At 35.9% G+C, this 72,089-nt stretch overlaps 1 pseudogene; it reads left to right on the plus strand.

Annotated features, from left to right (window-relative positions):
• The first annotated feature begins 2,364 nt into the window (after positions 1–2,364).
• On the plus strand, positions 2,365–38,624 carry LOC145111195 (uncharacterized; annotated as a pseudogene).
• Positions 38,625–72,089: the final 33,465 nt, after the last annotated feature.

Here is a 72,089-nt window from a genome sequence, read left to right on the forward strand (position 1 = left end):
CCACACATGGAAGAGCTTATGTGGCGAGGGATACTGGTTTGGCTGGAAAATGTTTGATGGTTACAGTTGGAAGACCAACCGAAAGTGAGCATAAGGAGCCGAACCTGACTGAGGACAAGTGCTTTGCAGCCAAGCCCGTGAGTGAGAAGATCAACGACTGTGATCGGCTGATCAAAAAGGTACAATCCATCCTTGAATCACTTAAAGTTCCAGTAACAAATTATGAAGAAGAATTAAATGAATTAAAATTTAAATTTTCTAACTTAAGTGTTAGTCTCATGCAAACTCGCTTAGCGAACTCTAACCTAACTGACCAACTCAGCAGGGTGTCTTCAAAGAGTGAGGAGAGAAGGATGTGGATTGAGCTGAAGGAGACGGAGTTAAATAGGGCTAGGGATGAGATTATTTATTTGCAACGAGACAATTTAAAGTTTTTGAAACAACGGAATGTTTTTTGCTTAATTGCTAAACGCTTATATACAAATATTGCTCAGTTGCACTTAAGTTGTGAAATAGGGAAAAAGATTCATAAGATGATCTTACCCTTCCTTGAATTTAAGGAGGATGAGGTCATCGTTGAATGTGAATCCATAATGTCCTCAAAAGAGACATCCATCGCTTATAAAATCGGACTAGACAAGATAGAGACCTTCATTGACTCTAAGGAACATAAGTGTATGCTCAAAAATCTTTTCGATGAAAATGATAGGTTAAAAATTAAGTCCGAGACCATTCAATCATTTGACTCGTCTAATGCCAAATTAATTTCAGGACATAAAATGAATATAGAAAACACGTTTGAATTTGATGAGGAAAGTGAGATGAGCGAAATCTCGGTAGAAGATGTGGTTGATTGCTCTGAATTTATGAAGAGCGAAACCGAGAATGAGAAACCCCTCATATCTGAAAACTCGATTGAATACGCTCGCCTGTCAAAGGACATGCCACAGAAACTCAAATAGAAAGCAATGGTTTATCAAAAGGTTCAAACTGTGCCAAATCAGGTATATGTTGTTACAGGGGTCACTTCAAAACAAACAGCAGAATTGAAAATCTTGGTCGACACAGACAATGCTGAAGAGTGCGATGATTATTTCTGGTCAGCCCCTATTGATAACGCAGACGAAACCATCGGCTTATCGGAGCGAACCTCATGGAGGGTAAAAGGTAGATATGTTGCTGAACCCATCAACAAACCCTCAAGTTTTGAAAAACCAAGCACAAGTGGAACAAAAGAGATACCTGAAGAACCAAAGAAAACACCGAATGTTCCTTCCAAGACTACCGAAACTCAAAAGGAGAAGCCAAAATCAAGCTTCAATATTCATAAATCTCAAAAGCAGTTAGCTGAACAGAAACGCCAAAGAAATCAGAGATACATGAAAAATCTAAATGAGCAAAAACGGTATTGGCAATCTCAAAACCCCAACTACGTTCCTTCCAAGAACGTCTAGTTTCGGTTCCAACACCAGTGCTCAGAACCGAACGTCAAGTTTCGGTCACAACGTCAAGGCTAACAACCGAAAGTCAAGTTTCGGTCCTTCCTACTCCCAAAGAAAACTAAATTCAGTGAAGGACATCAAAGGAAAGGGAAAGCTTAATTCAGATTCTGATATCAATAATAAGAAAAAGTCAGCTAACCCTAGGATTCAAAAGAATATTCCAAAACCATCTAACAACACACCATCTAATACACCACAATTTAAACAAGATAAAAACAAAATCAAGGTGTATACCATCAAAAGAAAAGACCAAACCACTCTAATCAAAAGAACTTATTTGCTTGATATTTCTACTGCTATTCCTTTCTCTGTAAAAGACTCACCAGGATCCAAGAGACTTTGGGTTCCTAAATCTGCTTGAATTTGCAGGTTATTAGTGACGAGCAGTTCGATGACGAATGGTACATAGACAGTGGCTGCTCGCGTCACATGACAGGAAGGAGGGAAGAGCTGAGGGAGTTTCGGTCCCTTAAGGATGGTGGATGTGTGAAGTATGGAAATAACTCTTATGGCACAATCAAAGGATATGGAATGATAACCAACGGAGACTTCTCGATTCGAAAAGTAGCTTATGTGGAAGGGTTGCAGGACAACCTCATCAGTGTATCACAATTGGTTGTGGGAACTGGTTTGAAGGTTTCATTCGATGATGAGGGATCAAAAATAATTGATAAGCAATCCAAAAGAGTTCTGTTGAAGTCTGAACGCAAGGGAGAGATGTATCCTTTAAATCTCAACCCAATTCTAGGAAAACGAGCAATATGCCTGCTGTCAAAGGCGAACACTGATGAAAGCTGGTTGTGGCATCGACGCCTATCGCACCTGAACTTCAAAGACATTAATAAGTTGGTGCTTGGTGATCATGTTCGAGGCCTTCCTCTTCTCAAGTTTGATAAGGAACACCTATGTGCAGCGTGTGAGATGGGCAAACAAAGCGGAAAGAGCCATCCTACACGTATCAATACAAAGATTGTTGAAGCTCTTGAACTTCTGCATATTGACTTATGTGGACCTTCGACTATCGAAAGCTTCGGTGGTAGTAAGTTCATTCTTGTCATAGTAGATGATTTTTCACTCTTCACCTGGGTTTTCTTTCTTAAACAGAAATCAGACGCGACTCCCAAGTTGAAAACATTTATCAAGCAAGTGGAAGTGCAGCTGCGAAAGCTGGTGAGGAATATCAGAAGCGACAATGGGCTTGAATTCAAGAATAAAGATTTTGAGGATTTTCTGGCTGACAAGGGGATATCTCACAACTTCTCGGCCCCCTATACACCACAATAGAATGGGATTGTTGAAAGACAAAACCGTTCTTTATGTGAGGCAGCCCGAACCATGTTAAGCTTCGCTTCTCTTCCGCTATACTTCTGGGCTGATGCAGTTGCAACCGCATGCTATACTCAGAACCGATCCTTACTCAACAAACGATTCTCCATCACTCCGTATGAGATTCTGAACAATCAAAAGCCCAACGTTAAATTTTTCCACGTGTTCGGTTCAAGGTGCTTCATTTTCAATTCCAAAGAAAACCGAAACAAGTTTGACGTCAAAGCTGATGAGGGAATTTTTATTGGCTATTCACTCACTTCAAAGGCATACAGAGTTTTGAACAAATGCTCCAAACGTATTGAAGAGACATACTATGTAACCTTTGATGACAACTACATGAAGAAAGTCCAAAGAAGCGAAAGTGCCTTGGGGGAAATATTTCCTGAATCAGGATAAGTCTCGGTTCCAATTTCCAACCTGTTTGAAGAGTACATAAGGCTACTTGATGAACCAGAGAAGGCTGCACACTCGGAGGCGAAAGCAGCAGACAACAAAATCGACAATCTGAAAAAGATCATTGATGAAGCTGCAAAAGAAATGGAAAATGAACCTCCTAAACCGACTGGTGGTCAACCCTCAACTGACCCTCAAAACAACGGCTCACCGTTCAAGGGGGAGGGTTCATCTACACCAAAAACAACCAATAGTCCAGTCGAAGGGGAACATCCAACTCCAACAAAGGAGGAGAATTCTGAACCTGACAAGGGATACGCTTCGCCATTTGAGGGGGAGAATGCGAATATAAATGACGAAGGTGATCAATCAGAACTTGAAGAAGAAGTAAATGCAGAGTTGGATCCAGCCTATGACCGTAATTACCCTCCTCTAATGAAATGGACTAAAGATCATCCCAAAGCACAAATAATTGGTGAATCATCTGAGCGAGTTCTCACACGTTCTCAATTGAAAGCGAAACAAACTGCATTATTCTCTAATGTTGAATTCTGTATGTTTAATTCGTTTGTCTCCAAAGTCGAACCAAAGACGGTTAATGCTGCATTTGATCATGTTGATTGGGTACAAGCTATGCAAGATGAAATCCATGAGTTTGAACGTAATCGAGTTTGGAGGCTGATTCCCACTCCAAAGGATGCTTCAGTGGTCGGCTTAAAATGGGTCTTCAGGAATAAGTTGGACAAAGAGGGGAACGTCATACGCAATAAGGCTCGGTTGGTGGTGAAGGGATACTGCCAAGAAGAAGGGATAGACTATGAGGAGACCTTCGCTCCTGTAGCAAGGTTGGAATCGTTCAGAATCTTTCTGGCATATGCTGCACATAAAAACTTTGAAGTTTTACAAATGGATGTGAAATGTGCTTTCTTGAATGGAGAAATAGAAGAAATGGTGTATGTTGAGCAACCACCTGGGTTCGTGAACGAGAAATACCCTGATCACTGCTATGTGTTAGATAAAGTTGTATATGGTCTGAAGCAAGCACCGAGGGCCTGGTATGAAACTTTAACTCGCTTTCTTAAAATGTCAAAAATTCAAGAAAGGTTCGGTTGACCCAACCTTCTTCCGAAAGAAAGAAGGCGAACATCTAATGATAGTTCAGATTTATGTCGATGACATCATCTTCGGCTCCACGAATCCTAGCTTAACGGCTGAATTCAGGAAGTTGATGGAGACTAAATTTGAAATGAGCACAATGTGTCCGATTAATTTTTTCCTTGGTTTGAATATAAGACAGGGACCAGAAGGTATTTTTATCAACCAGGAGGCCTACACGAAGAACTTGCTGGCAAAGTTCTGTATGACGGGTGATTCGAAAGTGAAGGTTCCTATGGCGTTCGGCACAAAGTTAACACCGTCTTTGGAAAAACCTGTTGTTGACGTAACACTCTATCGTCAAATGATAGGGTCTCTTATGTATCTAACGGCTAGTAGACCAGACATTATGTTTTTTGTTTGTTATTGTGCCAGGTTTCAAGCAAATCCAAGAGAACCTCACATGGTGGCAGTGAAAAATATTTTCCGTTATCTGAAGCGAACCTCTTCTCTCAGTCTTTGGTACCCTGCTAGATCTGGATTTTTTGTTCAAGCCTTTTCTGACGCCGATCTTGGAGGATGTGGACTGGACCGAAAGAGCACAACTGGTGGATGCCAATTCCTTGATGGTAAACTTGTTAGCTGGCAGTCCAAGAAGCAAACCTGTGTGTCTCTTTCAACAGCCGAAGCTGAGTACATAGCTGCAGCATCCTGTACCTCTCAAGTGATATGGATACAAAGCCAACTAAGAGACTACAGACTAATTATGAAGAAAATACCTCTCTATTGTGACTCAGAAAGCGCGATTAGAATATGTCACAATCCAGTGCAACACTCAAAGACAAAGCATATTGCACTAAGATACCATTTCATCAAGGACCATGTAGAAGATGGGAACGTGGAAGTACATTTCGTTCGGTCCTCTGATCAACTGGCTGACATATTCACTAAAGCCTTACCAGAAGCAAGCTTCAATAAAATTTTACAAGGTTTGGGAATGATGGAAGCAGAGTCGGTACCGAATCCTCAAATCTCTCTCTGAAAATTAGACAAGCGAAATAGAGCGAACGCTCGGTCTATTTCGGTTCCGGATTTTTCGGGAACCGAAATGAACCGAACGCTCGGTCTATTTCGGCTCCAGAATTTTAGGGAACCGAAATGAACCGAACGCTCGACTTATTTCGCTTCATTCTTTTACGGTTTGGTTTTGGCTGTATATTTTGTACACTCGTTTTTAAGTCTATTACTTACTCTATTTTAAGAGTTTCTTTTTAGATTGTTTTGTGCTGATTTCTTTTTGTTTATTTTTCTGTTTTTTTATTATTTTTCAGAAATTTCAAAAATCCAAAAATATTTTTCCAAAAGGTTTTTTATTATTTTGTTTCTTAATTATTATTTTTTTGTTTGTTTGTTTTGTTTGTGTGGTTTGTTTGTTTACTTGTTCTCTTTACTAGGTCTCAAGTACTTCAGTGCAACATAATTTGGAGCTAAGGCAGGTATGATTATTTTAATATGAACTAGTTAAGTGTCCCTAGAAGCATGTTGTTGCATGTCGACCGAAGCCTCTAAGACTAAGAGCAAGGCCTTAATGAATCGATTTATACCTATCGTTTCTTCCCAATTAGGCTGGTACATCCACTCATGTCATGAGCTACCTTACTCTTCTCAAATGAGTTAAGAGTTTTCTGCTTTGTCACGTTTATATAGCAGAGGTACTTTCGGTTCTGTAACCACCTCCTTTACATTCTCCATCAACTTTCGGTTCAACACTGTAACCCTTGAGACTCTCAGCTTTTACCACTGAGGTTTATGGTTGCATAAAATCTGTGTTTATGATCTTGGATACGTACACCACGTGCTAAGTGAGACCCAAAATCCAACACCAACAATGAATTGACGGTGAATATTTATATTCAAGATCTTACTTGTTACCTAACGAAATCTCATTTTATTTTTGAGTGGTCTTTTATGAAATTGTGTAACACCAAGGCATTTCTTCCCAACAAGATCCAGTTTGTTTTTATTTTTGAGATTTTTATAACATCTTTAGTCACAACAAATTATATCCAACCTACTTGTTCAACAGACCATATCGGTCTCACAAGTACTTCATCCAACGTTCGGTCTTATGTTAAGAATCGATGTTCGGTTGAAGATAAGCCACCATTAGACTATTATTTAAAAGAAGCCTTTCGGTGTTTCTTTACAAGCACTCGATCGTATTTTCTAAAGAAACCACGCAAGCACTTCCGGTCTCTCTTGACTTTGAAGGAAGAGATTCATGCCCGGAATCATCTGCTTGATGTCTTCTAACAGACATCACTCACATCCTATACACATTTTGCTTTATTTCTTAATTTTTGGCACACTCTTGCACGAAAATACTTTGTGATTTTCCAAAATTCTGGTTGATGTTTCTTATGGCTCGTTTGAAGTTTCTTTTAGGCGCGAAAGTGGTTATTATCACATCTGGAGCGAAGGTGAATTTGAAAAGACGATATGTGGATAAGATTTTGGGCGCGTGAATTTGAACGGTTTCTAAACCCACGCTTGCTGACGTCTATCTGGGGAAACCAAGCTGTCACATCGCACTTTTTCAGGCGCCGTTTCAGTGATCGTATCATCATCACGAAGATTCTTTCTCTCTCCTGGCAACGGTATATAAAGGGTTTCTCGCACAAATTGTACCTTCTTACCTTCTTCAAATTCTCTCAAATACACAAGGCGATTTGCAACTGTTCATCTTCTTCCTTACCTCAACAATGGCATATTCCTCATCTGTTCAAGATCAAACTGCTTCGTCCTCATTGCTCATGATCAAACCCAATCAGAACATGATCATTCAACTGAACCCCTTTCTGTATGATTCGTACATGCTCCAGGTTGTTGAATGTCTCAAATACTCTCCTCTGGTTATCGCACTCACACAAGTGGAATCTGTCCCAATGTCTCTTCTTTCCCAAGTCTATTCTACTGCAACCTATGACAAGAAAAAGGAGAGGATCTACTTTCAAATCTTCTCGCACAAGGCATCAATTTCGAAAGGGCGATTATGTTCCCTGTTACAGCTTGCCATCGATGCCTCTGTTATCTCTCTCGATTTCGTCGCTACAACCCAACTGTTTACGATGCTTTACGAGATGGGATACACTGATGTTCTTACCACAGTGACGAAGATTAAGAAATCGTGTTTGCCGCCATAATGGAATGGATTGCTTACTCTTCTCAACAAGGGTTTAGCGGAGAGGGTTGCTGGGTCAGATGCTACCAGTAAGGGTTTTCTGACCATTCTCTATGGTCTCTACAATGGAATTAATCTCGATTACGGGTCGATCATTTGGTCGCAATTGGTACAAAGTCTCAACACTTCGACGAGACATTCTGAGATTTCTTGTGGATGTTTCTGGACCATCGTCACACGCAGGGTCATTGATACTTTGCAGATTCCAGTCATGAAGGATGCATTGGTCTCTTCTGTGGCTACTTTTCATACGAAGAAGATCATCTTCTTTGATGCCACCAAGTTCTCCCACAATGGTTCAATACCTGAGACGATGTACAGGTGTGTGTCAGCTGAAAGTAAAGTGATGGCCGAATACCGAAAGCTTCCTCCTAAAGGACCAAGAGAACTGACTCCTGAACAACAAGCTGCTTTAGAAGCTGTGGAGAAGCCAGCCAACCGAGGCAAAAGGGCAAATACCAAGAAAATGACAACCGAAGGTCCTTCGTCTAAAGCTGCCAAGTCTAAAAAGAGAAAGGCTGAAAAGGGTGATTCTTCGGCTCCAAAGAAGGTTAAAAAGATGGCAAAGAAATCAAAAAGTCCTTCTCCTTCAATCTCAGACAATGATGAGGAGCGATCGGCAGATGAAGAAGAGGAAGTTCAACATCATGGTTCACCGAGAGGTAATACACCTCCTCGTTCTCCAACTCCAACTGAACCACTTAATGACAAGATTCAAACACCTCCTCCATCTCCACCGAAAACCACTGTTCCAGTTTCGGTTAATTCTATTCCACCACCATCACCAGTTAGTACCATACCAATCTCTACAACTCCTTTACCACCTCCTATCTTTTCACAAGAAACTACCACAACTACTCCCACCACCACAACAACCAAACCTCCAGTAAACATCAACGTATCTAATACGGCGGCTAATACTAAAACCGAACCTCCGGTTACTTCCAAACCTCTTTCACCCTCACCCTCAACTGATTTTGGTGATACTCTCGGTGGTGAGAATGTTGAGTTTGACTCGACTTATTACAGTCCTTATCGGCTTCCAACAGAGGAAGATGAAGAGGCTCTTGTCACCAGACAACAAGTGCAGAGTCTAGATGAGAAACTTGATCAATTGCTTGCCTCTACAAAAACATATAACGATGTTGTGCTCAAAGCTTTTCTGGACACCGCTTTTGAGCAATATACTGGAGCTATAGACAAATCAACAAAGGCGGTTGAAGCTTCCACTTCTTCTTGCAAGAAGGCCACTACTGAAGTTAGAGAACTTGTTCACAGTTCTCAGATTTTTCTCGAATCCCTCAAAGGTCATGTTGATTCAAATGCAGCTAAAGTGAACGCTTCTGTTGATTCTTTATCCAAGTCACTTCAAGAAGAGCAAGCTAAATCTGAGAATGTTCGTTCTTTCATTCACGCTGAGAACACTTCTCTACTTAGCTCAGTGAATTCTCGCCTTGAAACACTCCAGGCTGATTTAGCGAAGGAGAGTGCATTAAAGGAGGATCTTGCACGACAAGCCTCTATTATTGAAGTTCAGAAAGTTCAATTGGCTCAAGCTGAAAGGGAGATTTCATTATTAAAGACTGAGCGAGATGTATTCCGGAGTTATGCTGGTGATGTAACGAATATGCTAACCAATCTTCTTAGTGCTCATGATCCGATACTTACTCTGACCATCAGGAATCATCTGACTTCCAAGCTTCTTCCTGCCCTTGCACTCTTACATGAGATGAAGGGTGTTTCGGAGAGATTCGTACCTCCAAAACAAGGGGGAGAAGGTGTTCAAACGACTCAACCGAAGGTCACTATCAAAACCGAACCGAAGGGTAATGAAGCTTCGGGTTCTGGTAATCAAGATAAAAAGAAGGGACTTACTGATGATAGTGATGAAGAGGAAACAATTGCCGAAGCCCTGAAACGAAAGAAAAGGGATAAGGAATTGGATGAAACCCTTCGGGTTGCGAAGGAAGCAGAAGAGAGGGAGCGAAAGAACAAAGAAGAGCAAGATGCCTTAAATTGCAAGAAGGCCTTGTTTCCTCTTTGGACTAGAGAAACGCTCATCAAAGAAGCAATAGAGTTTCCGAGCGTGTACTGGCTGGAACCTGTAGCTTCTTTTGATTGTGAGAATTCGAGGGACTCACAGTTTGATATGCCTATAACACGAAAGGCATTTACTTTTCATTGCTTTGATTCGACTGTTCAAGTTCCCTCACCTCACCCTCAGGTTGATCGTGAACTCATCGATTTTTATCTCAAGTTCGGTCAGCCTCAGTACCTGACATGGAGTACACAGAAGATTATAACTGTCAAGGTACTGAAACCTTCGCCTGCAGGGAAGTTTATCAATGTTAGTTTCAAAATAACCCAAGGTTCAGCAAACTCGGTTTCGGTTATATCCCTGGCAGATCTTCCAAACTTGAATCCTCATGATTGGATCTTGTTGTTTAACATACTGCTCACCAATACGAAAGAATATGAGCCGATCCTAGATCATCTAAAGAGGATGTTGGCCTCCTATATCCATGAAGTAGCTGCAATGGATCAGGAGATAGCTAAAGTTTTGAAGAAGAAACCCACTGTAAAGCCAACTGCAAAACCTGGAGATGTGAATAAAATGAAGATGGGTCAAATTGATTCTAAACATCTCACAGTGATGTTCACAAGAGGCGAAGCCAACAGATTTCTTTTCGCTCTTGTTGACAAGCATATGTTCTCAGCGGACTGCTTAGAGCACATAATTAGTATCATCCATCGGTGTAAGCGAAACTCTGAGGCAGACAAGAAGAACTTCACAGACATGCTTCGGTGGTATATCACTTTTCGTCATACTCTTTTGGCCATCATACCGAATGTGTTCAAGACTGTCAAGAAGTCTTCTATAGCTCAACCGAACTGAGCTTTCGGCTCCATTGACGCAAAGGGGGAGATTGTTGGGTATTTTATGTTGCGTCATGGGCTTAGTATTGTATATCCGGATTGGGCCTGTCCATCCGTGATTATTGAGTAGGGTTTAGCTATAAATAGTGCATGCATGTATGCCTTAGAAACTAACGTGATTATAGTTATTATTGCTTTGTAACCCTAAACACCTCTACAATCGAAGTTCTTAATCGAGCTCTTCTGAGGTGTTAAAGTTTAATCATTCGACATCAGTTAAACCATTCTTGTGTTCTTCATTACGTCTTTAATTGTGTTTCTGCTTAGAATCTATCGATCCGACCAGAACTTTGTTCTAACAATGATCATAAAACACGATACTAAAGTACTCTCATTTCCTTTTAGATTGGAGAAACTTTTATCTTTCTGCCTAATTTGATTCTTCTTATTCGTTCTGCCGTACATTGAAACTTTTTCAATGATTCAAAATTACACTTAATCTTGTAAGAATAACCATATTTACTAAACTTTTAGTAAATCATGACGAATAGTCTTATCGTTATTTGTGGTGGACCTGACCAATGCACAACCAAATGTACCCGATCCCCTAGTCCTTCACTTGACTCACATATACATGTGAACAAGGAATTAGTCTTAATTTCCCAAAGACAAAGGTTCTCATTCATCACACAATACAAATCGCATGATTCCAAGTTTTTGTCCAATTGAAACTTGGGTGATGAGAATCTTTCCTTATTTGGTAAATTTCCGACACTACCATAAAGGAAAGAATCAAATCCATTTTTCAATATTGCTAACAATGAAACATACAAACATCAATTTTCACAAATGCCATTGTAAGGAAATATAAGATAAAATCAAAATTTTCTTTATTCATAACAATTACGGAAAACCTTGTCCTTACAATGCAAATACAAATGAAAACTATGTTACTACATATTTCTAAGCAATCTATCATAACTCTTAAGTAGCAGCTCAAAAATCCGATCATCGAACCATGCGATCGAAATCCATCTCTTCGCGATTAGTCTCAACTTACTCATCCTTTAAGCTTCCGTTGATTCTACAAAATATCAAAATGTAATCTTATCACATCATGTATTAAGAATCTACAAATAGGAACTTAATAGAGTTAGATAGTGGACTTACCTGAAGTAGAATCATACAATTTGATTTAACCCTCTCTTAGATCTTTCAGGTAGTCAGGGAAGCTTTGCTTCCAATGTCCCTTCAAATGGCAATACAAACAAGTACACTCTTTGGCATTTGCACATGGAACTATCTCAGAACTGGCTTTTCTCTTATGGTCAAATCTTTTGACCATAGCCAATTCCCTTCCCATAGGAGAAGGGATTTTTTCTGGACTATCTATGTCATTGCCTATGTCCATGGCAGCTTGGGAAGTAGATCTTCCAATCAAATTTACTTGACCAGTGTGTCAAATCATTGTTGATTCAGCACCAATTAGCAAATAGGTAAGATCGATAAGGGTCACGTTGTGATCTGTCATATAGTAGTCTTTAACAAACTGACTATACGACTCGGGAAGTGATTGAAGAACCCAATTAACAGCCAACTTCCTTGGGAAAACGACACCCAACATTCCCAACCTATCAATGTGTGACTTCATATCCAAGACATGTGCACACACAAACCTCCCATCTTGGTGTTTGCTAGCCAATAGGGCTTGAGTAACCTTGAATTTTTCAAGTCAACGAACATGTGGGTCAATGAGAATTATTGGAGGAGGTGGAGGAAGTGAAGTATGATTTCTAGGAACATCACCTTCATGAGGAAAGCTTTTTCCAAAAGACTCGGGAAGACCATAGTTGACAGAACTAGACATCTACAAGGGAGAAATTCAAGTTAGTTGATTTAAGTCCTTAATATAACACCCAAAATGAAATATTAAGGCTTGGATCCAACACAATATTCTACAATTCGGAAGAGGGATGCCGTAATCCAATAGTTAAATATTTGAAGGTAGGTAAATGACGATTTACCAATTTGCACCATGAAAAATGAAAATGAATTTTAGGTTTTAAATGAATTGAAATTCCTAGATTCTTTGAGATTCATTGAACTTTTCAATGGCATGTTTAATCTCGATTATGCCCTTCAAGTTTGTGACTGGGATACCGAGGATCACAAACAAGGTGTGAATAACCATGCAAATTAGCTTGGTACTCTTGATGTCATAAATCACCTAATCAATGTGCCGGTTAACCACACATGCTCCATTGATCTATGACAAACATCGAGCTACCCTTTGCCACCATTACTAGTCCAAGTTAGTGTGTCGGTTAACCACACACGCTCCACTAACAACTTGGCAAGGTGCAAAGTGCAATTTCATGGATTAGCATCAAATTCACATTTTCCTAAAGTAACTAAGATTGAGAATTTGTAAAGTGTTTAACTACCATGTATTTCATTATACTTTTAATGAGGATTTAAGTGTCCTGTCAAACCCGTTCGGCTAATTGACCCTCCACTGGTCAAGGGTGCGGTGGGTAAGAGTGGATACCCAATGGCGGTCATTTTACAGGCCGCTTCCTTAAACACCCCTTATAGACCAGCTTCGTGACTGAGGCCTACTAACGGTAAGACTGACCTTTTACTTATACATATATAATATATTAAACTTTTAATTTTATATAGTATAAGGGTGTATTTTAAACTTTTAAAATACTTTGTGGTTGAATCTATTAATTAAACTATACTCTTAATTTAATTAAACTTGAACCATGTGATTGTGGATTTATTAATCTCTTTTAATTAAATGCTTTGATTAAGTAAATGAAATCCGTAAAGGTGTAATTTGAACTTATTCGAAGCATCAAGGTTCTAAATATAAAAATTCAAAATTAAAACTACTTAATTAATTTTTTAAGTTATGAACCTAAGAGTTGCATCTTATGAAACCTTTCAATTACAAGAGTTAATGTTTTCATGAATGAGACTTCTCATATTCCATAACTTGAGGGCAAGTTATGAAACTCTTGAAAACTTTTGGATTCCATAACTTATAGACTTAATTTTGTAACTCCTTAAAAACTTTTGAGTTCCAAAACTTGATGACACGTTTTGTAACTCTTCAAAACATTTTGATCAAATTTAAAACTAATAAAAATAATCATATATTCTTTATCTTTTACCAATTTGACCTAATGCAACTCTTATTTGGGTTTGAAACCCAAATTAGGGTTTAGAAAACCCTAATATTGGAAACTTTAGTTTGGGACTTGTCGGGACCCGCGTTAAAGCTTTTAATTAAACTGTAAATAATACTTAATAATGATCCTACAATTAACTTAATGAAATATTGGAATTAATGGATTAAGTCCTTAAGGGGTGAAGTGTGGAACACTAACCCTAGTTATCATTTTATGTGAAAAACCCTAGAATTGGGGAGCTCTATTTAGGCAATGATCGGGCAAGTATTTGGGCTATTGATTGGATTATTATTTCACTCGAGAATGACTAAGTCAAACCTTGATCAATCCTACCCTTAGGTGATCATGTCCTTAATGGGTTAAGTGTTCTTACTTAACCCTAATCGTTATTTTATGTTAAACCATAATCGTCATTTCATGTGAGGTGGTCACTGTTGCAAGTGACTATTGTTGGATTAATGTCTAAGTCCATAACTATAATTGGTAAGACTTGACCCGACCCGGCATGGTCCATTTGGGTTGCATGGCATCATGCATTTGGATAGACTATAATGAGAGAAATAACACTTAAGGTTGGTTAATATATTATAAGTTCTAATATATTAATAAGGTTATTTAATTAGTATTGATCAAGAATTAATTTGGAATTAATTAAGTGATCAAAAGGAGACTAATTAAATATATGGGTTGATTGTGTAAATCGTTCATTCTTATATATGTGGGCTTGTGATCCAAGATTCCTTATGTTGGACTAAGTCCGTGGGGTGACCCATGGATACTCCATGGAGGTTAAAATCCATGGAGCATAAGGAATGGGTAAAGTTATGAGATACATGGTGTAACCCTAATAGCCACCATATAAAAGAATCCCATGGCTCAAGAAATCGTGCACTAATGTGTGAGTGTGAGGGCTAGACGATTTCAAGGAGTGTTCAAGTTTCTCTCAAGTTATTCCAAGTGTATTTGGTGTTGTGTGAACCATTTGAGGTGTCACACTTGGGGCACTAGGCACTCAAGCTTCATGAAGACATTCTACATCAAAGAGGTATGTATTCAATCTTGTTATATTTATTATTTTGTATGCTAGATTAGGATAATACCTTGGATGTTCATAATTGTATGTATAATAGAGAAAACATAGATCCAAGGTATTTAGGGTTGCATGTACACTTAGGAGTGTTAGAATGCTCATAACCCAACAGTGGTATCAGAGCCTAGGCTTGTTTTCTTGTTATACTTGCAAAAGTAGCTGAAAAATCGAGTTGGATGCATATATTCGATTGTTTTGGCTGGAATTGGACTAGGAACATTACCCTAAGATGTTTTTGGACTTATAAACTTGTTTTTGATGTGGTAATGTTCATGCTAATCCAATTTCTAAGATAATTGTCATAATTTCAAGATTTGTATTAGTTTGTATGTTCATGCTAATTTCTTGAAGATTGATGATTTGAATTATCTTGTTCTTATGAGGTTCTTAGATTAATAGAAAAGTTGTGTGAAATAGTTGTGTGAAATAGTTGTTTTCAATCCATTTTAATCTAAGAGTTGATTCCAAAGTGTGTTTTTGTAACTTGTCCTCAAGTTATATGAAAAGTCACATTTAACAATCATAAAACTCATAAAAGTTGGCAAAGGTTACAAAATGAAGAGTCTAGTTCTAATTAAATGGTTTTATGACTCCATAACTTGTCCTCAAGTTATGGAGGTTCAAGAGTCTCTTCATTAAATTAAAAAAAAAAGTGTAACCTTAATTAGTTCCATAAGTTACAATAAAAAAAAGTTATTTTTTTTTATTAATTAGTTTAAAGTCTTCCATAACTTGTCCTCAAGTTATGGAACTTGAAGAGTTTTTTTTTTTAATTAAAACTACTTTAAACTCATAAGTTATGGAATTAATTAGTTTTGAATAGTTTCAAAACTAGCCCTCAAGTTTTGGAATTTGAAAAGTTTTAACTTATGAATACTTTAATTCCAAGTTAGCCATTAGAATTTTAAAAGTTAAAATTCAACCCTTATACTTTATAATATTATAAGTTAATAATATTTATATATATGTATAAGAGTAAAGTCAGTCTTACCGTTAGTAGGCCTCATTCACGAAGCCGGTCTATAAGGGGGGTATAAGGTTACTGCCTATAAAATGGCAGTTTAATGGGTGTCCACTCTCACTCACCGCTTCCTTGACTGGTGGAGGGTCGTTAGCCGAACGGGTAGGACAAGGACTATAATTCTCCTTTCATTAAAAGTATTAATGATAAATACTAAGTAACTAAACACTTATAAATTCCCAATCTTAGTTACTTAGGAAAATGTGAATAAGGTGTTAATCCATGAAATTACACTTTGCACTTTGTTTAAACCGTTAGTGGAGCGTGTGTGGTTAACCGGCACACTAACCTGGATTTAACAAAGTAGGCAAAGGGTAACTTAATATTTATCATAGTATCGGTGGAGCTCGTGTGGTTAACCTGCACATCGATTGAGGGGTAAATATTAAGGGTACCAATTATATTTGCATGGTTACTTCACACCTTGTTTTGTGATCCTCGGCATCCCAGTCACAAAACCTGAAAGGCACACTCGAGATTGAAACATGCCATTGAAAAGTTCAATGAATCTCAAAAGATCTAGGAGTTTCAAATCCAATTAAAAACCTAATTACATTATTTCGTTTTTCATGGTGGAAATTGGTAAATCGTCATTTACCTACCTTCAACTATTTTATAACTCGGATTACGGCATCCCTCTTCCAGTTATAAATAGGTTGTTGGATCCTAGCCTTAATATTTCATATTGGGTGTTATATTAAGGACTTTAGATCAACTATCTTGAATATCTCCCAAAAGATTTCTAGTTCAGACATCTATGATCTTCCCAAATCTCTTGGAACTTTACTTCCTCCACCTCCTCCAATTATTCTCCCTAACCCACAAGTTCAAGGTCACTCAAGCCCTAATGGCAAGCAAGGTCTATGTGTGATCACATCTTAGAGATGAAGTCACATATTGACAAGCTGGGAGAGTTGGGTGTCAAAGTCTTGAGAAAGTTGGATGTTCAATCACTTTCTAAGTCACATAGTGAGTTCCTTTGGGACTACTATGAAACAGACTATGACATGAACCTTAATGATCATATCTATTTGCTTGGTGCTGCTGAATCAGCAATGATTTGGAACGATAGTAAAGCAAATTTGATTAGAAGATCAACTTCCCAAAAACTTTATGGACAGTCACAATGGTGACACTGGAAATCCAGAAAAAGCATTCTCTTCCCAATGGAAAGGGATTGGCCATAGTCAACCCGGTTGACCAAATGGTAAGGAGAAAGGCTAAGTCTGAGATAGTCCCATTACCAAAGGGTCCATATGTTTATTTTGCCAAAGGAAGGGGCGTTGATTGCAAAGCTGCCAAGTTTACCTAAGGATGTTAAAGTCAATAAGTCTGACTCTACTTCAGGTAGAGCCCATTATCTAACTCTGTTAAATTTCTATTCTAAGATCCTCATTACATGATGTGACTGGGTCACATGTTGATGTTTTAAGAATCAAAGAATAGAGAGAAAGCTTAAAGGAAGTATATGCTGATTCTGATCGCGTAGGTGGATTTCGATCGCATCAGAATTTTGAAGTTGTTACTTACGAGTTATGATATATTGCTTAGGAATAGATAACAACAAGTTTTTCCGTATGCATTTGCACTATAAGGATAAGTTTTTTCCGCAAAGTTTTGAAATAAAATAAAAGTTTTTAATTTTATATTTATTTTAAATATCCTTACAAGTGGCATTTGTGAAAAATGGTTGTTTATATGATTCCATTGATAGCAATATTTGAAAAAAAAATGGACTTGATTCTTTCGTTTGTGGTAGTGTCATAATTTACCAAATAAGGAAAGATTCTCATTCCCAAGGCTTCAGTTGGATAGAAACTTGGAATCATGCAAGTTGAATAGTATGATGAATGAGAACTTTCAAGCATTGGAAAATTAAGACTTGTTCACATGGATGTGTGAGTCAAGTTAAGGACTAAAGGGATCGAGTACACATTCTTGTGCACTGGTCAAGTCCACCACAAAGCTCGTTAAGACTATTCGTCATGATTTACTAAATTTTAGTAAATATGGTTATACTTACAAGTTTAAGTATAATTCTGAAACTTGGAAAAGTCTCAATGTATGGCAGAACGAATGGGAAGAATCAAATTAGGCAGACAGATAAAAGTGTCTCAAATATGAAAAGATGGGAGAGTACTTTAGTATCATGTTTTGTGATCATCTTAATGATTAAAGAACCACATCACAATTGGTCTTCTAAGGACATCTTAGTGCATTCTTATGACTAAGAAGAGGAGTCATGAATTGTTGAAATGGTTAAATCAAGAAGATGAGTCATACTTCGTTTCAAAACAAGTCTTAGAGTCATACTCCAAGACTATAAGTTGAGTGACATATCTTAAAGAAAGGTTTATAACACTTGTCAAATGTAAAAGTAAAAGTGTCCTACTCTTGTACATTTGAAGTTGGTAAGTTGTGATGTTTTGGATTAAACAAAGACCAACTAAGGCCAATTGTGTGAAGTGTTTGTCTTGATAAAGAATCCGCACTATCTCTTGAATATTTGGCAAGATAGTCTTATATGTCAAGAGGACAGTGGGAGTCTTAAAGATCCTAAAAAGAATTTCAAGAACTAATCAAGAATAAAACCTGAGGTTCTTCACTAGCACACGACTTGAGGTTTATAACCTATCATGTTGACATATTCTGTGCCCATTCCAGTTAAAGTTGGCTTTGCATAGGAGTTCTGAAAGTTCTCAATTGGTTGCATAACAACTTGGAAGCAATGGCAGGCCCTGTACTGCCAGGTGGCAAGAAGTTAAGATTGCATAAGTTCAGTCCATATGAGTTTGGATTTGTCATTATCCTTGTCTTGTGACTATGGTTTTGACGATTCACATGGATAAGAACACATAGGTGGAAGTTATATGTGTAAGATTAGAAAACTTAATGCAAGAAGCATGTCCAAAGCAATGTACTTTGAATATGAGACTTAGTTTCCATGGAGTTGATCTCCATTGGAATACCTTATAATGACTGTTGACAAGTCTTTGTGACTTTGTACATATTCATTAGAGGAGGGTCAGTGCATATAAGTTTAAAATCTAAACAGATTTCGATAAATGATAGGAATTTGAAATTCTCACATTTTTCGATAAGGATTTGGGAGTGTGAAATTAGAATCATTGAAATTATGTTCAATTGGTTTATTTCACAAAGTAAGGATCATAGATAAACATAGAGTGCATACTTGGTGTATGGCAAAGCTATTGTTTAAGAAAAACATAGTGTACATGCTTGGAGCATGGGACAACTAGTGTTTTTAATTCAAGTATAAAGTTGATAAAACCGAAACAATGAATAATGAGTAATCAGTATGGTGATAAATAAAAGTGTTTATTTATATTCATAAGGTTTGATACCATATTTGATTCATTTATTCTTGTGTTTCACTTTGCATGTTTTGACTTCCAGAATAACTAAGTCGCTCTTCCTGAATGATTAAGTTATTCAAATCATCCACAGTCGGTCATATGTTAGAAGTAGATATGAATCAAGACTGTCATGGGTTGGCTTGTAGAGGTCCAAGTTGGTGGACAAAGTGGTGCTACAACACTCATGAGTGCTCATAAGTTCTGAGTATTGGATTCAACCCACGCTCATTTGAATCACTTCATGGATTTTATCACGAGTGATCATGAGACGATAATATCTTATATTCTTCAAACCTAGAGATATGAGTTGTTACTATGAGTTGGTTATACATTGATTGCACGAAAACGCATTGGTAACTCGATGTTATAAAACGTGCCTTTGTGTATGATTCAACAAGTAGTAGAACAAGCCATATGAGTCGAAGTTCATCCATTCCTTTTACCTTCGGGATAAAAGCGATATCTGTGGGCCCCTAGATGATTTAAAGATGATACATGTGAGGGCTTGGCCAAGCCAGGACTGATTTGATTTGTTCAATCAGTCAGTCATCATGAATCGGAAATCGGGAAACAACAAATGGACAGAGAGAATGATTGATAATCCATGTCTCAGTCCATATGATATCTAGAATGGAGGAATATATGATCCCTTATCTAATGGACAAGTCATTGACAAAGGACAGAGTTCATCGACAAGGTCAGAGTTCGACAGAAGCTTTTGAGAGCTACGATTGCTGATCGGTTCCTGAAGTCATACGCAATAATAGTTTTAGACTTATCCAAGTGGGAGACTGTTGGATTAATGTCTAAGTCCATAACTATAATTGGTAAGACTTGACCCGACCCGGCATGGTCCATTTGGGTTGCATGGCATCATGCATTTGGATAGACTATAATGAGAGAAATAACACTTAAGGTTTGTTAATATATTATAAGTTCTAATATATTAATAAGGTTATTTAATTAGTATTGATCAAGAATTAATTTGGAATTAATTAAGTGATCAAAAGGAGACTAATTAAATATATGGGTTGATTGTGTAAATCATTCATTCTTATATATGTGGGCTTGTGATCCAAGATTCCTTATGTTGGACTAAGTCCATGGGGTGACCCATGGATACTCCATGGAGGTTAAAATCCATGGAGCATAAGGAATGGATAACGTTATGAGTTACATGGTGTAACCCTAATAGCCACCATATAAAAGAATCCCATGGCTCAAGAAATCGTGCACTAATGTGTGAGTGTGAGGGCTAGACGATTTCAAGGAGTGTTCAAGTTTCTCTCAAGTAATTCCAAGTGTATTTGGTGTTGTGTGAACCATTTGAGGTGTCACACTTGGGGCACTAGGCACTCAAGCTTCATGAAGACATTCTACATCAAAGAGGTATGTATTCAATCTTGTTATATTTATTATTTTGTATGCTAGATTAGGATAATACCTTGGATGTTCATAATTGTATGTATAATAGAGAAAACATAGATCCAAGGTATTTAGGGTTGCATGTACACTTAGGAGTGTTAGAATGCTCATAACCCAACAACTATGACTTGTAATCGGGTATTGACTCAAGCATCTTCCTGTAGGTGATTGGAAGTGAGTTGAAATTGGTAGATTTCTTCTTTGCTATAGTGGTTATCTGCGTGCATATCGAGGTGGTGTTTTGGGGGAAAGCCACTAAGCTTTATGTTTACCCAGTTGTTTATGGTTTCAGGTATCATCAGTTATTGTTGGAAGGCGAAGGCGGGACTGTACACACTCATCAGAAACATTGAAGATTTCGCGTTTCTACAATACTCTGATTTTTAATAAATGTAATTTGGAATAAATGGTTTTCTTAATTAATGGATTAATAAATAGGGAAGTTTTACCTTAATAAAAATGACATTTTTTGGTTGGGAAAATGGTACGTTACAAGTTGGTATCAAAGCCTTGGTTATTGTGAACTGGAGGAACACTTGTGTGAATCCAGTCTCAAACCAGGATCCGAGAGTTTTTGCAAAATGTTAAAATAAAATAAAATAAAATAAAAAAATTAAAAATTATAATAAAAGAGTTGGGTTAAGGACGTGGGCTTGGTATTTTGTCATGTTCTTGTTTGATTGTTGGCTTGGGATCAGGAAAGTGGACCTTGACTTAACTTTGATTTTTCAGGAAGATGCGGCGTGTACAGTCAGCTAGAGTCCGGACAGGAGAGTGGTTCCCAAAATACCCATAATTGTTATATTTGCGGAGTTTTGATATTGCTGATACATGATTTGTTAGAAAATCATGCTAGTGATAGGTTAGGGATCTTCAGGAATTGCATGATAGAATTGCCTGATTATATGATGCTTGATAGCCTAGGGTTCTTCTTTTATGAAATTGACATCATTACTGTAGTTACTTAGTGTACGCAGCATAGTTGTACATAACTAATATTCTATAGCCTGAGAATTTTTGTTTTAGCCTTATTTCTTGTTCTTGTTTGATGAAGGGCTTAGGGTAGAATCAGGTATTCGACTGTTTATAGGGTCCATCGTTATATATGATTAGCATACATGAGTGCTGCAGAGTTGGTGGAAGTTTCATGGATGAGTTGTGTGCGGTATGCCGACCAGTTGTGTAATGTATAGCCTTCCTCTAGGATGAGAGGATAGAGTGTATGTGTATTCTTGTGGGTATTGTTAGGGTTGTTGTGATGATCTTCTGAGACAAATACGGGTAGGTGTGGAAGGTAGGATAGGCCCATGCTACTGGAAGCACAGGACCCGTACACGTAGCACGGAAGTCACAACCCCTAGGTTTTTGTTGGGAATTGGTCCCCCTAGTGTTACATGCGTTTTTTCTGATATCACCCTGGTTTATTATCGAGTATGGCGATTACGAGACGATTTTAGGCTGGATCTGGATCCGGATCAAGATCAGATGGCCAGAATGGGCCAACATTGACCGAGGACCAGGTCAGGGAGATCATTCGTGAGGAGGTTATTTCGTTTGTCCGGGGGTAGATACCAGAGCTAGTTGGATCTGTCAAGGCCGTTATGATGGAATACTTTGATGATCGATATGCTACACTTTTGGAGGTTGTTGTTGTTGCAGCCATCGTGGCTGTTGCTGCCATTAGGGTTCAAGGAGAGAGAGCTTCCCTGTATCGGGACTTCGATCGTATGAAGCCCCCAGAGTTTGATGGGGTCTCGGACCCGATTATGGCGATGAGATGGCTATCTGATGTGGAGGGTTGTTTCTTCAAGTGTTCTTGTCTGGATGACCAGAAGGTCAAGTGCGCCCTTAACCTTCTCAGGTTGGGGGCAAGGGATTGGTGGAGACTGGTGACTAGTTCTTATACTCTTGAGCAAAGGGCCACGATGACTTGGGAGCAGTTCTTGGAGATGTTCCGTGCAAGGTATGTTCCCCTAGTAGAGAGGGAGAGACTGGCCCAGGAGTACCTGGACCTGAGACAGACGACCGAGTCGGTGACGAAGATGTTGGATTACTGTCTAAGTCCATAACTATAATTGGTATGTACTTGACCCATTTTGGCATGGTCCATTTGGGTTGCATGGCATCAGAACGATTTGGATAGACTTTTGTGAGAAAAGGATATTTATGATTTATTAATATATTATAAGTTCTAATATATTAATATGAAATCATATTATTTAATTAGTATTGATGAAGAATTAATTTGGAATTAATTTTGTGATAAAAAAGACACAAATTAAATATATGGGGATTGATTCTGTAAATCATTCATTCTTATATATGTGGGCTTATGATCCATAGTTCTTCATGTTGGGCTAAACCCATGGAGTAACCCATGGATACTCCATGGAGGTTTCTGTTGGGTTTTAGTATACTACAACATCCTATGGTGCACATACAACCCTAAATACCTTGGATCTATGTTTTCTCTATTATACATGCAAATATGAAGTTTCCAAGATATTACCCTATACTAGCATACAAATATCATATACTTGGGTAATAAAATAGATAGAATACATACCTTTTTTTTATGTAACTTGTCTTCATGAAGCTTGAGTGCCTAGTTCCCCAAGTGTGACACCTCAAATGGTTCACACAACACCATGAACACTTGGAATAACCTTGAGAATAAGGATACTTTGGTTCTCTCTAGTGAAATCGGCCTTGCCCTTTTGTGTACACACACTAGTGCCCATTTCACCAACCAAGGACATCTTTATATAGTGTGGAGATTAGGTTTAAACCCTAATATCCATGACCTTTCATTTCATATGATCCATGGGTTAAACACTCCATGGACTATCCATGAAAGCTTAGCCCAACCTAAATGAACTTGGCCCATCACACACATATATCTTAGAGTCCATATTTAATTAGTTCCTTTTGATCACTTAATTAATTATAAATTAATTCTTGATCAATACTAATTAAATAATATGATTATATATTAATATATTAGAACTTATAATATATTAATATAAATCACTAGTATCCTTTTTCCTCATCCTGTCTATCCAATTGTCTTGATGCCATGCAACCCAAATGGACCATGCTGGGTCGGGTCAAGTCTTACCAATTATAGTTATGGACTTAGACATTAATCCAACAGTCTCCCACTTGGATAAGTCTAAAACTATTATTGAGTATGACTTCAAACCCTGACTAGCAATCGTAGCTCTCAAAAGCTTCTGTCGAACTCTGACCTTGTCGATGAACTCTGACCTTTGTCAATGACTTGTCCATTAGATAAGGGATCATATATTCCTCCATTCTAGATATCATATGGACTGAGACATGGATTATAACTCATTCTCTCTGTCCATTTGTTGTTTCCCGATTTCCGATTCATGATGACTGACTAATTGAACAAATCAAATCAGTCCTGGCATGGCCAAGCACTCACATGTCTCATCACTAAATCATCGAGGGGCCCATAGATATCGCTTTTATCCCGAAGGTAAAAGGAATAGATAAACTTCGACTCATATGGCTTGTTCTACTACTTGTTGAATCATACACAAAGGCACGTTTTATAACATCGAGTTACCAATGCGTTTTCGTGCAATCAATGTATAACCAACTCATAGTAACAACTCATATCTCTAGGTTTGAAGAATATAAGATATTATCGTCTCATGATCACTCGTGATAAAATCCATGAAGTGATTCAAATGAGCGTGGGTTGAATCCAATACTCAGAACTTATGAGCACTCATGAGTGTTGTAGCACCACTTTGTCCACCAACTTGGACCTCTACAAGCCAACCCATGATAGTCTTGATTCATATCTACTTCTAACATATGACCGACTGTGGATGATTTGAATAACTTAATCATTCAGGAAGAGCGACTTAGTTATTCTGGAAGTCAAAACATGCAAAGTGAAACACAAGAATAAATGAATCAAATATGGTATCAAACCTTATGAATATAAATAAACACTTTTATTTATCACCATACTGATTACTCATTATTCATTGTTTCGGTTTTATCAACTTTATACTTGAATTAAAAACACTAGTTGTCCCATGCTCCAAGCAAGTACACTATGTTTTTCAAAACAATAGCTTTGCCATACACCGAGTATGCACTCTATGTTTTTCTATGATCATTACTTTGTGAAATAAACCAATTGAACATAATTTCAATGATTCTAATTTCACACTTCCAAATCCTTATTGAAAAATGTGAGAATTTCAAATTCCTATCATTTATCGAAATCTGTTTAGATTTTAAACTTATATGCACTGGCCCTCCTGTAATGAATATGTACTAAGTCACAAAGACTTGTCAACAGTCATTATAAGGTATTCCAATGGAGTTCAACTCCATGGAAACTAAGTCTCATATTCAAAGTACATTGCTTTGAACATGCTTCTTGCATTAGGTTTTCTAATCTTACACATATAATTTCCACCTATGGAGACAACTCCATATTCTCATTTTGACTATCACTTCTGAACAAGAGATGCCTCTTTTCAGAATATGTCAATATGGTCCTTCCAAAATTAGCACTATACTTCCAACTGTCCCTGAGCAACCAATCTTTGGTAAACCTTAGATTGTCCTCGACAATTGCTTAATCATTTTAGTCATATCCAATTCTAGACCTCTTCCCTTCTTAATGCCTCTGGGCATTTGGAAAAATTTAAAAAGGACAAATATTATAGCACATGCAATCGATCCTGTATACACAATTCATGATGTCTTACATAAAGACATGATTCTAGACCAGTCTTTTGCTACAATATTTTTATTTTCCATGTTTTCAAAATTTAACTATGAAGAGGGATGTCGTAATCATAATCGAATTTTGAGAACGCAATATATAGAATTTCCTTAAGTTGAACCAATCCAACATGAAATTCATATATATATATATATATATATATATATATATATATATATATATATATATATATATATATTCTTGACTAAAGATGATTAAGGTCTCAATCTAAGCCTTTAGAACTGAAATGAAGTATATCCTCTCCCTTAATTATAGCAAAACAACTCTTTCAACCCCTGCAGCCTCACGAATTGAAACTTTTGTTTTCTATAATTAACATTGCTAACTTGCAACACTAACAATAATTATCATGCTCCCACTAACATGATGATTATTAGCATAACACTTATGCTCCCACTAGCTTTGACATGTACTCAGAAATCAGTTGGACTTCTAGAAATCAATACTTTATTGACTTTCTTACCAAAGTTCAGATTTCTGATACGAGATGCTTTGATAAAACTTTATCAAAATCATACACCTTTCCTTAGATAGCATGCATGTGTGTCTAAACAATTTCAGAACTATGAAAAGGGATGCCGTAATCATAGTCTCAATTGTTTAGACCTTTTGCCATCTGCTTCAAATCTACTTGGTGGAAGTGTTTCCTCACCATCATTTTCATGAATCGGAGAGAAACCTTATGACCCTTAGATTTTATGGTGTATGTGTTCTTATCCATGTGAATCGTCAAAACCATAGTCATAAGACAAGGATAATGACAAATCCAAACTCATATGGAATGAACTTATGCAATCTTAACTTCTTGCCACCTGGCAGTACAGGGCCTGCCATTGCTTCCAAGTTGTTATGCAACCAATTGAGAACTTTCAGAACTCCTATGCAAAGCCAACTTTAACTGGAATGGGCACAGAATATGTCAACACGATAGGTTATAAACCTCAAGTCATGTGCTAGTGAAGAACCTCAAGTTTTATTCTTGATTAGTTCTTGAAATTCTTTTTAGGATCTTTAAGACTCCCACTATCCTCTTGAGATATAAGACTATCTTGCCAAATATTCAAGAGATAGTGCGGATTCTTTATCAAGACAAACACTTCACACAATTGGCCTTAGTTGGTCTTTGTTTTATCCAAAACATCACAACTTACCAATTTCAAATTTACAAGAGTATGACACTTTTACTCTTACATTTGACAAGTGTTTTAAACCTTTCTTTAAGATATGTCACTCAAGTTACAATCTTGGAGTATGACTCTAAGAATTGTTTTTGGAACGAAGTATGACTCATCTTCCTGATCTAACCATTTCAACAATTCATGACTCCTCTTCTTAGTCATAAGAATGCACTAAGATGACCTTTAGAGGACTAATTGTGATATGATTTCTAAATCATTAAGATGATCACAAACATGATACTAAAGTACTCTCCCATCTTTTCAGATTTGAGAAACTTTTATCTTCCTAATTTGATTCTTCCCATTCGTTCTTCCATACATTGAGACTTTTCTAATGTTTCAGAATTATACTTAAACTTGTAAGTATAACCATATTTACTAAACTTTAGTAAATCAAATAGTCTTAACGAGCTTTGTGGTGGACATGACCAGTGCACAAGAATGTGTACTCGATCCCTTTAGTCCTTCACTTGACTCACACATCCATGTGAACAAGTAATTATTCTTGATTTTCCAATGCTTGAAAGTTCTCATTCATCATACTATTCAACTTGCATGATTCCAAGTTTCGGTCCAATTGAAACTTGGGTGATGAGGAACTTTCCTGATTTGGTAAATTTAGACACTACCACAAATGAAAGAATCAAATCCATTTTCCAATATTGTTGTCAATAGAATCATATAAGCAACAATTTTCCACAAATGTCATTGTAAGGATACTTCAAATAAATAAAATTAAACAATTTTCTTTTATTTTAAAACTTTGCGGAAAAACTTATCCTTACAATCCACATGGAAAACTGTTGTTATCTATTCCTTAGCAATATATCATAACTTCTTAAGCAACTGCTCAAAATTCTGATGCGATCGAAATCCACCTTCGCGATCAGAATCAGCATATACTTCCTTTAAGATTTCTCTCTATTCTTTGATTCTTAAAACATCAACATGTGACCCAGTCACATCATGTAATGAGTATCTCAGAATAGAACTTAACAGAGTTAGATAATGGGCTCTACCTGATGTAGAGTCAAACTTATTGACTTTAACATCCTTAGGTAAATTTGGCAGTTTGCAATCAACGCCCCTTCCTTTGGCAAAATAATCATATTGACCCTTTGGTAATGGGACTATCTCAGACTTAGCATTTCTCTTTACCATTTGGTCAACCGGGTTGACTAAGGCCAATCCCTTTCCATTGGGAAGAGAATGATTTTTCTGGATTTCCAGTGTCACCATTGTCACTGTCCATAAAGTTTTTGGGAAGTTGATCTTCTAATCAAATTTGCTTTACTATCGTTCCAAATCATTGCTGATTCAGCAGCACCAAGCAAATAGATCTGATCATTAAGGTTCATGTCATATTCTGTTTCATAGTAGTCCCAAAGGAACTCACTATGTGACTTAGAAAGTTATTGAACATCCAACTTTCTCAAGACTTTGACACCCAACTCTCCCGGCTTGTCAATATGTGACTTCATCTCTAAGATGTGATCACACATAGACCTTGCTTGCCATTAGGGCTTGAGTGACCTTGAACTTGTGGGTTAGGGAGAATAATTGGAGGAGGTGGAGGAAGAGAAGTATGACTTCCATGAGCCAAACTCGGGAAGTCATATTCATTAGGAAAGCTTGGTTTGGGAAGATCATTGTTGTCTAAACCAGACATCAACAATGGGAGAAATTCACGTAAAGTTGATTTAAGTCCTTAATATAACACCCAATATGATATATTAAGGCTAGGACCCAACAAACTATTTATAACTGGAAGAGGGATGCCGTAATCCGAGTTATAAAATAGTTGAAGATAGGTAAATGACGATTTACCAATTTCCACTATGAAAAACGAAATATAATTAAGTTTTAATTGGATTTGAAACTCCTAGATCTTTTAAGATTCATTGAACTTTTCAATGGCATGTTTCAATCTCGAGTGTGCCCTTCAGGTTTTGTGACTGGGATGCCGAGGATCACAAAACAAGGTGTGAAGTAACCATTCAAATATACTTGGTACCCTTAATATTTACCCCTCAATCATTGTGTCGGTTAACCACACGAGCTCCACCGATACTGTGATAAATATTAAGTTACCCTTTGCCTACCTTGTTAAATCCAGGTTAGTGTGCCGGTTAACCACACACGCTCCACTAACGGATTAAGCAAAGTGCAAAGTGTAATTTCATGGATTAGCACCTTATTCACATTTTCCTAAGTAACTAAGATTGGGAATTTATAAGTGTTTAGTTACTTAGTATTTATCATTAATACTTTTAATGAATGGAGAATTATAGTCCTTGTCCTACCTGTTCGGCTAACGACCTCCACCAGTCAAGGAAGCGGTGGGTGAGAGTGGACACCCATTAAGCTGTCATTTTATAGGCAACAACCTTATACCCCCCTTATAGACCGGCTTCGTGAATGAGGCCTACTAATGGTAAGACGACTTTCTCTTATACATATAATATATTAAACTTTTAATATTATAATAGTATAAGGGTGTATTTTAGACATTTAACATACTTGATGGTTTAATCTATTAATTAAACTAGACTTTTAATTTAATTAAACTCAAACCATATATTTATGGATTTAATAATACTCTTTTAATTAAACGCTTTAATTAACTATTAATAAAGTCCATAAGAGTTAATTTGAACTATTCAACAAAACATCATAATTCCAATTATTAAACTCAAAATTAAAACCATTTAATTAATTGTTTAAGTTATGAACCCAAGAGTTTTAGAATTAAATTCTTTTTTTCATAAAAAACTTTTCTCAAATTCCAAAACTTGAGGGCAAGTTTTGTAATTCTTGAAAACCTTTGGATTCCATAACTTATGGAATTAATGGTGTTTTATGATGAAACTTTCCATGTTCCATAACTTAAGAACACGTTATGGAATTCTTTAAAACATTAACACCAAATTTTGTAACTCCATAAAAACTTTGAATCAAATTTTTTTTTTTTTTAAAAAAAACTTTCATATCCATAACTTATGGAAGTTTCAAAAACCCTTAAGATCACAACTTTAAAAAAAAACTTTTGAGCTCCAAAATTTTATGACAAAATTTGTAACTCCTTAAAACATTTAGATCAAACTTTTAAAACTAATAAAATAATCATATCATTTTATCTTTTACTAAATTTGACTTAATTCAACTCATATAACAAATGATTCAAATTTTACAAATAATTCGTTTTTCACAAAACAAGTAATTATCTTAAAATTTGACAAACGTCATGTTTTTTTTTTCCTTTTTTTTCCAACTTGAAAATAAAACATTTGCATCAATATAACAGAAAACAACCCATGGCTCTGACACCACTGTTAGGTTTTAGTATACTACAACATCCTATGGTGCACATACAACCTTAAATACCTTGGATCTATGTTTTCTCTATTATACATGCAAATATGAAGTTTCCAAGATATTACCCTATACTAGCATATGAATATCATATACTTGGGTAATAAAATAGATAGAATACATACCTTTTTTTTTATGTAACTTGTCTTCATGAAGCTTGAGTGCCTAGTGCCCCAAGTGTGACACCTCAAATGGTTCACACAACACCATGAACACTTGGAATAACCTTGAGAATAAGGATACTTTGGTTCTCTCTAGTGAAATCGGCCTTGCCCTTTTGTGTACACACACTAGTGCCCATTTCACCAACCAAGGACATCTTTATATAGTGTGGAGATTAGGGTTAAACCCTAATATCCATGACCTTTCATTTCATATGATCCATGGGTTAAACACTCCATGGACTATCCATGAAAGCTTAGCCCAACCTAAATGAACTTGGCCCATCACACACATATATCTTAGAGTCCATATTTAATTAGTTCCTTTTGATCACTTAATTAATTATAAATTAATTCTTGATCAATACTAATTAAATAATATGATTATATATTAATATATTAGAAATTATAATATATTAATATAAATCACTAGTATCCTTTTTCCTCATCTTGTCTATCCAATTGTCCTGATGCCATGCAACCCAAATGGACCATGTTGGGTCGGGTCAAGTCTTACCAATTATAGTTATGGACTTAGACATTAATCCAACAGTTTCAACCCATGGAGCATGAAGAATATGGAAAGACATGAGTTACATAGTGTAACCATAATAGCCACAATATATAAAGACCCCATAGCTCAAGAAATCGGCCCCAAGGATTGATATGACAGGGCTAGCCGATTTTGAGCATAAGGACTTTTCTCTCAAGTTATTCCAAGTTTTTGTTGGTGTTGTGTGAACCATTTGAGGTGTCACACTTGGGGCACTAGGCTCTTAAGATCCATGGAATCAAGCTACAACAAAGAGGTATGTTATCCTAACTAGTATCTTGTATTGTTTATGTTAAATTGCATGTTAGTTATAGGTTAATACCTTGGAAACCTTTTGCATGTATAATTAGTGAAAACATAGATCCAAGGTATTTAGGGTTGTATGTGCAACATAGGATGTTGTAGTATACCAAAACCCTTCAGTGGTATCAGAGCCAAGGCTTGTTTTCATCTATACTTGATGCAATAGCTTAAAAATCGAAAATTCTGGCTTTCTGGGCACTGGACTCGCCGAGTCCATGATGAAATTCATCCTACTCGTCGAGTAGGTTCATACACTCGACGAGTAGGAGCCGCTGACAGCATATCTTCGAGTTTTAAGGCTGGAATTGGACTAGAATCATTACCCTAAGCTGTTTTTGAACCTATAAACCTGTTTTTGATGTGGTAATGTTCATGCTAATCCAATTCAATAGATAATTGTCAATAGATTCATGTTTTGTATTAGTTTAATGGTTAGGCTAATTACAAAAAAATTGTTTGATTTGAATTAGCTTGTTCTTATGAGTTAGTTTAGATTAATAGAAAAATTATGTGATAATTTGTTTTCAATCCAAATTGATCTAAAAGTTGTTCATAAAATGTGTTTTTGTAAATTGTCCTCAAGTTATATGAAAAGTCTCATTTATGATTTTTAAAGCTCATAAGATTTCTATAAGTTATGAAAAATGAAGAGTCTCATTTTTTAAATGTTTTAAAGTCTTCCATAACTTGTCCTCAAGTTATGAAACTTGAAGAGTTTTTCATTAAAACTACTTTAAACTCATAAGTTATGGAAACCAAAAGTTTTTGAAATGTTCAAAACTTGCCCTCAAGTTTTGGAATTTGTAAAGTTCCCCCCCCCCCCTATGAATACTTTAATTCCAAGTTAAACCCTTAGAATTTTAAGAGTTAAAATTCAACCCTTTATACTATTATAATATTAATAGTTAATAGTTATATATATGTATAAGAACAAAGTCAGTCTTACCGTTAGTAGGCCTCATTCACGAAGCCGGTCTATAAGGGGGGTATAAGGTTACTGCCTATAAAATGGCAGTTTAATGGGTGTCCACTCTCACTCACCGCTTCCTTGACTGGTGGAGGGTCGTTACACGAACGGATAGGACAGGACTCTAATCTCCCTTCATTAAAAGTATAATGATAAATACTAAGTAACTAAACACTTATAAATTCCCAATCTTAGTTACTTAGGAAAATATGAATTTGGTGCTAACCCATGAAATTACACTTTGTACCTTACCAAGTCGTTGGTGGAGCGTGTGTGGGTAACCGACACACTAACATGGACTAGTAAGAGTGGCAAAGGGTGACTTAATGTTTATCATAGATCGGTGGAGCGCGTGTGGGTAACCGGCACATCGATTAGGTGATAAATATTAAGGGTACCAAGTTAATTTGCATGGTTATTCACACCTTGTTTTGTGATCCTCAGCATCCGAGTCACAAAACTTGAAGGGCACAATCGAGATTTAAACATGCCATTGAATAGTTCAATGAATCTCAAAGGATCTAGGAGTTTCAAATTCACTTAAGACCTATAATTCTTTTTCGTTTTTTGGAAATTGGTAAATCGTCATTTACCTACCTTCAAATATTTTATAGCTTGGATTACGGCATCCCTCTTCCAAGTTATAAAATATTATGTTGGGTCCTAGCCTTAATATTTCATATTGGGTGTTATATTAAGGACTTAAATCAACTAACTTGAATTTCTCCCATTGTAGATGTCTGGTTAAGACAGCTATGATCTTCCCAAATCCCTTGAAACAAGCTTTCCTTATGAAGATGATGTCCCGCGATTGGATCATGGAAATCATACTTCTCTTCCTCCACCTCCTCCAATTATTCTCCCTAACCCACAAGTTCAAGGTCGCTCAATACCTATTGGCAAGCAGTGTCTATGTGTACTCACATCTTGGAGATGAAGTCACATATTGACAAGCCGGGAGATTTGGGTGTCAAAGTCTTGAGGAAGTTGGTTGTTGACTAGGTCCTTCAATCACTTCCTAAGTCACAAAGTGAGTTCCTTTGAGACTACTATATGACAGACCATGACATGACCCTTAATGATCTTACCTATTTGCTTGTTGCTGTTGAATCAGCAATGATTTGGAGCACTGGTAAAGCAAATTTGATTGTAAGATCTACTTCTCAAACTTCTATGGACATTGACAATGGTAACATTGGAAATCCAGAAAAGTTTTCTCTTCCCAATGGAAATGGATCGACCATAGTCAACACGGTTGACCAAATGGTAAAGAGAAACGCTAAGTCTCAGATAGTCCCGTGTACCATTACTAAAGAGTCCATATGTTTCTATTGCCAAAGGAAGGGACATTGGTTGTGAAGCTGCCCTATTTACCTGAAAGATCATAAGGATGGTAAAGTCAGAGTGTTTGACTATGCTTCGGGTAAAGTGCACTATCTAACTCTATTAAGTTCCTATTTGGAGATTCTTATTACATGATGTGACTAGCTCACATTTTGATGTTTTGTAGAATCAAAGAAAAAAGAGGAAGCTTAAAGGAAGAGTAAGTTGATTCTGATCGCGAAGAGATGGATTTCGATCGCATGCTTCGATGATCAGAATTTTGAGCTGTTGCTTAAAGAGTTGTGATAGATTGCTTAGGAATTCATAACAACATAGTTTTTCATATGCATTTGCATTGTAAGGATAAGTTTTTCCGCAAGTTTTAAAATAAAAGAAAATATTTTATTTTATTTATTTTAAGTATCCTTACAATGGAATTTGTGAAAAATTGTTGTTTATATGTTTCCATTGATAGCAATATTGGAAAATAGATTTGATTCTTTCGTTTTTGGTAGTGTCATAATTTACCAAATAAGGAAAGATTCTCATCACCCAAGTTTCAGTTGGATAGAATCTTGGAATCATGCAACTTGTATTGTATGATGAATGAGAATTTTCATCTTTGGGAAATTAAAACTAATTCCTTGTGTACATGTATATGTGAGTCAAGTGAAGGACTAGGAGATCGGGTACACTTGGTTGTGCGCTGGTCAGGTCCACCACAAAGATCGATAAGACTATTCGTCATGATTTACTAAAGTTTAGTGAATATGGTTATGCTTACAAGTTTAAGTGTCATTCTAGTACAATGGAAAAGTTTCAATGTAAGGTAGAACGAATAAGAAGAATCGAATTAGGCAGAAAGATAAAAGTTTCTCCAATCTGAAAAGATGGGAGAGTACTTGAGTATCTTGTTTTATGATTATCTTAGTGATTATGAAACCATATCACAATTGATTCTCTAAGGACATCTTAGTGCATTTGTTTGACTAAGAAGAGGAATCGTGATTTGTTGAATTGGTTAAATCAAAAAGATAAGTCATACTTCATTCCAAAATTAAGTCTTAGAGTAATACTCCAAGATTGTAACTTGAGTGACATAATATTGAGAAGGTTTATAACACTTGTCAAATGTAGAGTAAAATGTTTTTTTTACTTTTGTACATTTGAAATTGACAAGTTGTGATGTCTTGGATAAGACAAAGACCATCTGTGACCAATTGTGTGAAGTGTTTGTCTTGATAAAAAATCTGCACTAACTCATGAATATTTGTTTGTCAAGGAATGATTCTTGACAAGAGAGTCTTATATGTCAAGAGGACAGTGGGAGTCTTAAAGGTCTTGAAAGTCTCAAGAACTAATCAAGGTTGAAACCTATTGTTTATCACTAGCACACGACTTGAGGTTTGCAACCTATCGTGTTGACATATTCTTGTTTCTGTGCCCATTACAGTTAAATTTGACTATGCATATGAGCTCTATGAGTTCTCAATTGTTTGCATAACAACCTGGAAGCAATGGTAGGCCCTTTTGCTGTCAGGTGGCAAGAAGTTAAGATTACACAAGTTCAGTCCATATGAGTTTGGATTTGTCACTAACCTTGTCTTGTGATTATGGTTATGACAAATTTACATGGATAGGAACACATACACCATAAAATCTAAGTGTCATAAGGTTTCTCTCAGATTCATGAAAATGATGGTGAGGAAATGCTTTCACTAAGTAGATTTTAAGTAGATAGTAATTGTGATATTTGCATTCTCAAAGTCGTTAGTGGAGCGTGTGTGGTTAACCGACACATTAACATGGACTTGTGAGAAATGGCAAAGGTCTAAACAATTGAGACTATGATTACGGCATCCCTTTTCATAGTTCTAAAAATTGTTTAGACACACATGTGAGATATCTAAGGAAAGGTGTATGATTTTGATAAAGTTTTATCAAAGCATCTCGTATCAGAAATCTGAACTTTGGTAAGAAAGTCAATAAAATATTGATTTCTAGAAGTCCAGTTGATTTCTGGATACATGTCAGAGCTAGTGGGAGCATAAGTGTTATGCTAGTAAGATAATAATTATTATGCTAGTGGTAGCATAATTAGTTATGGTAAATATTGCAAGTGAGCAATGTTAATTATAGAAAACAAAAAGTTTCAATTCGTGAAGTTGCAGGGGTTGAAAAGGTTGTTTTGCTATAATTAAGGGAGAGGAAATTATACGTTAGTTTAATTCTAAAAGCTTAGATTGTGAGATTTTGATCAAATTTAGTCATGATTACATTATTTGCGTTCTAAAATTCGATTACGATTGCGACATCCCTTTTCATAATCTGAATTATGAGAACATGACAAATAGAAATAAAAATATTATAGCAAAAGAATGGTATAGTATCATGTCTTAATGTGAGACATAATTAATCTTGTCCCATATGCTTCGGATATAGGATCGATTACATGTGATGTAATATTCATCTGTCCTAAATTTTTTCAAATGCCTAGGGCATTAAGAGGGAAAAAGTACTAGAACTGGATATGACTAAAATGATTAAGCAATTGTCGAGGACAATCTGAGGTTTACCAAAGATTGGTTGCTCATGGACAATTGGAAGTATAGTGTTAATTTTGGGAGGACCATATTGACATATTCTGAAAGGAGGCAACTCTTGTTCAGAAGTGATAGTCAAAATGGAATGTGGAAATGTTTCCATAGGTGGAAGTTATTCTTTAAATCTGTGTAAGATTAGAAAACTTAATACAAGAAGGATGTTCAAAGGAATGTACTTTGAATTTGAGACTTCGTTTCCATGGAGTTGCTCTCCATTGGAATGCTTTGTAATGTCTGTTGCCAAGTCTTTGTGACTTTTGTGCATAGTCATTACAAGAGGATCATGGCATATAAGTTTAGAATCTAACAGATTACAGTAAATGGCAAGATTTTGGTATTCTTACATTTGCAGGAAGGATTTGGGATTGTGAAATTAGCATCATTGAAATTATGTTCAATTGGTCCATTTCACAAAGTAAGGATCATAGACAAACATAGTGTGCATACTTGGAGTATGGCATAGCTATTGTTTGGACAAACATAGTGTGCATGCTTGGAGCATGTCATGACTATTGTTTTAATTCAAGTATTAGGTTGATAAATCGAAACATTGAATAATGTGTAATCAATATGGTGATAAATAAAAGGTGATTTATTTATATTCATAAGTTCTAAGACCATATTGGATTCCATTATTCTTGTGTTTCACTTTGCATGTTTTGACTTCCAGAATAACTAGGTTATTCTTCCCGAATGACTAAGTTATTCAAACCATCCACAGTCGATAATACGTTGGAAGTAGGTATTAAGGCAAGACTGTCATGAATTGGGTTTGCAGATGTCTAAAGTGTTTAGACATAGCAAAAGTTGCTGCAACATTCATGAGTGCTCCTGGAATGAGATTCGAGTATTGGATTAAACCCACGCTCATTTGACTCACTTCATGGATTTTATCACGAGTGATCATGAGACGATAATATCGTATATTCTTCAAACCAAGAGATATGAGTTGCAGTCTACAAGTCGGTTACACATTGATTATGTGAAAACGCACCAGTAACTTGGTGTTATAAAACGCATTTTTGTGTGTGATTTGATAAGTATATAGAGCAAGCATATGAGTCGAAGTTTATCCATTCCTTTTACCCTTGGAGGGATAAAAGCGATATTTGTAGGCCCCTCGATGATTTAGTGATGACAAACGTAAGTGCTCGGCCGGCCCTAGACTGATTTGATTTGTTCAATTAGTCGGCCGTCATAAATCGAAAATCGGGAAACAACAGATGGACAGAGAGAATGATTATAATCCATGTCTCAGTCCATATGATATCCAGAATGGAGGAATATATGATCCCTTATCTAATGAACGCGTCATTGATTTGTTCAGAGTTCGACATCGGCTTTTAGGAGCTACGATTGCTAGCCGGGTTTTAGGAGTCATACTTGCAATAATAGATTTAGACTTATCCAAGTGGGAGACTGTTGGATTAGTGTCTAAGTCCATAACTATAATTTGTATGTACTTGACCCGATTTGGCATGATTCATTTGGGTTGCATGGCATCAGAACGATTTTGATAGACTTTTGTGAGAAAATGATATTTATGATTTATTAATATATTATAAGTTCTAATATATTAATATGAAATCATATTATTTAATTAGTATTGATGAAGAATTAATTTGGAATTAATTTTGTGATAAAAAAGATACTAATTAAATATATGGGGATTGATTGTGTAAATCATTCATTCTTATATATGTGGGCTTATGATCCATAGTTCTTCATGTTGGGCTAAACCCATAGAGTAACCCATGGATACTCCATGGAGGTTTTAACCCATGGAGCATGAAGAATATGGAAATACATGAGTTACATAGTGTAACCCTAATAGCCACAATATATAAAGACCCCATAGCTCAAGAAATCGGCCCCAAGGATTGATATGATAGGGCTAGCCGATTTTGAGCATAAGGACTTTTCTATCAAGTTATTCCAAGTTGTTGTTGGTGTTGTGTGAACCATTTGAGGTGTCACACTTGGGGCACTAGGCTCTTAAGCTCCATGGAATCAAGCTACAACAAAGAGGTATGTTATCCTAACTAGTATCTTGTATTGTTTATGTTAAATTGCATGCTAGTTATAGGTTAATACCTTGGAAACCTTTTGCATGTATAATTAGTGAAAACATAGATCCAAGGTATTTAGGTTTGTATGTGCACCATTAGATGTTGTAGTATACCAAAACCCTTCAGAAGATCACCAAGATGTTCACTGATATGGCTTTGTTCAGTCCTGAGTTCGCTGATTCAGAGCAGGCTCAGATGACTCAGTATTTGAGCATGCTCAAGATGGATATTCGACAGTTCGTGTCCATCCAACGCTATGGTTCTCTCGTTGAGCTTCAGGATGTCACAAGGAGGAGAGAGATTAAGATAGAGACCCATGTGAGGGAGCAGTGTCAGGCTCCAGATCAGTCCCATCCTGCAGCAAAGTGGTTCAAGTCCGCCGGCCAGAGTTTTGGATTAGTTGGAGGGAGGCACAGATCTGTTTCATGTCGCTGGTGTGGCGAGGAGGGTCATTATGGAAGTGACTGTAGGCGGAGTGTGCGAGTTTGTTTTCATAGCGGCCAGGAAGGCCAAATTAGATCTCATTGTCCTTTTCTCAGAGAGGTGATGTATCTTACACCCTTAGCTTGGCAGTTACCCGATGGTCGTCAAAGGACCGTCGGGGTCCCTGGGAACGAGATTTGAGCTATCAGTTCTTCTAGTTAGTTGTTGTGGTAGTATTGGTATTTATCTGTAATTATGTTTGTGTTTCAAGGTTTAGATGTAATTGTGGATGATCAATTAAATGGAATTATCCTATTAGCTCTACTATGATTGAATTCTTATTATGAATGGATTAATTATCTTTGTCCTCGATTATATTTGTTTTGGAATGTATGAATGATGTGTGGATTCAGATCCTACCGTGTATCAGGATATCAGGGGTTGGAATCGAGTGGTAGAGTTCGAGTTAGTCTGGGTTTCGAAGGACTATGAAGTTCTCAGTTTCTAGCATATTTCAAGTGGGGGAGAGTAGAACCTCGCAGCATGACGACTTTTAGCCAAGATTCAGTTCTCTTTTGGATTTCTTTAAGTTCTAGATTTCTACACAACTGCTAAACCTTTGGGTTTCGCGACAAGATCACCATCAGCTATTGGACCTCCCTTCAATTCGTATTTGTCTTAGTTGTGATAGCATCTGTAGGGCGTGCTTGTGCTTAGGCCCTAAGGTGTTAGGAACTTAGGTTGAGGGTTTGCTTGTCTGTTATCGTTTGATCGGGGGAGAGCCCCCATGTTGATAGTGGTTAGCTCAGCTGGGCTGTCGGAGCAAAGTAAGAGTGTGGTCCAGTTCAATAGGAGATCAGTTAGTTTTCATTGCGGTGATGCCCTTTTAGTGCGGGATTAGAGTGCCGACATTTGGCCGAGAAGCTCGGAGACCAATTGATTATGCGGATTTTCGTTCATCTTGGTTGTTGTGGGGGAGTGCATCATGAAGTAGAAGCGAGAGCTGATTTCGAAGACGAAATCTAATTTAAGTGGGGGGAGAATTGTAACATTTTGTTTAAAATTAAATAAATAAAATAAATAGATAATAGCCCTAAAACCCCGAGATGTATTTTATATTTTATTTTATTTTAGCCCTAAATCCGTAATAATTGATCAGTGTTATCTGTGGGAGTTAAATGTCATAATTTCAAGAGTTTGGTGTCTAAATTGTAACAATTGGACTTGAAATGTAAATAATTTCTTGAGCAAGGGTTGTTTGTTAAATTATAGATCTTATTTGAAAAGAAAAGAGTGGGAGGGGCCAGAAGTGTTAAATTCGTTAGAAGTTTGATTTCGGGGACTTAAGTCGTCACCCCCTCCCTTCTTGTTCCCTCGTTTAAAACCTAACCCTCTCAAACTTTAACCCTAATTTGTTGGTAGGCGCCATCGCCGCCACCAAGCTCGACCGCCACCTCCTTGTTGTTGCTTGAACCACCGGTGCTCCTGCCGCCGGCGAAAACATGGAAGACATTGCAATCGTCGGGAAGGTCGGAGGAACCGGGAATCGTATCCGTTGTTGTCGTGTTCCGGTGGAGGCGTAACCTCCGTTCCCCGCTGCAACCGCCCCTTCTCCTTCTACTTATGTTCCATCCTGCAGCAGGTAGCTCGCATCCGACCACCTTCGCCATCGCTCCTTGCGGCTGTATTTTTTTAGGTTATCTCCGGTCATGGTTGCCGCCAAGAAGGTGGCTGTGGGTGTGTTTTGTAGTGCTATCTCGTTTTATGAAGTGTGTGTGTGTGTGTGTGTGTGTGCGTTTTCTGGCCGGAAAACGTGGGAAACCACCATGGCAGCCAACCATGGTGGATGTCACCTTGTTGCCGCCATCAGCCACCGTGTTAGGTGGCTGTGTGCATGAACTTTTATGTGTATGGGTGTTTTCTGCATTGGTTGATGTATTGGAAGCTTGTGGTCGGACTTTAACTCGAAAACCACCACCACTGCCGTAAGGTGGTGGCTGCCGTCGTGAACCACCGTTGACCACCACCGCCCCGAGGTAACAGTGGGTGGTGCACGGCCTATTAAAACTCTAATTAACCTAAAAACCTAACCTTGGACCTAGTTGGCGTGTGTTTGGGTTGGAAACCCTAATTAGGGTTTAGAAAACCCTAATCTTGGAAACTTTAGTTTGGGACTTATCGGGACCCGCGTTAAAGTTGTTAGTTAAACTGTAAATAATACTTAATAATGCCCCTACAATTAACTTAATGCAATATTGGAATTAATGGATTAAGCCCTTAAGGGGTTAAGTGTGGAACACTAACCCTAGTTATCATTTTATGTGAAAAATCCTAGAATCGGGGAGCTTTATTTGGGCAATGACCGGACGCGTATTTGGGCTGTTGATTGGATTATTATTTAACCCGAGAATGACAAAGTCAAACCTTGACCAGTCCTACCCTTAGGTGATTAAGTCCTTAATGGGTTAAGTGTTCTTACTTAACCTTAATCGTCATTTTATGTGAAACCCTAATCGTCATTTCATGTGAGGTGGTCACTGTTTCAAGTGACTATGACATGTAATTGGGTATTGACTCAAGTATCTTCCTATAGGCGATTGGAAGTGAGTTGAATTTGGTAGAGTTCTTCATTGCTACAATGGTTATCTACACACAAATCGAGGTGAGTTTCGCCTCACTATACCCGTGGGTCGAAGGCACCAATGTCGGCCCACTATTTTGGTTATCTGTTAGTAAAGGGATACCTTAAGGACTGTATATAGTCATGTAGGATAGACTGAGGACTCTTGATCCAAATTTTCTTACATGTTCCTCTTTTGGTTGTGGTTCTAGAGTGGGATCATCTGTTTGGGTGACTATCTCACCTCTAAGTATATACGAACATGCATTCCTTGGATTGTTGATATTGGGTATGCTACTATGATTTATTGATTTGTTAGATCTGTGTTCTAGTATTGAGTATTCTACTATGTGGTAGTGATCTATTAGATCTATGTTCTGGTATCGAGTATGCTGCTATGCTGTAGTGATCTGTTAGATCTGTCTCCTAGTATTGAGTATACTGCTTTGTGGTAATAATATGTAGAACTGTATGTTATTTTTGCTTGCTGGTTATCATCTATAGAGTGCCCTTAGGGACTGGCAGTGGTCATGTAGGATAGCCTAAGAACTCTTGGTCTAAGCTCGCTTGTCTGTTCCTTGTTTGGTTGTGGCTCTAGAGTAGGACCATCTGTTCGGGTGGCTATCTCACCTCTGGTTACTTATGGTTACGCATTCTATGGGGGTTAGTTGGTAGCAGGATTGTATGTTGTGAGAGGATTAGTAGGCAGTAGTGAACTGTATGATTGCTGGTTGCATGTATTATGTGCCTACTTGATCCTGATTGTTTGTATGTCGACATATTGCGTTTGGTTTGGGTTGAGGCGGTCCTGCTTTGTGCAGTAGGCCAAGATACCCGGTGCGGGCCGGCTATAATCTGTATGCACGAAGGCTCGGGAAGAGCGGTAGGGTTGAGGCGGTAGGCCAACAAACCCTGGGTATTCCAGCCCGATGACTGATCGGACCTGTTGTATATTGGCATTCCAAACCGGGGTATTCCATCCCAAGGATGACTGGCCCGGATGTTGACTAGGTTTGGGGTATTCCAACCTGATGGTTGACTGGACCCGATATGTTTGATTGTATATGTGATTTGTTTATATGGTGGTATTTTGGGGGAAACTCTCTAAGCTTTATGCTTACTAAGTTGTTTATGGTTTCAGGTGTCATCGGTTATCGCTGGAAGGCGAAGGCAGGACTGTACACACTCATCAACAACATTGAAGATTCCGCGTTTCTACAATACTCTGATTTTTAGTAAATGTAATTCGGAATAAATGGTTTTCTTAATTAATGGATTAATAAATTGGGAAGCTTTACCTTAATAAAAATGAAAATTTTTTGTTGTGAAAATGGGACGTTACAAAATCATTTATTTATTTATTTATTATTATTATTATTATTATTATTATTTTGTAAATTTGCCTTAGAAAATCAGATTGGTTGTGTATTGTTGTTGAAATTTGTTGAAATGTTCTTTCACAAAATGCTTCAAATTGTTGTGTTGTAACTTGATTTAATTTATATTAAAATTATTTCTGAGAAATAATTGTTCTTGAATAGATACCTTGTGTTCATCAATTACAATTGAGTTTGTTTGGAAGAAATTATCCAAGAAAGTTGACAACAGGCTTGATGACAGAACTTTTGTTATCCGACTTGTTATTTTTGTTGAACTGATAATCTAGAGAGAAGATGTAGACTCAGAGCTGATAACATACTTGAGAGTTGATTTTTCTTGAGTTTACATTTGATTGATTCAAGAAGAAAGAAGGGATACATGTTTTTGCTGATGCTGAAGAACACATTCCGGCACACAAGATGTTTGGAACTGGAAATATAACTTTTTTTTAATTGAATTTATATTTGGTCAAAGGTTTCTTATTATGGATTTGTTGTATTTGTAACTCCTTCCTTGTTCTTTCTTATAAATATAACTTAGATATGTTTATCATTTTGTTCTAAACCCACCTGATATGTTTCTTTTATATCGTGCATAGCATGTCGTATAATCATTGAAAAATTCTTGCTTATGTATATTGAGTATTGTGATCTAAGTCTAATGGGTGACATTGTAAACAAGTTGATATTGCATGTCATGACATGTGGTATAATCATTAAAAAATTATTGTTTTATTTATGTTGTTTTTGTTTAATGTCTGTTTGTGTATGGTAAAAATATGTATGGTTTTTTGTATATGTTGATTTCCAATTTTATATTTATGTTTGTTTATGCTATTAACAAATTTTCACGGTTTAATGTAAAGTTTGAAATGAATTTCAGTTTATTTTAACAGTTTGCAGACCTTAAGAAAACAAACAATTTTTTTTTTCTTTTCTGACTGCATACATTTTGTTTATCTCTTTTAATGTAGAGGTCTACAGATATGGACTGCAGACTATATATATTTTGTTTTTAAAAAACAAACAATACCTAAGTAATAAAAAAACAGTAAAAAAATAATATCAAAACATAACTATCATATAAAATATAAAATGTTATGAAATATAAAAGCTCAATGGACAAAACATATACGATATGATTAGAATGTTGTAATTATTAAGTTCGTTGGAGATTTGGAGTGATTCGTAAAAATCTTTCGTTTCCACTCATTTTTTTTTTTCAAATATTAAAATGCTTTACACGAAAACTACCATTGACATGCTATAGGAATTGAAATTTATAATTTGTTTTCAAAACGTTATCTATTCCATACATTAACGAAACAAACATTGTTTTGTTAGAATAAAAAGCAATTGTCCCATTGTCGATTCCATCAAGGCCACCAAAATACTAAAGAAGTTGGCTATATTAACAATAGGCCTAAATCACTGAATGCCTAACAGCAGATGAGCAGAAAGTCACGACTCACGAATAATCACATGGCCCAAACTCACTTGGTCCTAGGTAGATTCACAAACAGGCCCAGTCCTTTACGTTATTGGACGGATGGACCCAAATCATCTTTGACCTGCATATATATAAATAAAGGTGCAAACAAACGGTATCGGATCAGATCGGGTTTTTTTCTTAGCCAAGACCATTTTTAACGATATTTGGATGTTCATTTTTAATTGGAAAGAGATCGGGTCTCCCTTAACATGATTAACAGTAACACCAACATGGGAAATTACTATTTAATACAGTTTTAGAATTTACTAAGCTGTATCTCTACAACAGGTCTGGTTCTAGCATTTTCGAGGCCTTGTGTGAAGGTTGAAATAGGCCCTTTAAAAAAATCTTATAAAATATTATTAAGTCAGTTCTCTATAATTAAATTTAAAACATAAAGTAGATAACAAACATATGGTAAATTCTCTATTGTGATTTAAGTTTAATGGGTGAAAAAATCTTGTAAAATATTATTACAAACAACTTTTCAAAAGAAGATAAACAACTAATGCATTACTATTTTCTAAGTTCAACATTTTGGTATAAGAAGCAAATTCATCTATAACACTTTCATAATCAATATTTTCAAGAAACTCACTCTCAATCGAAATCAAATCCAAAACAGTAAATCTCTACTGAGACATGGTAGATCGTTAATAAGATTTTGAAATTTTAGTTTTGAAAAGTTTAGTTCTAATGCAACTATAATTGAAACATTCAATGATATTTGGTATGCTAGACAAAAAAGCTGGATAATTTTTTTATTCTTTTCAAGATATATATAGTATGGCGTGAGTTGTATTAGGCTATGGGGAATGGGGGTCAAGTCCACTTGCCAAAGGCTTAGCATGAGCAAAACACCACCCCCTACACCATGCTAAGGATATGCGTTAAGAGGAGCTCGCTGGTTCACCAACGAGAAGAGAGAGAGAGAGGAAGAGATTCATTGGTGTGGGCTGTCATTGGTCCTTTTGCATTTTTAAATTTTTTTTTTCTAAAATTAGAAGGATATGATTGATCATCTTTTATTTGCATTTTTAAATTTTTTTTTTCCTAAAATCCAAGTGTATATATTTTCTATGAAAAAAGATTAGGTGTAAGAAAAAAAATCTGATATGGCATGTCTTTAGCATGTGCCACCACTTCCCATAGCTTTATGTTTAACCTTTGTATCAATTTCAATTCATTAAATAAATCATCACCCTTGATGTCTGAGACGTGACCATTTTGTAATATTTTTCTTTTTTCTATTGGAATACTGTTCATCAACATTTAATGACTTTAAAATTTCTGTTATGAATAAGAAACCAAAAATGTCTTTATACTTAATCTATTGCTTAAACATTCATTCCAATGAACCAATCGTTTGATCAATTATGTACACAAAAAGAAAATTAAACATCCTCATACATTTTCTTCATATCTATTCTTCTATCAATGTTAAATGATGACAATTTTTTAAAATTTTACTAATTTCATTAAATATGACACATGTCAACATTTAACATGAATATGATGATGAGTAAATAAGAATTTTTGGTTATGATTTGAGAAAAAAAATATCAAAAACGGAGTCCGTACGAGAAAGTTATGATTTTAGCAAAATCATTTAATTTTATAAAAATATGGACGAAAAATAAAGTCAAAATTAGCCGAAGGGGTCTAAACGAAAGTTGTAGATCTCGTCGATAGCTACGTGTGGATATAAAGAACGTCAAAAATGGAGTTCGTATGAACGAGTTATAATTTATAATATCATATTTACGAATTAAAATAAAATATAAATTATATATACGTATACATATGTATATATCATTAGAAATGTATCGACGATGCGGTTGTTATAAGACTAGTGTTGAGTACTTTCGACATTAGTTTAGTACAAATATCGATAAATCTATTTAAAATAGTAGTATAAATGAGTGTTTAGTCGTTTAAATAACTATAAGGTCATTAAGTAACTATAGATGGTAGTTTTTCAAAATTCAATTACTATAAATAAGAGGCTCTAGACTCTCATATTTCTTGCACCATTCTCTTGATTCAAGAGTCTTTCTCTTCTTATCCCCCGAGCATTTCGGTCCTTTGTGATTCGACTTCTCTTTCTGTAGTTTTAGTATAGTAAGGTGAGCGCTGAAGCGCTACAAAAATCTTTTTATAAAGATTCAGCGACGAAGTTCTGCCCCTGTAGAGCCCGACTCCTAGCTAAAACCCCCTTGTAAGTAAGTTATGCTTACCCTATTTTAAGTATAACTTATGTTTAACTTCATTATCATTATTATGAACCTATAAACAATATATATGCTAAGTATTATAAATTATACAAAGTGTTGTTATAATACCTTTTAACTGCTCACGGTACGGGGAATCTGGTTTGAAGGGCCGTATAGGGTTGTTGGATTTCAGAACAGCTTAAATGCCAAAATGGTCCTGCCCTCCGGTGTTTCATGTTTGGCCCCTGTCTGTACATAGTAGTTGAAAAGTATTGTTTAACACTTATAAAACAATATCGCTCGTAAATCTAGACTAATAATTAGTCGCAATAAATATTAGACTAAAATATAGTGGTAATGATACTAGGTTTCGTCCAAGGAAAATAAAATTGTTAAAAGAGAAGCACTGCTCGAGTTCGAAGTCATCACTTTAACAAGTGAGTGCATAGTCCCTTTCATGAACATGATTTTAATACAAGTATTGATTAAAGTATTAAATATATGTTTGTGTGTGAAATATTTGTTATTGTCTGAAATACGTGTTAAGAGCATATCTGATAATATATGATAATTTAGGGTACAGAATAAACCTAAATTAATTGAGATGAATATCGGGTAGTATCTCCTTATGAGTACAGGTGAGATATACACGGAGGCTTGAACTTTAAAATTGTCATTGATCTGAGAGCATGGATTAGACATAGTTATTCGTCCCTAGTCCGAGAGTATGGAGTGGGCATAGTCAATTGTCATTAATCCGAGAGCATGGATTACACAAACCTGATCCAGGAGTATGGATTAGGTAAAGCTGTTAATTTTAGATCCGGGAGTATGGATCGTGTCATTGTGAGGATCGACGGGGTGGGGTAAAATTGCTTATATGAGGTAAAATTGTATATATTGTGAGTTCTAAAGTATATATATATATATATATATATATATATATATATATATATATATATATATATATATATATATATATATATATGGTAAAACATTGTGGGATTGAAATCCCTACGTACTCACCAGGTTTCCCAACATGACTCACTCAGTTTATTTGAATCACAGGTATCGATACGAATATACATTACACTGAGAGATTAAAGGAGATGTAAATCATTAGTGTAAATGAATGTAAGGTTTGTTTATGCTTATGTTTCTGTATTAACAATGACATCCCAGTGTTTTAAATAAAAATACATTTCTTCTGAAATGCTTTGATAACATCATTATCATGTTTTCTGGGAACAAATTCCGCAATACTACGTTTCAAAAAGGATACTCTGATTTTTAAATAAGCATAAATAATTTTTTAAAATGACCGTGAATTTGAGGATATCACATACGACATGAAAACATGATCCTCACGACGTGAATGATGGTTCCTCATGACGTTACAAAGGTTGTGTCATCGAGACACACGGTGAGAGAGTGTGACATGTAGCAGAACCATATTCTTTTGGGTTTCACGACATGATACATACATTTTCACGCCGTGAAGTTTTCCAGAGTATAAATATGAGTGATTTTGAAGTCCTTTAGAGGGTTGTGGCACACGTGATCGGAGATGCGGCTTGGGAGCCATTCTCGGGAGATTATACCAGTGATGTTATACCATTGTACGGGTGATACGGGGCCGAGGACGTGATGCGTTGATGTATCTTTTACCCCGTTAATTTATGATTTTGATATGTTATATTTATTGAGATATATTTGACCTGAGTATGGGTTACGGGTATTCGTGATATGGTGCTGTTAGGAACCCGTTGGTAAGATCAATGAGTAAATCTTACGATTAAATATTTAGTTGAGACTATAAGGGTTATAAACCCTAATACTTTTGAAATACCCGCTATGAGAGATTTAACCAATGGCTTACGGGTTAAGCCTATTTTGATAATATTATGAGATTTGATTAGTTTGGTGACAAGAGGTCCCTGAGGGTAGCTAGTAGTGAGTTATGACAAGTTTTGAGAAAGTTGTTATTTAATGATTATGTGCTACCACATGACGAGCTGATAGGCAGCGAAGATTGAAACCGATACTAGAATTAGTTTGCTAACTAGCCAGGTGAGATACTACTCTAACATCCATTAATATACTATCTGTGTTATACATTACATGATTTATATGATTAATTGTTAAAGAGAAATTAATTGATATTGGAGAAATCAATTATTCTAAATGATATATATCTGATTGATAGATTGATGAGATAAATTATAATTGAGAGATAGATTACATTAAAAGATATATTATTTATGAGTAATTGCTTATATTAGATTTGTGATATATGTGATATTTATGATATATGTGATATGCGATATATGAATTGTACAGAGATTTAAATCAACTGGTTTTGTTGAGAAATTATTCATTACTATGAGTTAGAATATTTTTGAAAAATATGTTATAACTGATAGAGTAATTATAATTAATAGATAGATCATGATTGATGGATTAGCCATAAACAAGTGATAGAATAGGATAGAGGGATAATTCCCATTGAAAGAGATAGATATTAAAAGATAGATTTGTTAATATTAAGAAAGATAAATTATGATAGTGAGATATATTGATAGATTAATTGTGAATGAGGAATAGATCATGAAAAGAGGGGGGAGGAGAGAGAGAGATAGAGAGAGAGAGAGAGATGATTAGGTGATTGATCATGATTGAGAAATAGATTAATGACTGAGAGATAGATTATTAATTAAGGGATAGATTATGAATGAGAACTAGATTATCACTAAGAGGTTGGTTATGATAATACCATTAGTTATATAAATTAATTGTTGCATAAGTGAGAAATAGGTTATAATGTGATTTAAATGATTTATTTGATTATGTTTTAGTAGCTGTTATTCACTAAGCTGTGAGGCTTATATTGTTATAATGATTTATTTTGTAGGTATATTATTGTGACGTCCAGCTCGATCTTGTACTTGAAGTCAGTACGATCCTTGTGATAAATACTTGTATTCTAGAGTGCTAATGTACACTAAAACTGTTGTAAACTTTTAATGATACATCAAAATTTTAGGGTGTACTTGGTATGAAATCTTGGGCGTTACAAGTTGGTATCAGAGCCATGGTTTAAGTGAATTAGGCTCTTATAATAGATTCCTAATCTTAAACCACAGAGTATAAATGATAGTTTATCTGATATGATAATTATGAGTTAGATATATTATTTGATACTTCAGGAATTTTGAGATAAATAAATATATATTGTTATTTCCCTATAAATTATGCCATGATGCATTGCCGAGAGAGTTGCGAAGTATGATTGTAAGATCCATAGTGAAATACGTAGCATGACAACTGGAGATACACAGTGTAGTAATCATAGATACACAATACAGTTATATCGATTAATAGCAATGCACTTTGCTAATCACGGCGTGAAGGGAGAATGACCACGACGTGACCATAAGGTAGGATGTTATAATTGAGTTGTAGAGATCATGACATGGAGAGAATAAGATCACGACGTAATGACTAGATCACCACGACGTGGTTATGAGGGTGAGTATATAAAGGTAGAGTACTTAAGGTAGTTGCAACGCGACGAGAGTCTTCAACGACGCGAACAAAAAATAGATTGTTATATAATTATTTAGGATGATGGACCACAACGTGGTGATAACGATACTATTGCATGATAAAAAAGAGTGAGAAAACTAGACTACGACATGACGAGAAGCTTGTTACGATGCGGTGCTTATTGGAAAATGAGTTAGAGTCCATGTAGATATAAACTAAGTAGTATTAAGTGAATAAATTCCAAGAATGTATATAATACGAGTCTATGAATTAAAATAGTGCTATAACTCCTAAGTAAAGATAATGTGAGAAACTATAATAAGAACATATGATTAAGATCATGAGATTTACATAATGGATTGATGAGAGGTGATTGGACTCATTGTGTAAAAGATCGAAATAAGTAAGAATTTTGATTGAGATCATAGACTTACATGATTATTTCATGTATACGATTGATAGACTTACATGATTGATCTATGAGAGGCGATTACAACATATCATGTAGACGATTGATACTTATATGTTTAGACCCATGAGATGTGATTGGTTTTACTCATGAAGACGATATTTGTGATTGAGTCTATGAGAGGTGACAATGACTAATCCTAATATGAGATCTATTATGATTAAATTGAGTAACTAAAATGAGTAAATGATGTTCATTCGAGTAATCGATATGAGTTGATGATATTGATCTAAGTGATTCAAGTAACTGATCTGAATGATTGATCTTGATTAAGAGTGATTAATATGAGAAATTGATTTGAGTAATCGATGAATGCAAGTGAATGATCTGAGTGGATAATATTAACTTGAGTAATTGATTTAATGAGATTGAGAAATTGATCAGAGTGATTAATCTAAGTGACTGAGCAAAGTAATTGATCTGAGTAACTAATTTGAATAGTTCGAGTAATTAATTCAAATAACCAAGAGTAACTAATCTAAGTAATTTATGAGAATCTGAGTAGATTAACTATACTAGGATTTTATAGCCTAAGAATGTTTGATTCAACCTTATAACTTGTTCCTTGTTTGGTTGTGGGCTTATGGTAGAATCAAATATTCGACTGTCTATCAAATCCGATGTTATGTACAATCGTGATGTATACATCTAAAAATTACAACAATAATGTCTATCGAAGTGATTGAAATTGATATGAGAAATTGTAAACTTACAAGAAAAACAATTTCATAATTGAGTATGAAAAAGGGTCTGGAGAATGATCAGTTAAAGTGATCAATTATTAAATTAAGTAAATAATTTGAGTAATTGATTAGATTGAACTGAGTGAATGATCTAAGTGATTGAGTGAGATTGAACATAATGATTAGTATTGATCAAAGTGATTGATTTGGGTGGTTGATTAATCTGAGTAATTTAAGTGATTCAATTGAGTGATTTATAGTGATCAAAGAGATAGATATGAACGAATGATGTTGATCTAAGCAATTGAAATTAATCCGAATAATTTATATTGATTGGAGTGATTGGTTAGAGTAATTAGTTTGAGTGAAAGATGTGAGAGATTGACCTTGTGATATGAGTAATTGAATTGAACAATAGATCATTACTTAGAGTAATCCGAGTGATTAACCCGAGTGATTTGAAAGATTTATAGATATTCGAGTGAATTATGAGAACTAGTAGAACTATTAAGAAATGAGTGATATCAGTTGATATGTGCTTCACTATGGATCAATATGTGGAGTGCTTAATCGATATTCATTATGTGATAGACTTAATAAGTTTCTAGTTTATATATTTGATATTTAGTGATATACTCGTAGCTTATTAAGTGAGTCGTAAATCGAGTACCAGACAATAATTGAGAAAATTCTAAGAGAAATAGCCTACTTTGAGTGATAATACGTGAACTTCTACCATTTGTGAATTGGATGAATAATATTTTGAATAATAGTAGGAATATTGATTGATCTTGATAATTAAGAAAATGTTAATGATTAAAAGGAATATAGATTTGTAATGGTTGGACTATTTTCCCTTGAAATTTAAATCGATCATTACCAAAGAGTTAGATAATAAGGGTAGTAAATTAAAGATGTGAGAAATGTCTAAACATATGATAAATATATGAGTTGTTTATGATGGGTTTTGAGCACAACGACAATTCCTATGTGTGCATGTAACCCTAATATTTTGGATCTAGGTTTTCTTTAATTGAACATGCAAACTTGAACAAAAAAGGAGAAACCCTAGGAAGTAACTACAATTTTCGAAATCTATATAAAACTAAGGTTTGGTTACATACCTTGATTGTTATATTGTAATAACAATGATTCCCTTCTAGATCTTGAAGCTTAAGAACTTAGTGTCACAAGTGTAACACCTCTAATGGCTCACAATTACACAATTCAAGAGAATGATATGAGAGAGGAGGAGGAGATCAAATTTTCGGTTTCTTCTTCTTCTAAAGAGTGGCCGAAACTCCAAGGGTTTAGAACCCTTTATATAGTGCACCAAGGATGCTATGGATAACCCTAATCTCAAATATGGTAATTATCCAACTCCTTTGATTATCCATATATGATAAGATATTCTAGAAATTCCAGAATAATCTTATATATACATATAAACTTCGTCCACTACCTTCCCTAGGAAGGTTCTAGACCCTTTTGCTCAACTATTGAACAATTACACTTTTAGTCCATGCACTTTTAATTAATTCCTTTAATCCCAAAATTAATTCTAAATTAATTCTGATTAAATATTAATTAACAAAATGATTACTAATTTATATATTATTTCTATAACATATTAATAAATCATTTATTCCAATTTATTAATCAAATTAATAAATTATTCCTATTCCTCAATTAATCATCCTGTCTAGTTGCAAGTGTGAAGGCAACCCAAAAGGATCATGCCACTATCAATTCAAGTACATACCAATTATAGTTATGAGCTTATACACCTAATTCAATAGTTTAAACTAAGACGAGGCACGAGAAAATAAGAGTGAAGAGAAAATTTTGAATATAGGAAAACGAGATATGATGTTGATTCCTTTTGTAGTAAAAGTTTGAATAACATCTTTAACGAGAAACATATTGTAACATCCCAAAAATCATGTCCAAAAATTTCATTTTAAAATCATTAATCAACCATAATCAAGTCATACATAAATCCTTATATGAAATCAAGTATCATTTCAAACATATTTATTTTATCAGAGTAAACATCCCAGGCTAAAAACTTCTTGGTGTGTGCGCCATGCGATCATCCCGAGCTCTTCCCTCCGCTACTGGAAATACCTGAAACCAAAACTGAAAACCGTAAGCATGAAGCTTAGTGAGTTCCCCAACCTACCACATACCACATACATAACCACATACTTGGCCCCCGCCCGCTGCATCGGGACTTGCCCGACATCGGAATTGCTCCGACATTGGTCCTCGCCCGGCATTAGGCCCCGCCTGGCATCGAGCCCCGCTCGGTATACATATCTGTTTCTCTTAGGCCCCGCCTGTCTTTGGTCCTCGCCCGCTAAACACATACAAACATATAACATAACACATAGCAAATAGCTAAACATACTCTACTATACTCCTGATCTAAGGTCTCGCCTAACTTGGGCCGCGCCCCTGTCCTGCTACTGATGAGTCATGGAACGCCATCCACAGTCCTGCTGATGGTGAGATACGGGCCCCACCCCACACTCACCTCCCTCCTAACTCGGGCCTCACCCCTGCTCTGCTACTAATTAGATACGGAACCCCGTCCATACTCGGCTAGTGATGAGATGCGGGACCGCGCCCACGCTCACCTACCTACCAGACACATACAAGTATCACACAAACAACAAGTATAATTAGCATACTAACATTCCTCGGGCTTGCCTCGGCATCGGACCTTGGTCCGGAACATACTACCGTCACATGCAAGAATCACAAAGACCTGTGGCATACTAACATACCTCGGGCTTAACCCGGCATCAGATCGTAATCTGGAACATGTATCATAATAATGCCTAGGGCTAACCCCCGGGTCTTCCTACTATACACAAATATAATGGGCCGACATTGTGGCTGTAGACCCATGCTCACAGTGAGGAGACTCACCTCGCACTGCTGAACCCTGCTGATACTCCTCTGGCTGCTGACTGGTAATTCCCGAACTGCTGACCCTCCGGCTCCCCGAGCTACCAATACCAAGATAACACTTAGACCAAAACCAATAATTCTCTTTAGGGTAAAATGACCATTTTACCCCCTAGTCCAACTTGGTCCATATCTAAGGCCCAATACTAGGTAAGCTTCCCAAGCCCACTAGTGGCCCACTAATGGCCCAATTTACTAAATCGGGCCCAATCCCTCTAATGAGCCTTACCCTAAGCCCAAACATTTCCTTGGCCCATATTATCTGACTTTCTGATGGCCCACTAAGTCCCAAGAACCCAAATCATGGCCGAAACCGAGGCCCAAAATGCAAAGCCCAAACTGACAGAGTACGCGGGGCATACATTCACGTACGCTAAGCGTACTAGCCAATGGTGTGTACGTTGGGCGTGCCTGCATGTACGCTCAGCATACTCCCCATGTTAAGTCACTTTCCCATTAAGTGCTTAATACTCTACTCCAGAAGCTACAAACACAGATCCAAGTCCTTTTCCATGTCTTAATCCATAAAGTCACCGACTTGGTGACTTAGCTTGGCCCAAACAAGCCTAAACTCCCAAAATGATATTCCTCTTCCATAAAGAGGGCTAGATCTCATGCATGAACCCATTAAGACACTCAAGATGGAGACTTTACTGCTTATGGGACCCTTTTAGCTCTGAGGGTGGCAACCCTAAGCTCACAAACGAGATTTCATCATAAAGGTCCCTTCTTGGGACCAAAATAACTCCAAAACCACACTACACTAGATCTAAGCATTCTTAAGTAAAGTTATGAACTTTATACCTCAAAAGAGTTCCAAATGATGATGTTATTCCAGATCTATGAGCTCCAACTTCCCAAGTTCTTCCTTGCCAACTTCTTCTTATACTATTCCAAGCTTACACCACCAAAATGAGCTTCATGAAGACCAAATCACCCAAGGATGAAGATATGAGGCGTTCTAGGGTTTCTCTGAGGTTGGGGTACAGATAAGGAGGCTAGGGTTTGAGCCATTATGTTCTTTATATAGTGGCTCACCCTAAAAGTTAGGGTTTCTGGACACTGGACGTACGCTAGGCGTACGCCAAAAACACCCGCGACCTTATGACCTTATACGTTGGGCGTAACCCAGACTTACGATGGGCGTACTCACGCGCTTACCACCTTGCATGCATGGTCCTTCTTGCCATTTATTTCAATTAGGGGCCATTTCTGCCAATAACTTCAAAGTGTCATAACTCCTTCATTCCAAGTCCGTTTCCGACGAACTTTATATCCACGAAAAGGTGGAGAGAAGCCCTACGCTTCTAGTGACACACCCGGCCCAAAACCTCTCGAATAAAAACTCAAAACCCATAAAAGACCAAAACCCCCTAGCCTTGGCCTCTGAAATCCATAAATGGATACTTTCAGAACAGGGATATAACATATCGATTGTTTTATGATATAATAAAAGAAAATTAATTGATACGCCCTTACTTACCGAGATTCTGAGGATGGAATCTTTTAAGTGGGAGAGAACTTGTAGTACCTGTCTTTCATAACTAGGTATCGCTTTAGAAGATATAGAATAATATGAGACGAGTATAAGAAATAGAGCGTGGAGTTACTACAAATTGAGAAACTCTATTTAGCAAAAGATAATTGCTTAATTTTGTAGAACTTGTTGAGAGGATTCAGTGGATATAAAGATCGTCGAAAACGAAGTTCGTATGAGAAAGTTATGGTCATTTGAAGTTGAGACGAAAATACGTTGCTATTTTGAGAAAGTCAACTAAAGTAAAGTCAATGGTCAAACCCTTTACCATCACTATGTGAATATACATTTTCACGATATGAAAACATGATCCTCGCGACATGAAGGATGCTTCATCACGACGTGACAAAGGTTGAGTCACTGAGACATGTGGCGAGAGAGTGCGACACATGGCAGAACCAGATTGTTTTGGGTGTCATGACGTGAAACATACATTGTCATGATGTGAAGTCTTCTAGAGTATAAATATGAGTGATTTTGAAGTCATTTGGAGGGTTTTGGCACACATGATCAGAGATGTTGCTCGGGAGCCATTCTCGGGAGATTATACCTGAGATGTTATACCATTGTACAAGTGATACGGGGTCGAGTGCGAGATGCTTTGAGGTCTATTTTACCCTGTTAATTTATGATTTCGATATGTTATATGTATTGATATATATATATATTTGACCCGAGTATGGTTACGGGTATTCATGCTATGGTGCTGTTACGAACCCGTTGGTGAGATCAACGAGTAAATCTTATGATTAAAGATTTAGTTGAGACTATAAGGGTTATAAACCCTAATTTTTGTGAAATACTCGTTATAAGAGATTTAACTAATGGATTACGAGTTAAGCCTAATATGATAAAATTATGAGATTTGATTAGTTGGGTGACAAGAGGTCCATAAGGGTAGCTAGTAGTGAGTTATGACAAGTTTTGAGAAACTTGTTATTTAATGATTAGACGTTACCACATGACGAGCTGATAAGCAGCAAAGGATTGAAACCAATACTGGAATTTGTTTACTAACTAGTCAGGTGAATAAAACTAATCTATCATCCATTTATGTACTATCTGTGTTATACATTACATGATTTATATGATTAATTGTTAAAGAGAAATTAATTGATACTGGAGAAATCAGTTATTCTGAACGATAAATATCTGATTGAGAGATTAATTTTGATTGATGAGCTATATTATAATTGAGAGATAGATTCCAATAAAAGATAGATTATTTATGAGTAATTGTTTATATTAGATTTGTGATATATATGATATTTATGATATCTATGATATGCGATATATGAATTGTACAATGATTTAAGTAAACTGATTTTGTTGAGAAATTATTCATTACTATGAGTTAGAACATCATTGAAAAATACATTATAACTGATAGATTAATTATAATTAATAGATAGATCATGATTGATGGATTCGTCATGAACAAGCAATATATTAGGATAGAGAGATAAATTCCTATTGAAAGAGATAGATCTTAAAAGAGAGATTTTGTTAATATTGAGAAAGATAGATTATGATGGTGAGAGATATTGATAGATTAATTGTGTGTTTGTGTGAGAGATAGAGGGAGAGGGGGAGAAAGATCATTTATTGGGAGATTGATCACGATTGAGAAATATATTAATGACTGAGAGATAGATTATTAATTGAGGGATAGATTATGAATGAGAATTAGATTATCATTAAGAGGTTGATTATGATAATATCATTAAGTATATAATTAATTGTTACATAAGTGAGAAATAAGTTATAATATGATTTATATGATTTATCTAATTACGTTTTAGTAACTTTCATTCACTAAGTCGTGAGGCTTATGCTGTTATAATGATTTATTTTGTAGGTATATTATTGTGACGCCCGACTCGATCCTGTACTTGAAGCCAATATGATCCGTGTGATAACTACTTGTATTCCATAGTGCTAATGTACACCAAAATTATTGTAAACTTATAAATGATAAATGAAATTTCTTGGGTGTACTTGGTACGAACTAATGGGCGTTATATATATATATATATATATATATATATATATATATATATATATATATATGGTACTTCATTAAGAAGTTTATGTGAAGTTTCTATAATTTCAAGAGTTTGAGTCACTTTTGTTATCACATATTCAATTTTGTTTCCACACTTTCAAACGAAAGAGACTTGTAATGATTTCCAGTGATTCTCTGCGTTACTTGGATAAGTATATTTTTTATGGTTTCCAATGCTTCCTTGTGTTAATTGGATAAGTATATTTTTTAGGTTTGATGTATTGAATTCGTGGTGAATTTTATAAATATAAAAAACTTTGCTACATATAATTATTAGGAATAGAATTTGTATTTTTCTTGGATGTGTATACTTTCCTTAAATTGTTTATAAACCCACTTGGTTTACGATTTGTATTTTGTATTAAGATTTTGATTTTTTTCGTTGGGTTTTTGTAATTAAGATAATTGCAAAGTTCAAAGGTTACATTGTGTATGACTAATTGCAATGACTATCTTTTCTATATAATAACACAGAAAATAAAATACTTTTCATGAAAAAATTTATACCATAACTATATATATGCCCTGGAATTCGGAGGGAGGCCCAATTCGACCGCACCACCCATACCCTAGGGCCTCCAGTGCTCAACAAACAACAAAGAAATTTTATATAGATAATAGTTAACTAGCAGGAGGGAGATTGACACACACACAAAGAGGGGTGAGTATTGGCCTGCAACCGGGCTAAGAAACGAAGAACCATGAACAGATTTAGTGGGAAATGGAGAAACGGGAACCGAATTGAATACCCTGGTTCCGATTTTGGTTCAGTTCTACAAGTAAGTGTGTTCTTTAAGGATGTGTTTAGTTCCATACATGTCCTGAACCAGGCCGAGAACCAATGAACCAAGATTTGATATAGTGAGAAATAAAAAACCAAGAACCGGACCGATTTCGGGCTTTTCCGATCTGGTTCCACTAGGTCAAATGTTCATCCCTACGCACAAAAATACAAGACAAATCCAAAACCTAAGCTAAAGAAATAAATAATACAAAAACACCAAGAGCTAGAGATTTTTAGTTGGCATGATAGGTTTCTTGATCAAATTTACATTTTTGGTCTTTATAGTTTGATCCCATTTGTATATTTGGTCAGATTTCAAGAAAAATAATATGACTAGTAACATTTTTTTCTTATTCCACTATCTCAACCATCAACCATCTCTTCCACCGTCCACCACCACACGATCCCAAGCTTCACACCCTTCAACCCCTCCCCTCATTCTCAAAAAAATCATGACGTCATTAATCTGCCAACTTCCATCACATCCGCCACTACTCCACCAATCACTACTATTACTATCACTATTGCCACCGATCATTACCGTCATACCAATCACCACCATCACCACAATCACAAATTACTCTATTTTCTTTTGTAGTGGCCATTCCACCACCAGCCACCACAATCACCATCACATTATCTCCTTTTTTATTTTGATTATTCGAATCACAAATCATCACTTTAAAAAATATATATCTTCCACATAAAATAGTGACAAAGTTAATCAACTTCCGTTTTCATCATTTTTAACATAAATAATGTGACGTTCATACTAACAAAGTGAATCAACATCTATTTTTCATTTAACCAATTATGTATAATCCATGGTAAAATAATATTACATTAAGCGTGTAAATTGGATCCATTTCTAAATACCATCTCAAAGCTTAATTATTTCCTAAATATATTGTTTCACACTCACATTTCCATTTGAGCACAATTGTTAATCTAATTAGATCCATATTTGTCACATTCTTTAACCCTTGTAAGAGAACAACACATCGATTGTCCAATCTGAAGCACAAAAAATAAAAACATACTTTATTTTCACCTAAAATAACAATGTATTTATACATTCTTGTATTGTTTATAGTAATATGGTTATGCACATATCTGAAGCACTTAACATTTACTCTACTATGAAAACATTACCACAATCACTAAGCAAACGCTTAAAGCTATATAGGCAATGCAACTCAAAAATATCTTCTTTTGCAACATGTGTGGAGGTTCCTTACAAGGATAATGCCAACAAATGAAGATATATTTTTTGATACAAATATTACCACATTCAATATGCCAAACAATACCAAGAAAATTCAAACAAAATTTACAGACACAAACATTAACAAGCAAATTATGGACATAAACATTACCAAGGAAACATAACATGTTCTAATATTTTACCATTATCAATCTGAATAAGATAATTTAGGACACATACATTACCAAGCAAATTACCAAGCAAATTGAAAGACATTGTTTCGAAACTATCAACCAATATTAAACTGAATAGAATCACAAAAAAAAGATGAAATACTACATCTTTAAATAAACCCATACATAATCGTCTCATTCTTGATGGAGCCTTGACAGTTCCATAAGAACAAAATTTATTCCTTTAGATATTGGAAATACACCAAATACTTTGGTCCTACTTTGTGCATGATCTTCCCCAACCACTACCCTACCCATCCATGTGGTTTTTGCGTATAAGTTATCTCTAAAAAAGCACACTCACCATAATTTTAGGAGAAACTAGTCTAATTTACTCAATTAAGAAAATCTATCAGAGGGACTCCATACTATTATCAGCGAGAAGGGTTCAATACCTAATGATAAAATTCCCATCATATATATTAGAGAGGATATTGGTCGTGTAGTAAGATTCATTGAACATGATTTTGGTTCTAGATACTTGAACTCTATAGCCTCTCATAAACGACATGCTTCATTTTTTCCTATGAACAAAGTTGCGTTTCAATGGGTGAACTTCGATTTGATTTCGACAGTGAGTGGGTTTCCTATGAACAAAGCTGCGTTTCAATGGGTGAACTTCGATTTGATTTCGACAGTGAGTGGGTCAAATGATGGGTTTGGGGATGGTGATGGTATCATTGCGGTGACGGGTACGTTAAGAAATTATAGGTTTACGACGCTGCAAGATGGGGTTGGGGAGGGAGCTATCGACGAGATATGGGAGATGATTATGGGATATATGGTAGATTAGAGCTTTATCTTAGATTACAAACAAGTTTCAAAAATGGTCATTGTAGTTTACATGTTTTAACACTATGATAAGATGGTAAAAATGTTTTTTACATTGTATTTAACATAAATATAGAGAATAACTACCTTAGGGACATCTGATGGAAGATTTGGAAACGATATGGACTAGCCATATCAATTTTTCGAAAGTTGGGCCAAATGTACATATTAGATAAACCACAAAGACCATGGACCCCTCCACCCTTACGGTTATGATCTTAGAGATCGCATCCATAGTCAAACATTTTCTTAAAGTACATATCCACTACTTAAACAATATAGCATGGGATAGTGCAACATATGTTAGTCTTGTGTTTAGATCGTGCCGAAATGGGTATTTTATATACTTTCTCAAAGTACATGTCCATTTTAAACAATAAAACTAAAAGTATTAAAGTGATAAAATAGACGGGTCAAGAGAAGACTGGTCAAAATTCTTATAAATATTCGTATGTATGGTTTAAACATGTTAGGCTGACATGAGAAACGTCTTTTCCAGTTTCTCTTACACACAAATAATGTTGGTACAAAACTATAAATGTTTGAAAAAAATATATTATTTCAATAGTGATAAAATTGCTTGGAAGAAAATAATTTAAGTGGTGATATGTAATAAAGATACACTTTGGACGATGTGTTTGACACATCCAAATGAAACCTTTTAGAGACGCAAGAGATAATAATACTAGAAATTGTAAAAATAAAAATATTTTTATACAACTTTACATTTTCTAATGTTTCTATGAGGTACTTAGCAAATCTTGTTATTTATTTTAATAACCAAACATAAAATGCGGATGTTTAAACTTTGGATCTTTGATCTTGAATATTTTTAAAAGAAACCAATGGAATTGTTGGGATTGAGTTTAAAAAGTGTTTATTGGCTTTTCAAAAAGTCAATGAACTTAAAAAAATATTTGGGAAAAAAAATCAGAAACAACACAATACTCTCAAAAAGGAATTTTTAAAAGGTGTTGTTATATATAACTCCTACTAGGGATGAGCATAAGAACCAGCCCGGCCAGAATCTGCCCGAACCGGAACTGGCCCGAGAATCAAACTTGGTTGAAAATAGGAACCGAACCGGACCGCCGATTCTACCGTTTTTGGTTCCTACTAGTTCTTGTCGTGTCTTCAATGTTGGAACTGGTCCTTGAGAAATAACAACATACGGTTCCGGTTATTGCCGGTTCTATCAGTTTTTTCCGGTTCTACCGGTTCTGGTTCCTACCGGTTCCCGGTTTCAAAAATCCACAAGAATATCGTCCTGGTCCCGACCCGATCGGTTCTATCCGGTTCCGGTTCCTGCCGGTTCCCCGGTACAAATGTTCATCCCTACCTCCCACTCACATAAAAAGTCAAAAACACACACTTAGCCACTCACGAAGGGGGGCAGACTAAGTAATTGGGGGTTCCGTATAAAATATCTTTTTTCAAAAATTCACACACACACACACACACACTCTTGACTTTTGAAAAATAATTTATGACTTCTTCAATTAAAATGACTATAATACCCCCAAGTAAATTAACTTATTGGTTTCTAGCCTCTTTTTTTCACCTACATATGTTTTTTGGTCATTTTACATATAGAAGCTAATCCAAATACTTTTAAAAAAGGTCTATCAACTTATAGCTTCACGAAACCACATAATTGAAACCAAACACCTTTTTATAAACTTCTTTTTGTCGTCACATAAGCTAATAAATACTTTTAATTAAAAAAATGATTATCGAGTTAAATAACCAGTCCCACATGCCCATAAACAAAAGAAGATTACATACCTTGTTCCATTTGAGATTTTTGGATCTAAATCTCAATACCCTCTCTAAGTTTACAGAACAATAATCATGAATTTGTTATGTAAATATTCATATATCTGATATGTTTCTCAACACTTGTTTATTTAGATGAAGATATAACTGAATGTGAATGATATGATGGATATACATGATTTTGGGTCGAATCGGAAACTCAACCCACAAGATAAACAATGGTAAGTGTTTTATCTTTATCTACTAATAAAATTGATTTATCAAAAAAATTTAAAAACTTCCATTATAAATCTGAATTTAATGATAACAATATATATATATATATATATATATATATATATATATATATATATATATATATATATATATATATATATATATATATATATATATATATATATAGAGGTAAAAGATCAAACAGGAATCACAAAAGGTTAAGAACCACTTTTATTAATGTATATTTGTCATTACTACAATAAATGTTTATAAAACTTATAAAAAGGGTATTTTGGTCTATCAATAACAAAATAAAAAGAGTGTCATGATTGTAAATAAGACAACTAAAACACACTTTAATATTTTATTACATACACCACACACTTTCACATGATTATCTTCCCTTTTATTTCACATTCTCTATGAAAAAGAAAACTTCTCTCATCTTATTCTACAACCTTACAACCTGTGATGAACAACACCACTTCCACCACCATCGCAGACAACGACTTTACCACCGCCACCATTAGCGATGACGTCTCCACCACCGCTAGTATCTCCGATCTGGTGCACTTTTTTATATTCTGATCAGAACATTTCCTCCTATTGTCGATGTCACGTCATAGGCACCACCTTCGTGTCTGAACATCCATCGCCACCGCTACCACACATTCTTTTTTGCAGATCTACGAGCTCCGGCTCTAGATCTATGATGCTTTCATCTAGATCTACTATTTCCATATTCAAATCTACGATTTGTTCTGCCAGATCTCAAGATTTGGAAGGATTTTCAGCGAGGTCGAAGTACTTCCGATGAGATATAGTGTTTATATTAAGGAGTTACAGGAAACTCCAAGCCGACACCGGTGCCGCCATCTAGATATGTGATATCCTCTGTAGATCTAACAGATCCACCGCCATTGAACAATTATAAAGCCACCAGATCAACAAGTAGGATCTTCCTCCTATAGATCTATGATTTTTGCCACTAATCGCCACCACCAACGATGATTGCAGCACCACCAATGACCGAAGAGGCCACATCCACGAGCATCGACAACTGAAGAGGCAATATCTGTGAGATATGGCGAGCGACAAGTCCAGATCGATGAGATTCGACGCTGCTATTACAACCTTTATGCCTAACTCGATTCATAATGTGTTACTCCTATTCTTCATACCAGGTATGTTATGATGAGGTTGTGATAAGTGTGTTTTTACCTTCACACAACTATTTCATGGTTATTTATGGTTTTTTACAACTTAATCCATCTTAGCTATTGATTATATGTTAAAGGTTTAGTAAAAATCAGAATCAAGAACCATTTCATGATGCACATAAGGTGTTTGATGATTTGCACGAATGAAAATTTTATACTGTGAATAGTGTATTTTGTACATTAAGATGTGAATAAGTGTATAAACTTGTGTATTAATATGTGAATAACCTAAATTCTACTATATTTTTTCTTTGTTATTTATATTTATTTATTTATTTATAAATAATGTTAGTTATATAAATATTATGAATGACTTGTTTGATGCACACAAGGTGTTTTCTTATTTGCTATAATATTTGTATAAAATATTAAGTTTTATTTATTATAATATTTTCATAAACTATTAAGTTGTGAATCGAAATCTGGTTTGTAACACCTGGTTTGAGTGATGTTCTAATTTCGAGACGACGGCCCGGAATTTGATCAAGTGATGGTGTTGGGCTTCAAAGGAATATTGTTTAGGCTCTTTTCGGATGTTGTTAATGTTGTATTAAGTAATAAAAGCCCTTAATTTGTGCCATGAAGCAAAGGGGTAAAATTATGAAGGTGATATCTTGGGTTTCTTGCAAGAATTAAGGATTTTAGTTTGATATGTTTTTAATTAAAAGTAACTAGATAAGATTGTGGGGCTCGTCGATACCTTTCTGTGCTTATAAAGAATGCTGAAAATGGAGTTGAAACGAGGAAGTTATGGTTGTTTGAAGTTGAATTAGAAGATGAGGATTTTGCACTATGCAGAGCGTAGATGCCGAAGGACGAGTGCGTTTTTAAGGAGCTATGCATGATGTAATTTAAGCTACGTATGACGTAGCTTCTGCTGACCCAAACCCTAATCCTAAGGTTTTGGGCCCTATTTAAGGGCTCTAACTTCTGGGAACCCTTCCATTACCAGCGTCCATCGCCTCAAATTGTTCCTTTGAAACCCTAGCCACCAACTATGAGTTTTGGAAGCATTAGTGTGATTTTTGGGTGCATTCTTGAAGAAGGAGTCCATTGCAGAAGCAAGTATGAGCTCCAAGCTTTGTAGATCCAGACTTTGCACTTCATCACCTATCTCCAGAAGGTATAAATCTTACATCTTGATGTTCCTTTTGTTAGATCTGATTAGTTCATGGGTTTTATGCTTTTTGTCCCATAATCTTGATCCTTATGAGTATGGGTTACTCCAAACCATTTGAATGCCTTCTTCTAATGTTTTTCAGGATATAGAGTTATAAAAATGAGAGCTTGGACACTGTCATCCATCCATGCATGAGTTCTTGAGCAATATATAACTTTATGGACTTAGGTTTTGGTTTTGTGCTCTTTGTGACCATGCAAATGGATAAAGTCAGAGACTTTATCCATTAAGATGTTCATCTTGATGAAGTGAGGAATCGAGAATGTAACAAATCAGAGTGATAGAAATGTAATTTGAACACACGATGTAAATATGATCTGGTTTCAACTCTATTATGCTTTCAATTCTTACAAAGAGAACATAGACAAGTTTGTACAAAGACTCTTATCTAACTCTAAGTAATGTCCCTATTTATAGGAAACATGAAAACACAAAAAAAATTACAAGGACTAAAACAGTACGCTTCGTTACAAAAATGCCTTGTAAAATAAACTTAAGTTTTCGACATATTACAACAGGTCTTCGACCCTTACAATCTCCCCCTTTGTAATAATGTCGACAATCTTCAATTCGATAGAATCTGTATAGCATACAACATCACCCTTCGTATTTCAAAGTACCAGGAAATAATCTTCTTCAACTCTTTCTTGTCTCCTTCATTATTCTTTCTGCAGTTATTCATACGAACAATAAAGTTCGTATACTGGGAAGTAGTATATCTTTCTACTTCGCATGCCTGAAATAAAAATCTCTTGGCCTTCCCATTCTTATCTTTCCCTGCGAAGACCATACCAAATGGCTTCAAGCATATCTCCCCATCTGCATACTTCTTTAACTCAGCTTGGGGCTTCGTTGGTTCCATAGGAACTTTCACTTCCAATCCTTTCGCGGTTGCTAACTCCACATCAGTTAATGCCAGATATTCATAGTAGTTGTCTATGAATATCTTCATGTGAGCAAGACCAAGACGAAAAACTTCTGGATCAGTTTCTCGAAGATACGAAGCATCTTTGTCTTTCAAAAGCAATGCAACTTGTATAAGGTCATACAAGTTCATCAACGGAAAGTCAGCCACTGAAAAATCACATACTTGACCATTTGCCCTTGCAACATGAAAACGAAAGTTCTGCATCATTTTCTCGAACATAACATCCCTCTTAATGTTGATCACCTTCTTTATTTTCATAAGAGGTCATATTTCCTCTGGAAGTTTCCCAAGAACAGCATGAAACCTTAGCTTCATATATGTATATTCATCATCATTGTCGAATTTCTTAGCAATCTTGTACTGAGCCATGATGAACATCATTTCGTTGATAGGAAAGTCAAGTTGACTCATATCTGTATTCAAACAAACATAACTCTGCTTTGGTTTCTTCTCAAAAGCATACATATGATTATATGCAACTCTTGCTTCGATCGTTTCATAGTTATAATGCTTGCTTGGATCACCTTTGTTCATTCCAGGAGGATCACTTGCACGACCAATCATAATGCTCTGAACTAATCTCAATTTCTCCACTTCAGCTTCAGCCTCAGCTTTCTTCTCATCTTTTGATTTTTCGATCAAAATTGTTTTCCCTTTGTCTTTGATCGAAGAGGTATTAACAACTTCTTTTGGCTTCGAACTACTACCACCTTCAGCAAAAGAACCAATCATAATTCCTTTAGAAATTGGCCTTGGAATTGGCATCGTGGAAATTAGCATTGTGGTAACAATCGTTGAAGCAACAGGCCCAGCAGATGAAAAAATTGGTTTTGTTGTTGGAATCATTGTTGAATATACTTTGCCAACAATCTTAATATTTTCATGCGAAATCCCACCAATCTTTGCATCTCCAACCTTCTTTTCTCCCCCTTGCACCCCTGTGTTAACAGGTGGGGCATCTGTTGGTAGAAGATTCAAAATTCTGGACAATGGGGCCAACTGTTTATGCAAAACAACTTCAAATTGAGTAAACTTCTGAGATAAGAATTCTGGTGTAATGATCAAAGAAGAAGCAGGCTTGACAGATAAGTCTTTCAACTCCTTTAACAAGGTACTAAGCTCCACAAAACTTCGGCTGTTATCCGTAGACATTTGAGTTACTTGAGGACTCAAACTTTCATACATTTTAACATAGTTTGTGACAGCTTCACAAATAATATCCACCTTTTGATTGAGAGATGCATAGTCTTGCTGAGCACTAGCAATCTCTTTGACCATATCTTCACGAAGTTCTTGAAGCTTGAGATTTACATCTTCACGAACTTTCTTCACATCCAGAACAAATAATGTATGTATTTCTTTGGTTGCATTTTTCAGTTCTTTTACTTCACTCAGAAAATTCGCGGACTGAGAGTTCATATGTAACTCGTTGATCTGATCATTATGATCCACCTTCTCCAAAATTGTAGACTCCGAGTCTCGAATCATTCCAGAAACTTTGCTCACCAGCCTGGCTTCGAATGCTTTCAACATAACATCAATTTCGAAACTTGATACAGATTGACTTCCCCCCATGTCAGCTTGAGACTGAATAATCGAATTCATCTTTTTATTCAGAATTTTAAACTTCTTCATCGTCATTAACATATGATCTGGAAAAGTTTCTTCTTCTTCATCAAATTCCAATTCGTCAAATGTACCTCCAAATCCTCCTTCTTCAGTATCAGTGTCCTCAGTAGATTTGGGTGGATCAGTTGATTGAGATGAGAACAAAGTAGTGAATGGTTGATTGAGAATAGTTGCAAAAGTGGGTGAATTGGTAGTGTTTGAAACAGGAATGATAAACGGAGGTAAGGAAACAAAAGTATCCATTTCAGAAGGAATACCTTGAGTTGTAACAACAACTTCTTTATTTGAATCTCCTTCACCCATATTAACATTTACATCTGTATCAGATACATGTGTAGTGATGTATGAAGTTCGAACCTCCTCAGGAACTGACTTGGTTAACGAAACTTCGGGTGGTGTGACCACAGTCTTCTCAGGTGTTTCAAGAATTTTCTCACCTTCAGACGATTCCTCTTGAATAACCAAATTTCGTTTCTTTTTCTTCTTTGAAATATGCTTGGCCACATCTTCAGCTCTTCGTTTCTTTGATGAGGGAGAAACAGGAGCTGGACCTTCACGATTAAGAACCCCTTGATGATTCAGATGTGGTTTATGAAGCATGGTAGGATACTTTCGTGAACCACCAGACTTCTTCTTAATTCTTCGAAAGATACCAGACTTTGATGGAATGGTTTCCTTTGCGTTTTCATCAATAACATCCTCTACTGGCTCAACCAAAACAGTCGAAACTTTTTCTTCTGGCTTCGTCTGTTTCTTTGGAGACTTTTTGTGTTTGGATTCTTGCATAGGCTTCTCAGGAGTAGACTTTGCATCCTTCTTCGAATGTTTCGATTTCTTAGAAGGACCAGCATCTTCTTTGGATAATAATTTTCCAGTTTCATCATCGGGATTGATGGTCTTCAAATACTCAACCAACACAGGATTGGTTGGATCAACACGCTTCAACATCGCATCAGGAATCCTGGCAATGTGTGTGAACACCTCAGCATCATCAGAAATCTCCTTTGGAAAGTGATATTTCATGAATTCAGCTTTCTCTTCATCAGCAGGCACCTAAATCCCTTCTTTGGCATAAAAATAACATAGAATCAAACTCCAATACCTTCCACACGAAAATCCTTGAACAACATTCATGTTTTCGACACTCTTCTGAAATTCTTTCCATAACTGAGTTGAGTAATCCACTGAAATATCATAATACAAGCCAGCAACCATAGCATAAACCTCCATTCAACCTTTATCTAGCCCAACACTGCGACCAGTCAAGCATCGTAGAAATATTCCAAAAAGAAAATTCCAAACAGTCGGAAGTCCAGATTTCTTAAAATCACTGATCTTGGTGAGTGGGGGTTGATGACCCATCTCATTAAACATATGATTGACTTGAACAAACGAAAGATCAGTATAGGGTGGAGAATTAGGGATATCAAGAATCTGACAAAATATCTTCTTGGTCAAGCGGATCTTCTTATCATTCACCAGCTAAAAAGTAATAACATCCATTGCTTTGCTGTAAGAAGCACTGGATCCTTCTTGTGAAAGCCATGAAAGAGGAACAACAAACGAGTTGAACATAGCAGTTGAAAGAACAGAACTTTTCAACGCAACAATCAACATCTTTAATTCTTCAGGATATAGTGAAACATCCCCTTTGACTTGATAATTTGTGCTTTGAATCTTCATAATCGGTTGGGAAGTAATGTCTTCAGTTGTTCTGGATGCAGAATCAACACCAACATGAGCAGCCATGATTAGGGTTTTGAAGTTTTGAAGAACAGAGACAATTTAGGAATTTTTCTTTTGTGAGCATAAATGGACAAAGAACCCTTGTATCCCCTTTTATATGTAACCATGGAATTTGAGTTTAACGCAGGATAAGCATTAACTGAGATCTGACGTGGCACCTTGAAACTCGCACCATTCTGCCGATAAAGTAGTCATGCATCAAAAAGTAACTGTCACATCGCCTTGAAACCCGGACTGAATACAAAACGTCTTGTTACACAGTCTTTTCGTGTTTCCCAATAGAATTGTAACCGTCACCAACCTTCGGATGGAGGTAAAGCTCTTTCGTCTTTAGGTTGAGAGACGAAGTCATTTGCTAGACATTCGAAATCATCAGCCTGAGTTGAGTTGGTATTACTCAGAACCTCAAGGATTTCGTGAGTGCAGTGTGCCAAAGAAAAGATAAGAAGCAAATAAACAAAAATTTGGATCTGTGATGTCGAAATATTTTCGACACAAAAGCAGATAAACCCCAGGCAAAGGTTGCTTCGTTAGTCATCAAGAGAGATGATTAACAGCTTGTGTATTTTCCCATGAATTACAATCGAATACTTATAGAGAAGTATCGAAAGGCTTCTTTTATGAGGCTTCGTGGGTGGTTTACAATTTCGTTACATATCAACCTAAACATAAGGTGAGTAATTGTAACCGAAATTACCTATTTGACCAGTGTAGTCAGTGACAAGTATGCTTTGAATTATTTTGAATGTGACGTTGAAATCAAATGAAACTCACACTGAAATCATATTCATGAAAAAAAAATTGTAATGGATCTTGTTGGGTAACAAACATCGTGGGTTTCGATAGTTTGATCAAGACCACTCATGAGAAATGAATATGATTTAGAGCTTCAAAAAGTTGTATAGAAACAATTGTTTTGTTAAAAACTGGAACTTGGTTCCCCGCCAATTCCTTATATGGGTTCGTAAGATTAGGGTTCACTTTCATCACGGTCTCATGATGTTAGATTATTAACACAGAAGTTTGATATGCCTAAGTCATGATTGGTTTGATCGATGACCTCTCGGACATATGTCATTGTGTGTGAAATGTGTTAGAATTTTGTGATAAAAAAGATTTGTTTGAGAAACATCTTGTACCTCTGTTATATTCGGACCAAACAGAAAACTCTTAACTCAGTTGAGAAGAGTAAGGTAGCTCATTTGACTAACGTGAATATAAGCCTGACTTGGGAATAAATTTTCGTATGAAAGATTTCATTAAGGCTTTCGTAAACACACATTGAGTCTATGGAGGCTTTGGTCAACATGCTGCAACATGCTTCTAGGGACAGTCTAACTAGTACATAGTTGTTGAAATTTTACCTTCCCATAGAAACACAAGCATGACTCTTGGAAAATGTTCGTGTAATCTGCACAAAGAAAAGACAAAGAACAAAATAACAAAAATCTTTTTGATATTTTTGATTTTTCGAACAGAAAGAAAATATTTTTGTGTTTTTGTAAGTTTTTCGAAAAAGAAAACAATGAACAAAAGAAAATATTTTTGGAATTTTTGATTTTTCAAAAATAAAACGACAAAACAAAAATAAAATCTTTTTGTAATTTTTGATCTTTCGAAAATAAAGCTAAGATACTAACTAACGAAAAACATTTTTACAAACATAAGAAAATTTGTAAACTAATGAAAATTTTGACAAACATACAAAAATTTGACTAACTAACGAAAAGTTTTACCACAAACCAAAATGCACAATGTGTCGAATTCGAAGCGTGTCGAAGCGTTAACTATGAACAGTAACCTCTGAATGAAGTATAATTGCCTCTGAATCGACACATTTGTATAACACTCCTTTGTTATACATTCGAAATCATTCCTGGAACTGAACTTGCTTCGATCATTCCCAAACCTGTCAAAATTCGAACAAATGATTTTTCGTCCAAAGCTTTTGTAAAAATATCAGCTAGCTGATCAGTTGTTTTTACAAAATGGACTTCAATGTTGCCATCTTCCACATGATCTTTGATAAAGTGATAATGAAGTGCAATATGTTTTGTTTTAGAATGTTGTACTGGATTAAGACAAATGCGTATAGCACTCTGTGAATCACAATACAATGAAATCTTTTTCATATTAACGGCATAATCTCGCAACTGACTCTAGATCCAAATAATTTGTGAAGTACAAGCAGCAGCTGCAACATATTCAGCTTCAGCAGTAGAAATCGAAACACACGTCTGCTTCTTCGACTGCCAACTAACCAACTTTCCATCCAAAAATTGACAACCACCACTTGTGCTTTTTCGATCCAAAGTACACCCTCCTAGATCTGCATCTAAAAATGCCTGAATGAAAAATCCTGTTTTCGAAGGATACCATAATCCTAACGAAATTGTTCCCTTGAGATAACGAAAGATATTCTTCACAGCAGTTAAATGTGGTTCTCGTGGATTTGCTTGATACCTAGCATAATTACATACAGAAAACATGATATCAGGTCTACTTGCAGTAAGATAAAACAATGAACCTATCATGCTCCTGTATAGGGTAAGATCAACCGCATGCGTTTCTAACGAAGGTGATAGCCTTGTGCCAACCGCCATTGGTACTTTTAGCTTCATGCTATTTGTCATTCCAAATTTTTCGAGCAAATTCCTTGTATATTTTTCCTGATTGATGAAAATGCCTTCTCTGCTTTGATAAATGTTTAAGCCAAGAAAATTATTGATTTTACCCATCATGCTCATTTCAAATTGACTTTTCATCAAATTTTCGAATTCACTAGACAAAGCAGGGTCAGTAGAGCCAAAAATAATATAGTCGACATAAATTTGAACAAACATTAGATGATTCCCAACTTTCTTTCGAAATAATGTGGGGTCAACTGATCCTTGTTTAAATTTCAACTGTTTTAAGAAACTGGTAAGAGTTGCATACTATTTGGTGCTTGTTGTAACCCGTATACAGCTTTATCTAAAATATACACATGATCAGGATGCATTTTATTTACGAAACCTGGAGGTTGTTCAACGTAAACAGTTTCTTCGAGTTCACCATTGAGAAAAGCACAT

This window comes from Lactuca virosa, chromosome 5 (genome assembly GCF_052849685.1).
Source record: "Lactuca virosa cultivar CGN04683 chromosome 5, Lactuca_virosa_CGN04683_v6, whole genome shotgun sequence".
Taxonomy (NCBI): domain Eukaryota; kingdom Viridiplantae; phylum Streptophyta; class Magnoliopsida; order Asterales; family Asteraceae; genus Lactuca; species Lactuca virosa.